The sequence below is a fragment of the Miscanthus floridulus genome, chromosome 18 (genome assembly GCF_019320115.1).
Source record: "Miscanthus floridulus cultivar M001 chromosome 18, ASM1932011v1, whole genome shotgun sequence".
Taxonomy (NCBI): domain Eukaryota; kingdom Viridiplantae; phylum Streptophyta; class Magnoliopsida; order Poales; family Poaceae; genus Miscanthus; species Miscanthus floridulus.
The window spans coordinates 25,327,090-25,397,676 of NC_089597.1; the positions used below are offsets into that span (position 1 = coordinate 25,327,090).

Genomic DNA, 70,587 nt, shown 5'->3' on the forward strand with positions numbered 1-70,587 from the left:
ACCCCTGCAAATTGCGAGGGGTCAGACCTCACTCAGGGGCTGACATGAATGATACGAGTACGCTTACAAAAACTTCCTGTGTTATATTTGTAAACGTTCTCTAAGTTTTCCGATTCTTCTCGTAAAAAGTCCTAAGGACTAAGATTTTGGGAACAAATTCTGAGTACAACTGGTAGGACTGTGGGAGACCCATGCCCCAGCGGCTGCAACCTCTTTGCTCACCAGTGCGACCAGAATTATTTCACCCGCACTCCTATGTTTCTTATGGCTTAAACCATGGGAAGGGTTGGAGGGCACAAAAACATTTTTTACAGAAATAGGAACCTAAAGGGCCGTTTGCCATAACAAAAGACGAAAATTTGTTCATTTTTTGCACAAATTCACCACTTACAAAGTGATTTCATCACAAAAATGACTAATATACTTGTAAATTCAGAGGTCTGTTTACTCGGGGGCTTCCACACAAAATTATTCAATTACAGTCTCTGCCTAGCTTTACTACAAGTACTGCTGCAGTCGCCGCGCCACACTCTCCATCGGCAACACCCGAGGCATGTGCACAGGCCAGTTTGTCTACTGCGGCCATTGCGCCACGCTCTCCATCGGCGACGTCCCGCTGCTCCGTAGGATCCTCGAAGGCACCGTCATCTGCAACGCCGAGCACCACACCGCTGATGGTGGCGCCCCTCCACTAGGGGCTACGCCATTGTCGTCGGCTGCAACCCCGACAGTGACGCCTCCGCCGGGGCGTCCAGGGACTACGCCATCGTCATCAGCCGCAACCCTGACAACGGCATCAGGGTAGGAAATGCCTCCCGCCAAAGGAGGAACACAGTGAATGATGGCAAGGTCGACGACGTACGGCGCCCTCCGACGCTCCTTCCCCTTCGGCAGCAGCGACTCCTTAGCAAGGGCGGCTCGCACCATCTCATCTACGTTGAATGACCTCCGGCTCGACATCACACTCCGAATTCACGAGCAGATCAGTGAGTTTCTCTCTCTCTCTGGCATTACCCTTCCTCACTCAGGAACCGCCGCAATGCACGGACGCATTCGGCGGAAAGGAAGAAGAAGGAGAGGTAGCGGCTCAGAGGCAGAATTAGAGGTGGGATGAGAACTCCCCTCCCCCTCCCTATTTAAAGAGGAGGTGCTGCAGCTAAGGAAAGGCAAAAGGTTGGGACGAAAAACTCTCTCCCTTCCCCTACTTAAATGCGAAATCAATGCTGATAGACACCTGAGGGGACACGCCGGAACTGACGGGATGCACTCCGGTCGATGAGGCACCTCCCGGTCAAACGGGATACTGCCTGAGTATGGCCCACCACTGACCCACTCTGGACGTGGCAATTAAGGCGCCCACATGGGCAGACGACCCTTCGCCTCCCCATATAGGACCACGGAACGATCCGACGACAGGACCTCTATGAAGGGGAGCCCGGATCTCCTAGGTCAACCGTGCGGCCCAGGAGAGACGACAAATGAATGTCCAAAGAAAGATAAGCATCTCTGCCTTCTTACTTTATGTGTTAAAATTCATTACCGAGCTTCCGACCCCGTCAAACAGCAGGGACACGAACATCACTCGGGGGCTGCCGAGAATGTCTACTAGTCTAGACATCCTCCCCACCCAACCCCTCCGTACGCTTGAAACCAGGGACGCAGAATACGGGCATAGAACTTTGAGTAAAACTGGATGAACTAGCAGACCCTACGCCCCGATAGCTACGGTGTTTCTGTTCACCAGAATAATCATACTCAACGCCCCCCGTGCCTCTAGCTTCGACATCTGCCTTCTCAAGAACGGTTCGGAGGGGTCCGCCTACAGAATCTCCCCCAAGGGAGAAGCTGTCAGGTCGCCCAAGTCAATCTAACGGCTCAGACCGCCACCAAGATACAAAAAACAAAGAACAGTGATTCTTATGCAGGTTACTCCAACCTTGTCGCAAACATCAGGGCCCGAACCCCGCACGAACACATCTGGCAGGAGCTGGTAGGAGCTTTCCGTCACTCATGCCACCAAGGTAACGTTACCGACCCCGCCTTCATTTCAATTAAATTATACATTCAAACATTACATATGTAAAACGTTGCATCCCAACGCTTCGTGTCACATCACAAAACGGCCATCACCTCATTTGATATAGGTGGCAGCAGGTCAAGGTTCGAAGGCCAGCCCACGAAGGGCTCGAGGCCACCTCATGCCGAATAGAGCCATAACTGAGACGAGCCCCCAGCGGTCCTGCCCGACCCCACTCAGAAGCAGACAGGGACGTCTCAACCTTTTCTCATTCGATTCTAACCCTGAGCCAACCCCATAGAATCTCCATCGAGAAGAGGCCATCGGGCCGCCTGAGCCTATCGAATGGCTCGGGCATCTACCGGGAGGCGGGTTAAGAAGTTGTGGAGTGCCACCAGAGGGCTCTACCGACCCCATCAGTAAATGATGGACCTGGATTCCACACGAACGTACCCATTAGCGAGCTCATCGAGCGCGATACTCGAGCCATCGAGGCAAGTGTTGTTTACTCAGCCCCTCTGATTATGAAAATTGAGGACGGGGTAACACGCAAATTACGACCGACCCCTATCAGACCCTGTAAAGGCCCGGGGGCTCGAGCCGCTCAATATAGAGATATAGGTTCGAAGGCCCTCCCTTGTCGAGCCCATAGAGTCCCCATTTGGGGATTTCTATTGGAAGACAGGGCGGGGAATATTGCAATGCCATCCAAGGACTTTGTCGACCCTGTCACAAAAACCACGGAATGGGATTCCATCTGAACATTCCGGTCTCCAGAAACGCCCGACCCCAGCAAATGCAGAGGGTCGAACCTTACTCGGGGGCTAGTTAAGGTATGGCTACCTCCCTTCCTTTTTTCAAAACAATCTCCTCGCATCAAGACCAGCGACAAGATTCGGGGGAACAGATTGGTAAGATTGCAAAAAACCAAACAAAACGAAATTACGAAGCAAAAATCATGAAACTGCTTCCAGACTCGACAGTACTGAGACTTGTTCACATATTACATATAAGTTTGGTTCAAAATTATTCGACTGACTACTCCCACGGAGGGAGAACCATTTCTTTCAGATTATCCACTAGGTTCTTCGCAAGAGGAGCCACCACCTTCTTAATCGCCTTTAGCTCATCATCCTCATAGGTAGGTGGGAAACCTTCGCTCATCACCTTCAGGTTGATCTCCTTCTCGTAATGAGCATGGGCGACGGTGAAGGCCTAGGTGATCCCGGTGTGAAAAGCACTCTCCTCAAGCTGGCCCACCCGAGCCGTGATACTAGCAGCATGGGTCGCAAGCGAGCTTGTCCCCTCCTCTTGTGCCACCTGCAGGTTGTCGTAGACCACTAGAAGGCGAGGGACAGGCGATCATATTCATCACCTTTAGCTTGAAGAAGCCGCCGCGCCTCCGCAAGATCGGTGCGCAAACCAGTAGAAACTTCCTCGGCATCCAACCGTCGGGTCACCTCAACTCCAAGATCCGTCTGGCGTGCCTTGGCCTCCCGACGTGCTTCGTCGCGCTCTTGGGTCGTCCGCTCGATCACTGCGACATCCTGGTTCGCCTTCTCCTACAACATCGTGGACCTCTCCTCAGCCTTCAGCTTGAGGTCCCGCTCTGTCTATAGCTCCGCTAGGAGCTCGCTGGCTTTCTCACCAGCCACGGCATTCTTCTGCAGCAGCTCATCTCGCTCCTTTCGGAGCCTAGTGATCTCCTCCTCATCTAGCTTTATCCTCACCGACAAGTCCTCAAACATCCTGTGGGCATCCTCCGCGTCTTGACACGCCTAGACCTCCCGCTGCTGGGCGGCAGCAAGTTGCGCACCCACATCTCCTCATAGCCAGGCCTCCTCAATGAGGCGATCCCACTCCACCTTCTGCTCATGGAGGAATCAGGATTTATTCCGACTACGAGCAATGAGAATCTGAAGAAGAAGACCGATATCAGAAATATGAAAACACAAAAACATGCGAAGAAAGAAGAAAACCAAGCGAATACCTAGGTAGTAGGGATAACGATCTCACGTAGGGCTCCTCTGGCCTGGTCCAGGGCGTCTAGCATGGTCGAGATCCCGACATCAAGACCCTCCTGCTCCATGCTCTCGGCATGATCATCGAGCGAGAAAAGAGCTGATGTCGGATCCTGGGCGGCCATCCACTAGAGCGGTGGCTCCCCCCGCACGGGGGAGCGGCTGCCTCCCAACAAAGGGGCCGAGGGCGGCTCCCTCCTGATCCTATGCAGCACCACTACCATGCCCAATGACCCTCCGGCCATGTCCGCCTCCATCCGGCCCGCCTCGTCCGCCACGGCCTGGGCCACCGATGGCATCAACTGTGCCACCCCCTCGGACGCCATCACGGCAACATCCAGCCCCGCCAGGCTTGGTACGGCCATGGCCACTTCCACCTGGGTCTCCGGCGGCATGGATTGCACTGCGCTCTCAGGCACCACCTCCATCGGTGATACTAGACCCTCGGCCGGCTGTACCACGCCCGCCACGGAAGATGCCGCCTGCTCAGCAACCATCGAGGGCACGGGCACCACCACAGGCACCGTCGAATCGGCCAACATGGCTCCAACATCGGCACCACTCCTGCCCAAAACAGGGGCGACGCCGGGCAGTGCCATCCGTCCCACCTGAATGGCGAGGCTCTTCTTGGGCGCCAGCCCTAGGGAGTGGCACGTCCGCAAGAACCTACACAAAGGTAAAAGCCATTAGGTCAAAATAGAAAGGGAAAAAAGGATGAAAACAACGAAATCAGTGGCTTACACTGACGCCTTTGGCCGGCGGAAGCGTTTTGGGGACGGATCCCTAGATCCCTGCCCTGACTTGTCTGGGCGGGACTGTTTTGAGCCTGCCCCTAGCTCTGAGGCAGGGGGGCTCATCTCCACCGTCTCATGGGGCATGGCACCAGAGCCACTCCCCTCCACCATCACCTCAGGGTCGGCAGCGGCAGGCCCGCCTTCCCCCATCCACCGATCCTCGGCTGGCACACCGTGCGAAGCGGTGGACTCTTCGGCCTCCACCGACCTCACTGACTCACTTCCCTCTGCGTGGAACAGGAAGGGTCCCTGCATGGATAGGTGGGTACTTGTCAGCGTGTCCTCGTCCTCCAGGACACCCCAATCCACGTCGACGGCTACCTCATCGTCATCGTCATCATCGTCGTCGTCATCATCACTGCTCACATCCTCTCCCTGATCCTGTGCCTCCTGCTTCAGTCATTTCTTCTTCTTCATCTGCTCCCTTGCATTCTTGTCCTGCTCGGCCATGAGTCGATTCACCACCACCACGGCCTTGTCCTTTGGCAGCAGAACCGGACTGTCTTTGAAGACTAGCCCCCCCGGCTGGTCCCAACATCGCAAAAGCGAGTATAAAAAAATGGAGATTCAGGAAAAAGAAAGAGCACGGGAGAAGAAGGCTTATGAATTCGAAGAACCCAGGTTTCGGCCGCATTGGGGGATGTCCGGGCACCGGATACACAATGTCGAGGACGCCGCCTGTGGAATCCTTCGTCGGCTCTGTCGCCTCCTTAATGCGCTGCACCACTTCCGACAAAGGGAGCGCCTCGTCAACAAGCACCGTCCCCTCAAACGACATCCCGGGCATCATCCGATGCAGGGGAAGCGCGCGCACCATCAATGGCACCACCCTACTCGCATGATAGGCGCCGATAATCCCTGTCCCCTTTACGCCCCGTTCCTTCAGGACTTGGAGGGCAGAAAGAAGGTCGGAAAGGTGTTTCTTGTCTTTGAACTAGACGCCCCAAGCCCACGACTCTGGAGCCTCTTCAATAAGGCGCTCGGTGTACCTCGGCAGGGTGGCACTCACATCATCCCTGACATAAAACCACTGTGAATGCCATCCCTTGTTAGAGGTCGCCAGACGCATGAACGGGTAACCCCTTGACCGGGTATGGCGTAGATGAACGCTGGCACAACCCATTGGCACATTCACCTCCTTCCCCCCGATCCGCCTCTTCGACAAACTGATGGTAAAGAAACACCGCCACAGATTAAAATGGGGATCGATCCCCAAGAAACCCTTGCACAGGGCAACAAACGCTGCCATATGTTGAACCCCGTTGGGAGTTAGATGCTGCAGCTCCACCTCATAATAATCCAGCAGCCCCCAAAGGAATCTATGCGTGGGTACCGCAAATCCCCGCTCATGGAAGATGGCAAAAGATACAACATACCCTTCGGGCGGTGCCGGCTCACCCTCGTCACCAGGTAGCAACCACTCCTAGACGGTGGACAGTGGACAAAGAAGGCCACGGTGGATGAGGCCCTCCAAACGCCGAGAGGTGATGCTAGATCTGCCCCACAACTCCATTAAAGCGATTGGGGAGAAAGGTGGGCGCGAGCTCGACGGTTGCTACAAGGCAGGCACAAGCTTGACGGTGGCTGCAACACGGATGCAAGTCGGTCGACGGTGGCGGTGCAGGCACAGGAAGCTGGGGCGATTGGCGGTGGATGTTTCAGACGCAAAGGCAAGGGAACGAAATACGGAACCCTGGGGGCGAACCCATGGTTTTATAGGGGCGACGGACACAAGAAGAGCAACCGTCCGCCTCGATCTCCGGGCCTGCCAAACGCACCACCGCATCACGTCGCGGGACACGCGCCCGCAGTCCCTATCCTCTCCCACCAAAAATCACGGTGGATGGTTCACCTTCCCCAGGCGAATCCGGACTCTCTACCCACTTGGGAAACGTAGGTCACAAAGACTTTTTCTCTTTGGCCCACCTAGGGCCCAGAAGCTCAGCGGCCGGCCCAACTGAGGATGGGTCCGCGAATGATCCGAAATCAAGGGCGCAAGTATTACTGGGATCTCAGTCCACGGTCAAGCCCCCATTAGGCCAGCCCTGAATGAGATCCCCACGAACGGGGTACCACGACCCCCTCGAAAAAATATCCAGTTGACGAAAAACTAAGTCCTTCAGCCTTACCCGCGAAGGGTCCGATACAACCCCCCGGGAGACCCTACTCGAATCACCCGGGGGTTCGGGGCCACACCCATCGGGTGCGCTCGCGCTCACCCTCTGGCAAAGTAACTCCGATGAAATCAAAAACACCCTCCAAGCGGTTCTATCCGAATCACCTAGAGGCTCGGGGGCTACTATCGGGGACCTAATACTAGGGTACCCCAGGAGGTGGAACCAATAACCATCGAACGTTAAAAACTTCTGGACGGACAAGGGCGCCGCTACGTTCCTTGCCCAAATGATGGAAGTTTTGTTCCGTCTCGCCCGACGCCTTTGGGCCAGCCCCGCCTCGCCCGAGGGCTAAGGGCTAGTCTCCGCCTCACCCGACGCCTTTGGGCCAGCCTCGCCTCGCCCAAGAGCTAAGGGTTGGCCTCCGTTCCGCCTGACGCCTTCAGGACAGCTCCGCCTTGTCCGAGGGCTGAGGGCTAGTCTCCGCCTCACCCGACGTCTTCGGGACAGCTCCGCCTAGCCCGAGGGTTGAGGGATAGACTCTGCCTCGTCTGACCCCTGAGGGGCGGGCTCGGTCACACCCAAGGGATAAGGACTGGACTCTACCTCGCCCGACGGCCGAGGACGAACCTCGCCCCGTTCGATGTTCAAAGACTAGTTTCATCTTACCTGATAACTTCTCTCCCATTCCCTCATGATGATGGGTATAGAGTAAGACAAGACGTTCGGGTCAACCACGGCTTCAAGGACCATACCCTACGCCCCGGCAGGAAAGGTACTGCCAGGGAACGACTGGACAGGTGCTTTAGACCCTTCCGGGCGCCGCAGAGCCCAAAAGGTATTACAGGCGCGTGCTCCTCGCCCTGTAGAGTTGTAGGCGCCGCCTTCAGCCTTGGGACACGGAACCTAACGAAGATATACGACAACCGCTACGCTCCAGAAAAAAGATTTGCTATCTCCGTGAATGACGAATATTCCGTCACCGCGCTATGGACCCAAGGGAGCGGCGCCCGCTTCCCGACCTCTTGGGTCCACCAAATCAGAAGACCTTGCCCACAGTGCTATTTCGGACCCCGACCCCGCGTCCCTCCGATGGAGACTCATAGGAACCAGAAGGCGTGCGGAGCAAGGCTGGGCGAGGTTCATAAGTCAAAACCACTGTACTGCGGCTCATACCCTGCGCAGGGCAGTGTTCTGTAACCATCCTGACATTCTACAGGGGCATCAACAGTATTGTAGGCGCTTATCATCCTTCGCACTCATCAGAATGAGAAACCAAGGTAGGTGGACGTGAGCCACAAGACTAGGTAGAGTACGCATCCTAAGCCCTCACCCTTGTAAAGCCAGCCCCTTCATCTATAAAAGGGGATGCGCTTCCTCCAACAAAGGGTCGAACGACACAACACACACACAGTCAAGCTGCTACCAAGCTCTTGGCCTCCTTTCGACCTTTCCATCAGAGACTTGGGACATGTCCCTCTCTCGATCGTTTGTATCCCCTACCACGAACCATTCATGGTGCTAATAACACGAGCAGCAACAAACTGGACGTAGGGATATTTAGCCCGAACCAGTATAAATCTTGTGTCCTTTAGCGCACCATCCGAGCCTAACGCGCATTACTATAAATTTACTTGCCGGTGCTTGTACGAAACACCGACACTTAGGGATTACCTTACAAGCGCAGAAAGATCTCGGTGACTTCCTTTATTCTAATTTATAGATAGTGGTAGAGTAATACAATGGTAGTGGAATATTACTATTCGTGGTGGATGATTCTTAGAGTTCTTCTGAGGTCATGCTATTCATGGTGTATGTGGGAAAGTGGAGTAGTGGAGTGGAGTGGAGTCTTCAGCGGATGAGTTCCTGGTGATGGTGATGGTGGTCTTCAGTCCGATGCCGCATGAATGCGCCCGACGTCTCTCTTTATAGCACAAATTTGTGTCACTATTCAAAATACTTGCTACTAGTCAAATTCGGAATATGAACAGTGCACGAGCACTCACTTGGGAGTGGCTCAGGCACCCAAACTTTTCACTATTTAAGGCACTATTCAAGGCACTAGCTTTTGAATTTATAGTGGGTGGATAGTGGATGCAGGATGCGTGCGTGATTAGTTATGCGTGCGATTAGTGAATATGCGTATGCATATTTTGCTTCTCAGGATCTTTTGCAGGCTGGTGAGATCAATGTTTCAGCTAATCGTGCGACTATGCTTGTGTCAGCCTACTCGGTACTCACGGTATGCATCACTAGATCGCTTCAGAACCAGGCTAACCCGGTCTTCTCCCTCGCTATCCCCAGCCACACACACACAGGACTCAGGCCCTATCGTCTCCAAGCAGTTCCACCTGAAGGGAACACTTATCTGCGCACACAGGTTCTCTACAAACACCGCTACCAGGGCTAATACGAGAACAACACATACAGATGTTTCTCCTCTGGGTCTATAGCATATATATATAGAGAGAGAGAGAACTACTACCATATAGCTGACTATAAAATAACTTATTCTGTAGCCATTTTGAGTTACAATAATTACTATGTTAATTTACGAGATTATAGTAACTCCTTACTAAGTGGTTTACTATAACGTTATGATAAATATCTCCATATGTTATAGTAACCCAACTATCGTAAATATGTATTGACATTGCGTGCATTTTGTGGAGGAGTCTCTGGAATCTCGCATAGTAGGGGTTGCGCAAGACGTCCTCGTCGTCGAATCTGGTAGCGTAGCCTCTGGCCTCCGAGCCTCCGGCGGCGATGGTGGCGAGGGTCAAGGCGTGGTGTACGTGAACCATGAGGCGCAGGCACTCGTCGTTCCAGTCCTTCGGGGTGGGAACGAAGTCCTGCAGGTAGCCGTCCGCCTCCACCCTTCCGCCCCATCTTCAGCAGGTGCTTCAGGTAGTGCGCGTCGAAGAAGACGCCAGTTGCTCTCTCCAGACTAATAAAAAAGATTTATTAAGCGATTGGCAAGTAGCTGAATATGCATGCATGCTGGTACTGGCCTGATCCTACTAATTGATACCCTAGATTAGAACCGGTTTATGCACGCTGGTAAAGGAAACGTACGGCAAAACGTACTCGTGGGCAACGGCGACGAGGCCGTGGCTCCTGAGGAAGCAAAGCATTCGGCGGAGTCGAAGCCGCAAGGCCTTCAGGCCGGTTGGATAGTCGACGCACGGACGCAGCCACATCGCCGTCACGTTGTGCCGATCCCCACCGGGGTCTACTAGATGGGGTGGGTTGCCTTCTCGTTTGGCGCACACGCGTGGATTAGAGGCGGTTGGAAGGGACAGGACGTCGGAGTGCTGCGCGGTGCGCGGTGGATACGGGAAACAGGCGCATCGAGCCAGTTCGCTGGGGGTTTCTAGGCTGATAAGCTCGATTGATAATGGTTTATTATGAGAGAAAAACACTCTGATATCTACAAGCGAACATGCTCGATCAACGAAACGGAAAACTGGAAAAGGATCCGGCTCGATCAACGAAACGGAAAACTGGAAAAGGATCCGGTGCGGCGAGTCCGCACGGGATTCCCGTGGGCACCTGCCTGCTCCTCCTGACACGTGTCCACCAACATTTGGAGAGCACGTCCGCTCGGCTCCGTTCCCAGTGCTTTGGCTGATTGGCTCGTACATACGTTCTCGGATCCCAACTTTTCCAGTCCTCAGCCAGTGGCGGACCCAAGATCTGAGACCAGGGTAGTCCTAGTAAAAAAATTTCATGTGTAATACTATAAAATCCAAATAAAAAATTCGGCAAACATAGCTATAAATTAACCAAATTACGATAATACATTTAAAATGTTCGAAACTTACATAAATAGGTCCGAAACTTACTCAAATAGACCATACATAAGATAAGGTCTTACAAAAAAAACTACAATTGCAGATGTGTCATTCATAATTGAAGGATCGACACAATACAGATATAAGCACCACGCATCATATGTAATCATGCAGGCAGAAGCTTTTGCCCAAACAACAATTTTTAGGTGTAAAAAAATACAGTAGTATCCTTGTGCACAACAAATTATATGTGAAAATGGTTTACACCCGAAAAATACTACCAAATAGGACCTAAGTTGATATAGGAATTGGGAACATAACTACAGAAGCACCTACCAGTGACTAGTTACTCAGTCAGCCACCGAGGGTAGGGCAGGGCCCGTTGGCTGGGGCCAGGCGACCAGCCGACTAGGGCGGTGCAGTGGATGGCAGCGGCCACTGTGGGGCGCTAGGGGGCGGCGGCTAGACGCGTCCGGCGTCGGACGCCGGTGGACTGGTGGAGCCGGTGGGGCTGCGGGTGTGGGGCGAGCAGGGGTGGGCCTGCTGGCAAGGTAGGGCAGGCGTTCGCGCCGGTGGCGGGTAGCCGGGAGGGGCGGCACGCGGCTGGGGCGGTCGATTGTACCCACGTCGCGTCGGGGTCAGGGGGCGAGGAACGTGGACTCACGGTGTCTTCCGCCTGGGCTGAGACGAGAGTGACCAGGGGAAGCTAGAAGGAGAGCGTTTGGGCTAACTTTTCTTAGTTTCTGAAGAGTAGTAATAGAATTTTGGGCCAAATTTGTGGGTAGTCCTGGGCCTACCTGGACTACCCACTAGGCCCGCCACTGTCCTCAGCTCTGCGTAGGGCTCGGCTCCCACATTGCGTTGCGCTTGGCTCCCACAACGTTGATGAGTTTAGGTATCGCAAGCGGCAAGTCTGAATCTTCACTTCGTCACTGAAAATTCCGTCTGCCGACAAGCAATTTAGTTTATTTTCTACGAAGAAAGAGAATTATATTAAAACTCAGCATAATATATCTGCTATCCCTAAATTATACATGAAAAATATAAAAAAAATTATAATATTATATCTTTATTTCTCCATTGTCTTCTTTCTTAATGGCTTTCCTTGACGCAACTAAATTGCAGCTGCAGCTCTAGCCAGGGGTGAGGTTGGCTTCTACTCCAACGAGGTGGAGGGGTGAGGTCGGCTGCTACTCTGTCGCGGTAGAGGGAACATTGCAAAGGCGCAGTCGGCTTCATATAGAAAGAAAGCTGACTAATCCTAATTGCAATTTTTTCGATTATATACGGTACAACTCAAACACTTACGATGCACGCACACTCATCTTACTATCGACTGGAACATCGTCTACTACTAAAAGACAATGCCATTAAATCCTAGAATATTGGCTCTCATGAGGAGTTAAATCCAAAACATGAGGTGTTACCGAGGCTCTTGTAACCACCAGACTACAGATGTGAACAAGAACCGAGAACATTGCAAGGTAGCATTGCAAAGTATCTCGAGACCTTGTTGGAGCCAGATTGTTCGATTTCCTTTTCTTTCTCATTGTAGCTTCGCCTTAACATTTCTACTAGTCCATTACACGCGCCCTTGCGCGCGCCGACAAATCACCTGATTAAGGCGCAGGTAAAAAACATGTTTAATCTTTGCATGGAAACAATATTAGGAGTTTAATGTAGATATGTCATGCACAAAAACCAAAAGCTTCGAGCTTTTTTTATATGGTGCATGACACATCTACTATGCATACTTTTGAAATCATGGCACTTTCGATGTTGTGGTAATAACGAATTTACAACGCAAATTTTAGAACAATGTCTTAAAACCTCAAGGCCACACAAAGCACTGTAAGCTAACACAGGTGATTAAGAACTTCCACACTACTAAAAACCTTACCGGAAATCATTTCAATGTTACGAAGCTGAGTTAAAACCCTCGTGGCATACTAAAACATGTAGAAAATGTGCACACAAATTGGAGCATCAGTTTACAAACTAAGAAAATAACTCTGTCAAAGATTTTTAGAATAGGAAGGTAGGAGGAAGCAAGGACAACATAAACATAGCTACGGCAAGAGGTATGTTTATTGTGTTCGAATCAATGAAATTGATGCTATATTTATACATCACAGTCACTGGGCTCAGCAACAGTAACATGAATAAGGACATGAACCATTTTATTTTATTTTATTTTATTTTGCGATAGAAGCATGAAACAAAGTGGCATGATTAATAAATGTTCGTCAACAAACCTATAAACTGAGTAGAAATCTAGATTGAGCATTACAGATAAAGTCTCAGACTTGGACAAATAAAAGATAGTGTGCAATATTCTCTGTATTCTCTGTTGGATGAATTTGAGCTAGACCACTGGACCATTGTTTATAAAAATTTAGCAATCCTATGCCAAGCTCAAGATGGCATAGTAATCAGCTGATATTTCAAATTCAGAGGAATCACCTTGGCAAAAAATTCTTTGTTTTAGCTCCTAGCTCACAAAATCCAAACAAAAGTAAATATGTGACATTAGCACTTACCTAATCTCTCTAGAATGAAAGGAAGGGTAACTCTTAATTCAAGCTGTTTGTAATCCTCGTCGCCATTTTTTTTGTTGCGTTGCTCGCCATCCACGTGTACATATTATTTGTTCTCAAACACAAAGCACCTACATTGGCAAACCAACAAGGCAATTTCGGAAATAGTGAGCACTGAAAATAAAATTGTAGTCCAGGATTGCAAGCTGCCATGCTAGCAGTCTAAGTAGGAAACAAATTCAAGCTGCATAAGTTTTTTTTGTGACCTACATCGGCAAACCAGGAGTCATGTAAAAACTAATCGTGTAACCTATTATTCAAGCAATAACAAGAGCATCAATCCTCTTATTATCAAATATTATATACTTTAGTTGCTGTAAATGTCTGAAAAAAATTCTCCCATTGCATTGACTACTTACTGAAAGTAGAACGCTGCCACAATAACATAAACCACCTAACAAGCTCACGATTTAGAATATTTTCAATAAATATACTCTAGATATAAAACATGAACTAATTAACTAAATCAGAATGGACATAAAACGGGGAAACCCAAAATTGAGGGGGATCCCCAACAAATCATTGGGGAGAGCTAGCCCACGTCAGTCCAGCATGAGCAGTACGCCAAAATCAGAACGACAAATGTCGATATGGGAAAAAAAGAAAAAAAAGATGGAGAGAGAACGAATAGAACCGGAGGATAGGGGAATATAAGGGGAGGAGATTTGATCCAGTTCCCCTTCTGAATTCTGGCTTGTAAATAGGTGGACAAAATGTATCAAGTGAACATATCTATGAGGTGGCAATTAAGTGTTTTTTTGTCTTGCTAGTCACATCTAATTTTGAACCCACGATGTAAAGAAATTGCATGGTGTGAGAGAACTTGAGAAAAGCATCGATGTCTGAAGCTAAGGAATTAACAGAACCAAATAAATTGAACCAAACAGAAATGTGATACCCAAGAAAATATCAAAAAAGAAGCAATGTGAACATATTTTTCCCTGCTTCGTCTACTACACAGACTGCAGGTACCGAAACCAGTGAAGCACATATATTTGAGCTGATTCTCGAGATGGGAGTCAACTGCTTGATGATCTAGTTTTTCGTTCACAACAGCATCATGTAAGTAGATGATTTTATTACATAATTAATTTATTTCGTGAACAAATAAAAAGCAAAAAAAAGCTAAACATTACAAAAAATTTCCAACCAGGGATCATACCATTACCTGCAGTAAACAGAAGGAGCACATCTCGTTTGCACAGTTAGCACATTGTGTTTACACTAAAATTTGGAAAGAGAGTCACATAGACCTAGAAGCTCCTAGATCGTATCCTCAAGGGATCAGTTGCGGGTGGATTAGAAACAGCTGATTCAAATGCAAAATCTAGGAATCAACTTTCTTCGGACAGCGCCAGCAGATAACGACAAGGCTACGATCAACGCTAGGACGAAAACATGTTGGACTCTACAAAAAGGAAAAGATTAGAGTCCAAGTTATCTTAAATTAGGAATATTTTCATTTTTTATGCCAAAGTCTGTAACAAATCGTGCTAAAATAAGATTCATGCTTAGGCTCCGGGTATAAATACCAAACCCCGGCTATTGTAAGAGGAACCAATCAATCAAATACAAGTCAATTACTTTTTTTGGCTCCGACCACCCCTTAGGAGTAGGAGTAGAGTAGATCTCGGTGAGTTCTTCAGCGAGTACGGCTGCATCGATCCGGTCGACCTACACTGCTTGTTGTAAGTACTGTCATGGTTTATACCTCTGTTCGTATGGCTGCATCGATCCGGTCGACCCCCACTGCGGCTCTAGTATAAACTAGTTATCGACTCTTGCGTAATTCAAGTATGGCCTGTGTGATTCTGCCTCACACCCCACTGCTTGAATTAGATTGAGGTCAAGTTATCGGCTCTACCTTGGAATGACACTCTTTGGTAGATTCATTAAGTTACCAATATTGCTTATGTTTTCATTGTTTATCTAATTACAGCAATATCACTCTGCCCGATTGAGATTGATCCAGATCGGCCTTATATCTTATTTAACCAATCATTTGCTAATCTTAAACTGATCTAATCTATATCTTAAACGATAAGTTATGTTTTTATTGGTTGTTTTATATCAATCTTAATCGTGCATAGCGTGCGGTTAAGGCATGTTCGATCTTGAGTAGATCTATTAGTTAGCGAGAACCGTTCCATGGCCCGTCATTACGGCCTATGGAATTCTGCCTCTCACCCCACTGTTGGCACCGTGGAGTGAGAATCGTTAGTTGGTAGATCCGTTCCTGAGAAGGCATGACCTTAACTGTGCGCTATGCCTGAATCGGCTGTTTAGCCGATATTGAATGCTTTCACGAACAGTTCACATCACGAGATCGTTGAAATAGAGATAAGTTGAAAGATGTGTTAGCCCCATGATCTTATTATTATATTATGGCATGCATGATTCTGCCTCATGCCCCACTGATATTAGTAATGTGTTAGGGTCGTCGAGTCTATTGTTGTTTCTACGACCTGCATGATTCTGCTTCATGCCCCCACTGATCATGGCGATAGATGAGATCTAACATGTTCATTAGATTTATCTTTATTAGATGGTTGAGCGGTGTTGAATTGTTTCTTTACATAAACAGGAGTTCGGTTACTTGTAATTATTGGCTCAGTATAAACCAATCATCATCGATATCTTATTGCCATTGATTAATGTTTGCTTAAATGATATTTATTCTAAATGATAACCGATTCTTCTTCACACGACCCTATGAACTCTAACTGACTTATTCTCATGAATATACTGGGATAGGCTATTTAGCCGATTTCCTTCTATATCGGCTCTCATAGCCGTACTTTCAAAACTGTCTGGCAACACCGACAAGTTCTGCCCTTAATTACTGATGAACTTTCACTCCTTGTCAATTGTAGGGTTAAATTGACTGGCATACCTCGGGAGGATTGCGCATGATCGACCACCCCTGCGCTAAAGCTAGGTGGATCTACTCCATCAAGCGGACCTTTTCGGCTTGCTGCGTGTGTCCTCGGCACGGGACAAAATTATGTGTCGACACACATTTCTGGCACACCCAGTGGGACCCCACAATCATCATGGCGGTTTACAACAACGACAACATCCTTATGGTACATTATGAAGACCTACCTAATGAAGATAAGGATATAATCAACAAAGCTACAGAAGAATTTCAGAAGAAGTGTTTGTTGTCCTACACCAAAACACATGACAGCACAGTTATTCAAAAATTTCTACTACCAAGAGTTCTACTACACGGACAGACAGATACAGTTGAAGCTGAAGATAGGTGTTTCTTTGTAGAAGCCATAGACAAATCTGTTCGTGATGCCCTATCAAGCCGCAATGAAGCTTTTGTTGATGCATTTCACAACGCCATGAAAGAGGTGATTCATGGAATTCCAGATAGTCAGGTTTAATCAACTTGTTACAACATTCCAGATTCGTTGACCCAAGGGACTAATCAAGTCGGCACCAGCCATCAAGAAGCAGCACCAGCTGGTAATGGTGAAGTCCAGGCACTTCAAGGTTCATCTGAACAAACTTTAGGTACTGCTACAAATCAGATACAGTACAATCCTGTACTGTTAGTACAGTGTGTGCAGCAGCCGGTGGGGCAAAGTCAAAACCTGATGATCAATTTTGGCACATCAGGCCGTATACCGTCATCGGCTCAGAAGATAGCACCATCCATTTAGAGGATCCGTAGAGATATATATCCTTATGTCTATAATCAGAGACTTCAAGCAGTAAGCCAGCAAAGGACCCAACAGATTGAGATTCCACAAGGCTATCATTATGGCACAGATTATAACACCCTCCACATGATACTAAATCTAGGGTATCAATGCACACGGAATTTCAATCCATAGATGGGTCAGCAAGTACCGAGAAATCCGAATCCGCAAGCTGACGAGTTGCTGCTCCAAGTGACCGAGATGATGAAGAGTTAGTTTGGTCTGAAGCCAAAAGGAATGACTTTTTTGTACAAACGCTCATATCTAGAATGGTATGATTTGGTCGCCCTCCCTACAAATTACGGGCTCTCGAAATTCGCCAAGTTCACTAGTCAAGACGGCACAAGTACAATAGAACATGTCAGTCGGTATCTTATACAATTGGGCTGACCTAGAGAAGAAGTTTTATACATATTTTTACACTAGGACTAGAGAGAAGAAAATAACCGATTTGACAACCATGAGACAGAGGACTAATGAATCGGGCACTGAGTTCCTTCAGAGATTCCGAGAGACTAAGAATCTGTGTTTCTCGTTGAACTTGGCAGATGATCAGTTAGCTGCTTTAGCCGTCCAAGGAATGCTGCCGATGTGGAAAGAGAAGCTGCTGAGACAGGAATGTGATAACTTGGGTCAATTGGCCCAACGAGTGGTAGCACTTAATAGCCAATTTTAGAGCATACATAGAGATACCCGATTCTAGAAGAGTACTTCAGTAGCCTAAGCTTACGATCCATATTCAGTCAATGACGGCTATGAAGATGAAAAAGAAGAGGTCGCTGCAGCTGAATGGAATTAGGGCAAGAAGACAGTGATGGTGCCAAATCCTTGGGGAAGGGAAGTTGAGGAGAGTTATGACTTTGATATTACCAAATCGAACAAGCTCTTCGATTTCTTGCTTGAGAAGGGGTAGATCAAGTTGTCCGATGGTCATGTCATGTTGCCCCCTGATCAGTTGAAGAACAAGAAGTTATGTAAATTCCATAACGCTACTTCTCATTCCACTAATGAATGCAGAATCTTCAGGCAGCATATACAGAGAGCTATTCAGCAAGGAAGGCTCAAATTTGATACGCCTCGGAAGATGAAAGTCGATGATAATCCTTTCTCAGGAGATCAGAACATGGTTAATGCTGGGCTGTTCAAAGAAAAAACCAAGGTCCTAACATCGACCAAATCGAGAGAAGCTGGAACAGTCGATCCAGAAATACAAATATCGGCTGATGAGTACAGAGAGATTAGAAGATATCGTGCCGAACAAAAGAGCCGATACGAGCAGGGGAAGACGTCGAAAGCAGAGACGTCAAAACCTTGGGTCACATCTCGGATTCTATTGAATAAATGGTAGCGGCAGAAGAAAAAGGATTATCAGCGTTGGTTAAAAGATCAAGCATCAATTAGAAGAAGAGAAGTATGAAAGGGAACAAGCTGAATTACATTGGAATTTTCCTTTCTTTAGACATTGCTAGAATGAAGGTTTAAAGTTGCCTACCAGACATGACTGTCCAGAATGCAGCAATCAATATCGAGAGTATAGGCAATCTCGAACCAACCGCCGGTCTATCCATGCTCAAGATGCATATCATTATAACAACATGGATCAGCACTTAAAAAACAAAAGTGTTCATGATTGGTTGGGGAAAAGAGTCATTGGCTAGAACTGGGCTGATCATGAAGAGGAAGGAGCTGAAAGAATATACACATGGCAGGAAGGCCAGTGGTGCCCAGGAGATTTGACGAGAAGCCAAAAGAGGAGGGTGCAGCGCCTAAGGAACAGATAGATGGAACAGGCTCAGGCACCCGGTAAAACTCAAGCATGGCGTACCAAGCAGATAGCTGATAAGAGGCAACCATTGGCTAATATCCAAATGGCTTTTCGGTTACCGTCAAAATTCAGAGCTCCGGCAGATCAGGAAGTTTATTCAGACTTTGACGAGTCAGAGTATAAAGAGATGGTTGCCAAGTTAATAGTCGTGCAGCAAGCGATATTTGACAGACCAGGCAAACATCGACACTTGAAGGCGTTATATATGAAAGGTTTTATTGATGGAAAGCCGATGAGCAAGATGTTGGTGGATGGAGGTGCATCTGTCAATCTTATGCCTTATACTACTTTTTGTAAGCTTGGCAAATGACTAGAAGATCTGTTGGAAACTGACATGATGCTTAGAGACTTCAGAGAGAATACGTCTAAGACCCAGGGGGCAATAAACGTCGAACTGACAATCAAGAGTAAAACTTTGCTCACCACATTCTTCGTTATTGATGGGAAAGGATCATACAGTTTACTCCTCGGTCATGATTGGATTCATGCGAATTGCTACATATCGTCGACCATGCATCAATGTTTGATTCAATGGCATGGAGATGATATCGAACTGGTTCGTGCTGATGAGTCCGTAAGCATCGCGACAGCCGATCCAGTCTTTTGGGAACTAGGAGATTTTGAGTGTTTTTCTGACAAGACATGAGAAGGAGGCTTCATTAAAATCAGCAATGAAAGCCAACAACTGATGCAAGCGATCGGCTCTAAGAGTTTGTTTTAGTAGAAAAGTCACAGCTTCACGTTGGCTGTTGGATCAAAAGAAAATGAGTATTAAGTCTTGGAGATGGGTTTAGGCCGACGTACGTGAAGGCTGAGTTAAAGTGTAAATGTGATTCAGAGTTAATGGATTTCTTAAGAGAAGCTCTATTTCGCTTAATAGGACGCTTGACCTGGGTTGATTACTCGTCTGCCCTTTTATATTAAAAATTCTACTAGATGTTATCCTGGCGTCTGGGCAACATTTGATAGTCGATTCATTCTCGGCTCTAATTGCCGATACCGTAAGGGTATCGCCTGTAGTTCAAAAATGAAAATCTACAAAGGCAATAAAAGCCGATATAATATGTATCACCTATAGAGCAAAAACAAAAGATATAAACATTCACAGTCATACACGAAGGCATTGCATTGAAACACAATCATAAAGGAACATGAGTCTTCATTCATTGGTTTGTCCTAAATGCAAACTAATCGAAGACCTTGTTCACCACATCTTGAGTGGGTGTAATATCCATAATGGCCTCTGCCGCTGTGGTGAAATCTTCTATTAGATCTTCATGTCCCTCAGGGCCATCGTCGACCGGGAAGCCAACCTCCATGGTATGAAGATCATGCCCGGTTTGGACCTACGCCGTAGTTAGCGCCACTACCACACCATGACGAACACCATGGAGAGCAATCTCTTGGACGTGGACTGAAATGTCTTGGAGATGAAAGTCAATAGGGGACCCCCTTGCATTGATGATGTCTGCGGCCACATTCGCCGCCGATTGAAGAGATTCCAGTTGCACCATTTGAGCTGGCAATTGCAGAAGAATATCAAGGCAAAGGCAATGGAAACTAGGATGGAAACATTCATGAAGCTCATCATACCTGCTACTGCGGCGTCAGACTCAGCCAGCCGCGCTCGAACAGCATTGGTCTCCTCCTTTGTCGCATTAAGAGCAGCTTGGAGGACTCCCAAACGAATCTCTAGCTGACCATTATTCAAAATCGCCTTGGAATAGCGGTCATCGGCCACCCTCTATTCTCGGAAGAAGCACCGAGCATCATCACCGTCATATAAGTTGGAAGAACCCAATGACGAAACTAGCACAAAAGAAGCAGCGTCAGTGGGATTGTTAGTCCTAGAAAAGGAGTGAAGGCTATCATTCATAAAGAGCTTATAGGCAAGTCGGAGCATACCATCATCGTGAAACAAGGGTTGCCAATCTTACCTTATGCGCCGAGAATGCTGGTTCATCGGCATGTCTTCCGCTGGGATTTCCTCTACCGCGTGCTTGCCTTGATTACCTTCATCGGCCATGAGGAACGAGTGAATCTGTAGAAAAGAGGAGTGGAACCGCTGCAAAGTTTTGGCAGACGGGAGAAAGCGAAGGAACGGTTGCAAATAGAGAGGTGTTTGAAGCCGGAGCCCTCGGTTGGTATTTGAGGACATGAAGCAAAGAGACGGACGCCTCGGGACGTGTAAAAGGCAACAGCAATTAATGGAAGGCGAAGCACCACTTCACTAGTGCCGATAGAAATACAGCACTGAGCAACTGAAAGGCAGGAAATCAAAGGGTTCTCTTAATAAAAGTCGTATTTTTAGACTTGGTTAAACCAAAGGGCCTGGATCGACTATATCAAATCGGCTCTTTAGCCAAAAAAGCAAGCATAAACAAAAGTAATGTGCATAATGCCAAGACAGGAAAATTATCTGCTAAATGTCGCCTATTACAAATTACGGGCTGAGGAAAACCCTGCCTACTATGTCATCGGTCAAGGTATTAAAAGCTACAGAATTGGCGGCACTCATGAAATCCTCGACCAAGCGCTCTTGAACCCTAGGGTATGTTGCGACTGGAAACTATGGGGAAGAAGCTGAAGATTTTGGCTCAAATGGGCTTGGGCGGCAGCCAACGCCATGGTAGCGCCATGACGGACTCCATGAAGAGCAACCTCCCTAACACGATTCAGAATGTCATGCAAACGAACCACCAGAATGGCACCCCTGGCATTGACAAATCCCGCCGCATGATCCGCAGCTGATCGAAGGCTCTCCAATTGAGCAGATAGATCTAAAAGATTCAAAGGGGAGGTGATCAGAGTCTCGGAGACAAAATTGAAAAGAAACAGTGGTTACGACAGGTATCTCACCCGTAATTCTAGCCTCGGCCTTGGCCAACCTATCCTCCACTAAATCGACCGCATGAGGTGATCGACATCGAACCATGGCCAGGGCCGATTCTATGAGGGATAGACACTCAGTGAGACTTTGGCCATGTCGATCAATGGAGGCAAGCAGATCGTCATTATCAATCTGCCTCATCTGATGGCAAGGGGGCTGGCGGCAAGTCATCGATGAGGAAGGCATTGAAGGCCGAACAGAGTCAGCCTTGTTCCCCAAGGCAGCGGAGGCATCGTGGGATATACCCTCTTGACAACGAAGGCACTGACACAATGATGCAGATCCAATGAAGACCTTCTCAGGAAACCTCTTGCTATTCTCCATGATCTCTGACCTACGGGAAAGCAGGAACTATGCTAAGGGTGCAGAAGGTTTGGGGCAAAGTGAGTTATCCTTATATCAACTGCCGAGACCTGTTTATATAGCCCAGGAAGGCGAGAAGATAGATTTCGCCAGGGGTGTGAGTTTGGAATCAGAAATAGAAGCGGAACGGCACTCTAGAAGTTCAGGAGACAGATAACGGAAGGGTAACAAATTCGAACTTATCATTTCCCCAAACTACGAAGCATCGTGGGACGGATACAAAGAATCTACATTGACTAGAGATCTACCCACCAAGGCCTCTTTGGATTGAAGGGAGTCTGGATCCCCATAAGGCCGAGGGTCATCGTGAACCAAGTCATATCGGCCCATTGATAAGATTGTGCATGAGAAAGGGAAGAGCCGCTTACCTAGCAGGTACCCAGCTAATTCCTCGGTGACTGGGAAACCGCTGAAAAGAAGCTTTGGCTTTCCCAATAGGCATTTGATGGAACAAACAAGGGGAAGATGTCCACGTATTCTAGCCTTCACAAAACACTAAAACATCTTTGTGAGCATGGAGAGAAGACTTAGGTGATATCATAAGAATTCTTCTAACTACGATGGCAGGTCTTCTTGCTCAATGAAATGCTAGAATAAGTGGCATAATTACCCCATGCACAAGAATTCTTCTAACCGCTCAAGATCTGCATAGCAAAGGGATAAACTATGGAGGATCCAGTGGGATAGGAAACACCCGAGGAGGCAGATAAAAGCGAAATATGGCTGAATTGTTGAATTTGCTCTCACTAGGGTCGAATAGCCATTTTATAGCTGGCTTGGGAGGATGAGTCCAAACGCCCGTGGAGCAATAATGCTCTGAAAAAGTTTTGAGGCATGGGCTCATGGTTTGATACGGACGGCGATGAATAGTAGACCCCAAGATTCCTTACCCGTGACTACAGGCCTATCGGGAGCATGTACATAGTAATTTTGGAACAAAAGTTCTTTTGTCCCAAAATTGGGGGGTATGTGTTTACACCAAAATTTGGAAGAAGAGTCACAGAGACCTAGAAGCTCCCAGGATCGTATCATCAAGGGATCAGTTGCGAGCGGATTAGAAACAGCTGATTCAGACGCGAAATCTAGGAATCGGCTTTCTTCGGACAGCGCCAACAGATAACGACAAGGCTACGATAAATGCCAGGACAAAAACATGTTGGACTCTACAAAAATGGAAAGATTAGAGTCCAAGTTATCTTAAATTAGGAATATTTTCATTTTTTATGCCAAAGTCTGTAACAAATTGTGCTCAAATATGATTCATGTTTAGGCTCCGGGTATAAATACCAAACCCCGACTATTGTAAGAGGAACTAATCAATCAAATACAAGTCAATTACTTTTTTGGCTCCGGCCACCCCTTAGGAGTAGGAGTAGAGTAGATCTCGGTGAGTTCTTCAGCGAGTACGGCTGCATCGATCCAGTCGACCTCCACTGCTTGTTGTAAGTACCGTCATGGTTTATACCTCTGTTCGTATGGCTACATCGATCCAGTCGACTCCCACTATGGCTCTAGTATAAACTAGTTATCGACTCTTACCTAATTCAAGTATGGCATGTGTGATTCTGTCTCACACCCCACTGCTTGAATTAGATCGAGATCAAGTTATCGGCTCTACCTTTGAATGACAGTCTTTGGTAGATTCATTAAGTTACCGATATTGCTTATTGCTTTCATTGTTTATCTAATTATAGCAATATCACTCTGCTCGATTGAGATTGATCTGGATCGGCCTTATATCTTATTTAACCCATCGTTTGCTAATCTTAAACTGATCTAATCTACATCTTAAACGATGAGTTATGTTTTTATTGGTTGTTTTATATCAATCTTAATCGTGCATAGCGTGCGGTTAATGCATATTCGATCTTGAGTAGATCTATTGGTTAGCGAGAACCGGTCCATGGCCCGTCACCACAGCCTGTGGGATTCTGCCTCTCACCCCACTGTTGGCATCGTGGAGTGGGGATCGTTAGTTGGTAGATCCGTTCCTAAGAAGGCATGACCTTAACTGTGCGCTATGCCTGAATCGGCTGTTTAACCGATATCGAATGCTTTCACAAATAGTTCACATCACGAGATCGTTGAAGTAGAGATAAGTTGAAAGATGTGTTAGCCCCATGATCTTATTATTATATTACGACCTGCATGGTTCTGCCTCATGCCCCACTGATATTAGTAATGAGTTAGGGTCGTCGAGTCTATTGTTGTTTCTACGGCCTGCATGATTCTGCCTCATGCCCCACTGGTCATGGCAATAGATGAGATCTAACATGTTCATTAGATTTATCTTTATTAGATGGTTGAGCGGTGTTGAATTGTTTTTTTACATAAATAGGAGTTTGGTTACTTGTAATCATTAGCTCAGTATAAACCAATCATCATCGATATCTTATTGCCATTAATTAATGTTTGCTTAAATGATATTTATTCTGAATGATAACCGATTCTTCTTCACATGACCCCATGAACTCTAACTGACTTATTCTCATGAATATACTGGGATCAGCTATTTAGCCAATTTCCTTCCATATCGGCTCTCATAGCCGTACTTTCGGAACTGTCTGGCAACACCGGCAAGTTGCGACCTTAATTACTGATGAACTTTCTCTCCTTGTCAATTGCAGGGGTCAAATTGACGGGCACGCCTCGGGAGGATTGCGCAGGATCGACCACCCCTACGCTGAAGCTAGGCGGATCTGCTCCATCGAGCGGACCCTTCCGGCTTGCTGCGTGTGTCCTCGGCACGGGACGAAATTCTGTGTCGACACATTGTGAGCACCGGCTGATTCTGCCCAAAACTACGACAAGGGGCAACAACGTGTGGTGTGGTCTAATACTAATATTAATTTTGGGTTTAGCCCATGCAAAAGGAAACTTATTCAACAAGAACAAACCCGTGAAACCAATTTAACTTATGCAACACGAAGTAAACATTGTCAGAGTGATGATAATGTAGAAATGGTAGAGGTAGTCTTGTAGAACAATAGAACCATAAAGAGCAGTGTGAGTTGTACCAGGTTAATATTATGAGTGCTAATATGTCATGAAACCAACCACACAAACCTGATTTAGAGTAAATCTACACCCAAAAAACAAGGGTAGAAAATTACACTTCTTTGAGCAGCATAGTCAAGTTTCGAAGGAAATCTCTGCGTATGCAATAGATGAATTCATCTAAACTGTGTGTGGCCTCAAAATTCTTGGAAACATTAGTAGAAGATGGGAAACAACATATTGAACCGAAACATCTTGCGCTAGGTGCTATAACAATTAGAGGATATTTTGGACATGAACATAAAACAAAGAGGTCAGATATTTTGGACATGCAACTACGAACATAAAACAAAGAGAGTAGAATATATGGCACCTAAATAGAAATTTATCTAGCCTCAGATATTTTGAACCTCTAGGTACCAGTATGAAGATGGAAACACTACATATAAGGGTGTACATGAATTAAGAGGCGCGTAGAACTAAGATGCAGCTGGTAGAGTGTTTTGCTGGTGCTAACCTGTTTTGCTGGTCCATAACCGCACTATCGTCAGAGCATTAAACCTAGCACCCACCATCAGCGCATAACTGTGCATTTATCACCACAATATCCCTGCGAGGAAGAAAACAAATATTGAATGTATCAACCATTGTAAATAGGTGGTAAAGAGGAAAAATGTTATAGAACTTTAGCTAAATTATGTCATACTACTTTATTATACACAGAACACGTAGCAGAACCACCGCACAATATTGTTCGAAATCTAAATATGGAAGTGCGGATTTTACAGCAAAATTCTAAAAAACGTGAATGGAATACTCCATACTAAAAGTAATCAGACAAAAAGTGAAAAATGGCAGCAACAAATTTCAGCAGCTCTTCCATACTCATGGCATATATCAAAACAAGAATGGATGGAGTACAGCATGGACCCTCTCCCTGGAGGTGGCATGGCAAAAAATCAGTAAAGATTAGAAAACAAATAAATCATGTATGGAGGAAGCTACTTATTAGTGCGCGCCTGGGGGCCTGTGCGAGTTTGCCATCACCGGGAGGGAACGCAGGCTGTAGCGGCGACCAATGACCTGTGCAAAGGGGAAGATGGAGGAGGAAGGATTCGGGGAGGAGCCATGAGACCGAGCGGGAGGGCCTCGCCCGGCGAGCTGACCAGTCGGCGCGGCCGGCAAGGAAGGGCCGAAACCCTAGGTCAGGTCGCCGGTGCACCAGGGGCGGAGAGGCCGGCGCGGCGCTCAGCGGCAACGACCTCGTCGGGGGTGCAGCGAGGACGGCGCTCCGGAGCCCGGCCTCGTGAGGGTTGAGACGGGTGTGCCGGTGAGGAAGGGTCGGCGGCCTCGCGAGGGCGGAGACGGGTGCGGCGTTGGGCACGGTGCGGGGAGGAGAAGAGTCGGGAAGGAGAGGAGAACTGTCGGGAAGGACATGTGTGGGGAAGAAGCAGCTGGAAGCTGAGTATATATTTGTTTATCCGGATTCTTATGTGAAGCCAGAGAAGGCAAGTAAAATCAGAGGAGAAGGAGTTGAAAGAGAGGGGAAACACAAGAAGCAGCTTCGAATAGAAGAGGACCCAACCAATCTCAGCCACACGATGGCAGATCGAACGGCTAGGAACAATTCGGGTGACGTGGACGCGGTTCTTGGCGCCCAAAGCAAACTGGCTTAATGATAGTAGATACACTACTAAAGTAAATTTAGTGGGTACTCTCAAAAAACTATAAACCGATCACAGTGACAGATATGATGAGAAAAAGATGGCCTATTACCATTTAAGCGGTAATAGTTCACTCTACATTTTTTTTGTTGAGAAACGTTTTCTCAAAAAAATAACTAATCAACCATTCTATAAGGGGCGCCACATGCAAGTATGTGACAGTGGTGGTAATCATCATCGTTAGATAGATCACTGAATCTATTTTTATAATAAACTTACTTGAAGATATAAATATTGCTAATATTTTCTACAAACATAGTCAAACTTAAAAAAGTTTGACCAGCACGAATCCCATAGCGACACTTATTTTTGACATAGGGAGTATATGTGAGACGAATACATGGTGGTTGTGCATGTTTTGTTTTGCTTCTAGCTTGTTAATGACCGTGGCCACACGGTTTGCCACCACACAAAGAAGTAGCGCATGGGCAAGGGCCGCCGGGGCATGACTGCCAAGGCTCGTGGGCGCAGTTGCGTCGGTAAGAAAGAGAGGACGTGGAGAAGGAGATGAGGAAGAAAGAGAGACTGAGGGAAAGGGCATTATGATCGTTTTATTATTTTTGTCTATCATACAAAGTTATTTTGCCAAACAGTTCATCAAAACAGAGCTTGGGTTGTATCAGGGCTAAGCAAAATGTTAGTGTAATGGAGAGAGCCTTTTGTAATTGTAATCTCCTTTTTCTCTTTTGGGCTTTGAAAGCCTTGTAAACTGTACATTTCCTATATAATAAAAAAAATTAAGTAGGGGCTCCCCCTGTTGACCCCTTAAAAAACAATTTTAGCTCGATGGGTAGAGCCGTTTGTTGAGGTGAAGCTAAAAAAACCTACTTTACTTGTGAGACTGAGCTGTATAAAAGAGGGCCGGGTTTCCCGATAACGATGCATGCATACCGTTTGCATGCGGTTTGAAAACTCCCATGATTTTAGGAAGCCTACCTTGCGCCATATGACCGGGACGAGCCCGGTTAATAGAGTTTCCTTTAGTTCTCAATGGCTAAGATTTGCTTCATGTCTTAGAGGTAGAAGGTGTACCGTAGCAACACTTAATTTTGGGCATGTTTAAATGAGCTAGGCTAGTTACTATTTGGGCTAAAAATTAGCTCAAATTAGCCAAGGTTGTCTAGCTAGTTGGCTAAGAGCATCTCCAAAAGTTTCCTAAATCCCTTCCTAATCCTTAGTTTTTAGCAATATGAGAAAAAAAACCTCTCCAACAACTCCTAATCCATCATCTTAATCTTTTAGAACTTAGGAAAAATCACGCTCTTCCGTGTAAAGTTAGAGCATCTCCAAGAGTATCATATTTTTTTCTCCTAAAAACATGTAGTTTTGTAACTCCTAAAAAGATATTGGCAGGAAAAACAATGACCATCTCCAAGAGTTTCTAATAATCCACACCTAAAACATAGAAGACAATTTTACATCAGAAATCCTATACTATTTCTAAATTATCGTAACCACTTTTATATATTCTTTGTCTCTCGGACGTGTACATCAGGAATCCCTTCCTACTTCTTATTCTTTCACACACCGATACACGTGGACCGATACGCACGGGATCCGCGCGACCGCTGCTATGCGCAAAGTTACGCGTGACGGGGGAGGATTTACCAAGTGCGTAAATTTTAGGAGCATAGATTAGTAGTTGTTGGAGAGGTGTTTTTTTCTCATCTTGCTAAAAACCAAGGATTGGGAAGAGAGATAGGGTATTCTTGGAGATGCTCTTACGCGCTTTTGAGTTGCGCGTATCTTCTCTCCCCGCGCTTGTTTGTCAGCCAATGTAAAGGTGGAAGGGCGTGAAAAGAATAAAGAGTATGAAAGGGTTCCTGATGCAAATGTATAAGAGAGAAAGAATATATAAAAGTGGTTAGGATAATTTAGAAATAGTATAGGATTCCTGATGTACATGTCCGAGAGACAAAGAATATATAAAAGTGGTTACGATAATTTAGAAATAGTATAGGATTCCTGATGTAAAATTGTCTTCTATGTTTTAGGAGCGGATTATTAGAAACTCTTGAAGATGGCATTCTTTATTCCTTCCAATATTATTTTAGGAGTTGTAAAACTTCATATTTTTGGGAAGAAAATATTGGGTACTCTTGGAGTAACTAGTTGAAAACTTGTCTACCACCCTCCTGTTTTGATACGCTAGAGCTAATTTAGACTATTTTTTAATAGCTAGTGATTAGCCCTGAATCCAAATAGGCTCTAAGTATAATGCCACCAGGCATAGCCGTGGAGAAGGCGTTTTGGAAAAGTTGGGTTGCCCTTCGTTCTCATCGGCCAAATGCTGCCGTGGCGGTAAGTTAACGAAGTTTCTTGCAGAGCGTCATTATTACATCATGATATAACATGGCCTTTCAGTTCATAACTCAAAGCTAAGTTCAGAAAACTTAACTGTAACATGGTTCTGAATCAAATAAAAAACCACATATACATGGTTCTGAAGGAATAACTTGTTCAGATTTGGTTCAGTTGCGAGGATGCTGAAAACCTGAAACTAGGGGACCTCCAATTCATTTCAGAACAAATACTTGTTAAATTGCTGAATTTCAGAACAAAGGGCTGTGACCCTGAAACGCTTCATGATTTCCTTTTCTTTCTCATTGTAGCCTGGCGTTAACATTGCTATGTATATACTACTGAAGTAAAAAGGTTTGGTATAATGCTGCCGGGCATAGGCATAGCTATGGAGAACAGGACAAGGGCACAGTTTTGGACGAGTTCGGTTGACCTTCGTTCTCCTTGGCCAAATGCTGCCATTGTGGTAGGTTAACGAAGTTCCTCGCAAGGCGTCATCACACATATAACACTGCCTTTCAGTTCAAGACTAAAAGCTAAGTTCAGAAAACTTTGACCGTAACATTTGATGTATCAGGAACCTGGTTTATCATCCAATAGAGATGAAGATGGTAATTACAACCAATGACATATTGTGCATTATTTCCACATAATGCTCTTACCAACTTATAAGTTCTGAAATTAAAAGGCCAATTAAAACTGCTTCAAGTCAGCAGAACCTACCAAACCTACTACTGAAAACATAAGGAGTTCCTGAGTTTTCTGAAGCTATCAGAAAAAAAGAAGACAGGCAGTTCCCATCCCATTGTATCTGAAGCAGCGGTACACTTGATTTTCTGAAGAGATGAATTGTGATGTTCGTTGTCTGAAATTTCCCTCTCGTAGTCCTCTACAGTGCATCAACATTTGGGCACTGCAACCCCAAGGCGCTGAATTTGCAAGGGAACAAGTGAAATCAGGGATACCGTTAGGCATTATAGGCAGCATATATTAGTGGTGCAACTGTTGCAACAGTTCAAGACATCAACCTATTGGTCGACAAGTGGAAATAACTGAAATTCCTGGACAATCAAACTGCAAACAGAACAAAACCTTGAAATTTTTCTATCAATATGATTGCATTTATCTATAACTTGCTTCAGATTAGTATTACCATTTTCTCAAACACATGTCGGCAAACCACCCATATGATTAAACTCTAAAGAACCCAAAAGCCCCGGTAATACATGCAGCAACTATATATCAAAACAGCAGAAAGTCTCTTTGAACATCTGAGCTACAATGGACACTATTCAAGTTAGATTCTATTGTCATCAGTATAACACAGATCTACTGAACAAGAAGTTCACTGATCTCTCAGAACTCCTGAGAGCATATGAGCTACATTCCCAGCTTTCAGCTGACTTAGTTAGAGACTTATAGTTTGTTAGCACAATACACTATGATGCTTAATAAGACTAAAGTACACAGCATTGAAGTTAGTATGTCAAGGTCCTCAGTATAATCAACAGTACTGAAGAGACTGGCTTGTTTTGTCTCTCACGAAATCACTGTTCACGTCCTGCCAGAACAATATTTTTCTCTCACAACAATCAGCCGGAACAGTATTTTCCAGTCCTGCCGAACAGGCCCTGGAAAGGTCTCACCTGGCGACACGGTTGTGCAAGAACATGGGAAGTTCGCTGTGAGGCAGGTCGGTAACCAGAGGGATCAGCTGCTACTGGGAGGCAGCTCGGCATGCACAGCGTGATGGCCAAGTAGTCTTCATGCAGGTTGTTCGCCAAGGCGAGGCTCAGTTGGAACACTAACCAGCCGCCGAACATGAGCATTCTCCTAGCGAGCTGGTTCAAGCACTCGAGAGTTTCCGCCTGCACGTACTCGATCATTGGCAGCAACGTCCTGTTGCAATGGAACACAGATTGACAGGTGTTTAAAGAAACGAAAACAAGATGATGAAACTGAATACACGTCGTGATGAGAACAAGATGTTCACACCTACTAAATATCCATTCTGTTCAGATAAAAGGAAGGCTGACTAATCCTAATTGTGATCTGTACAAGAACCGAGAGAACTAAGATGAATAGCTCAAATTGTCCAAATATGAATTCAGCAGAAAGAATGCCAATGGTGATATTGCAGACAGCAGGCAAGATAATAACAACGACTCAACAGCTCATTCAACTAAGAATTCTCATGCTTTAAACACAGGCATGAACAAACGTAGATTGACGAGTGGTAGGCCTAACATTCATACAGTAACCATAATTGTTTTGAGCTACATTATTACTTATTAGAGACTTTTTTCTAAGAGAAGAGCATAACTGATTTCTACAATAGGCAGTGGATAAAAAGGTAGGAAACGGGCGCAGAACCGACAGGTTACAAGAACCTTGCTCTACTCCGCCCAACTCAAGAACCCTGCTCCGCCCAACTTTGAATGCGAGGAGTTGAAGGATCGAGAGGAAACGGCGTGCTCACAGGAGTTGGGCGTGGAAGGTCTTGCGGGTGTACTTGCCGTTGGCTCGGACCTCGGAGGAGGAGGACGAGATTCCAATTCCCCATTCCCCAGCCATATCGGCCTCCCAGGAGACGTCGTCCTGCAGCGGCACCCCGTAGGGGTGCTGGAAGGCGCTGCGGCCAGGCAGCGCCGGGTCAGGCGAGACCGCCAGGCACCGTCTGTAGGCAGCGCAGTGGAGGAGGACGCCATCCGCCGTGGCCATCTTCGTCGGCGTAGAGGAACGTGCCGCGCATTCGTCTCCGCAGCCGCACGTGCGCCCTGTCGGGGAAGAGCTCCATCCCCGCGCTCGTGCTTTTGCGGGGGCGGGGGCGGCGGACGGTCGACGTCGACGGCGGCGAGGGTGGGTGGGTTTGTTGGCGCTGTAGCGAGTCGAGGGGAAGGGGGTGGAGAGTTTTACGTGTACGGCATTATAAAAGATGGTAATTTTCTGCAGAGTTCGACTTCGAGTGATCGTAAATGTCATGGTCTATAAAACTTTTTTATCCTTTACGTCGTTCCGTTCGCATTACGTCGGTATTTTACCGCCAGCCATGACATGTGGATCCGTTCAGCGAAGATGTCCAAAATACACCATCTCTCTCCCTCTCTCAATCCCTTTGCACGTCCGCACCCGTCTCGGTGCTGGCTGTGTTCCTTGCGTCGTGGCTCCGCGCTGCCGCCCTCCCACACGCTGAGCTCGCTCGCGCCGTCCACGGTGGCCGGGCCAGAGCTCGCGCTCGTGCAGTTGGCGGTGGCCGGAGCTCACCTCCTCGCGTCACCTCCACGCGCGCTGCTGCAGATCCATGGTGAGGACCGGCTGCGGTAGCTCCACGCGCGCCGCCTCCTGGCTCTCGCCGCCGCCGTTGGGGACGAGGCCGCCTCCCTGCACGCTGGGGCCCTCGCCTTCGCCGTCGGGGCTCGTGTCGGTGTGCGGCGCCGGTCACCAGCGAGTGGAACACGGCATGCGGCGAGCCGGGTCCGCGCGGCTGGCAACCGAGGCGGGTCCGCTCCTCGCATCTTCGTCTTCGGCCTCGCCGTGCCCAACGGCCCCGTCAGCGTCGCCATCGTCGAGAAGGTGGAGGACTTCGTGGTGGGCACGCTGCTGCCGCTCTTCTTCGCCATGAGCGGGCTCCGCACGGACACCGCCAAGATCACCAGCACGCGTGCGGCGGTGCTGCTGATGGTGGCCGCTCTGGCCGCGGCCATCCTCAAGGTGGCCGCCGCCGCCGGCGTCGCCGCCGTGTTAGGCATGCCGCTGCTCAACGGCACGTCCATCGGCCTGCTGCTCAACACCAAGGGGATCATCGAGCTCATCATCCTCAACATCGGCAGGAATAAGCGGATCATGAGCGACCAGTCGTTCACGGTGCTGGTGTTCATGTCGGTGCTGATCACGGCGCTGGTGACGCCGCTGCTGGCGCTGGTGGTGAAGCCCGCGCGTCGGCTGGTGTTCTACAAGCGGCGCACCATCGCGTGGGCGCAGCCGGACGCGGAGTTCCACGTGTTGGCGTGCGTCCACATGCCGCGCGACGTGCCGGCGCTCCTGACGCTCCTGGACGTGGCGTCGCCGTCCGACCGGTCGCCCGTGGCGGTGCAGGCGCTGCACCTGATCGAGTTCGCGGGGCAGTCGTCGGCGCAGCCAGGTGGAACTGCAGTTCAAGCACATCGCGCACGCCTTCATGGCGTACGAGGAGAACGTGGCGGGCGTGTCGGAGCGCACCATGGCGCCCGTGTCGCCGTACGCGACGATGCACGACGACGTGACGTCCGCGGCCGAGGAGCGTCACTCGGCGCTCATCCTGCTGCCGCTCCACAAGCACCGGTCGGTGGACGGCGGCATGGAGGTGTTCCACCCGGCGATCCAGCCGCTGAACCAGAGCATCCAGCTCTTCTCGCCCTGCACCGTGGGCATCCTGGTCGACCGCGGCCTGGGCGGCGTGCCGGGCGCCGGGCGCCGGGTGCCGCGTGGCGGCGCTCTTCTTCGGCGTGCGCGACGACCGCGAGGTGGCGGCGCTGGCGATCCTCATGGTGTACAATCCGGCCGTGGACCTCAGGCCGGCGAACCCGACCAGCGCGACCTCGTGGACCTCGTCGACGTCAAGCTCGGGCACGAGTATGAGTACGAGATCGTGTTCAACTTCAGGCGCCGCAAGAACGTGGTCCTGAGCATCGACTCCGACAAAGACCGACGGCACGTTCGACAAGCTCATGTACTACCCTCGCCCGTGGCGCCTCCATCAACCAGTACAAGGCGCCTGATGATCGAGCTATACTAGGGGACCTCTTTAATTAGCTCCGGCGGTCTGCTGCTGTCTAGCAACGCTTATTAATTTCCAACCATATGATTAACCTGCAGCGTAAGGAGCCCAACTCTCTTCCAAATTCTATTCCAAGGAGAAAACTTGACAGATACCACAAAAAAGGAGCCATAGGCAGATTTGCTTCTATACATGCCCGACCGAGACAATTTCAAATGGTCTTGATCTTGGTATGGTCTAGTGAGAACGCCATAAGGCAGTGAAAGTGGCCGTGCATTAATAATGCTAATGGTGCTCATAACATGGTAATTAGCATGCTAAGCTAAATACAATTACAGCTGTAACACAATCACAGTTAAAAGTCAACTTGGTGCTGGTAGTTCCTGATGAGACAACACATATTATTCATCAAAAGGTGCTTTACATTGCACAGAGTATATTTATTAAGGGATAGGATACATCAATGCAAACGTTGAAACATATATATAGGTATTACTCCAATGCATGCGGCCTTTATTAGGTGCTCCGGTGCTGTTATATATACAAATTACATTTGTAAAATTACATGGAAAATTCTAACCAAAATATGGAAGGGGATAGAGCATGTACTAATTTAGTTTCATATGAAATTTAAGTTTAAACAAAATTTTGTGCAAAGAGGAAAAAAGATAGACCATAATATGAATAATATTGAATTGTAGACTTATATGAACAATTGCAGCCCGCGACCAATCATAGCTTGATTTATCTTCTTTTTGCTGTTTGCACAAGTTGTTGTGTCTAAGCTACGATTTTGCATGAAGCTAGATTAGTGCATGCTCTATGTCATCCATCCATATTTTAGATGCACTTTTGTGTTTTGTATTTTGTATACGGGAGCATGGGAACACCTGATATATATTCCAGCATTTTCAGGAGAGCTCTATTTCCTCGGTGTATCAGCATGCTTCCATGTAGTATTGTGCCCTTTCACCAGCGATATCTTCTTCACGTATGTGGCTGGCAATTTCTTTCAGGTCCTTATCTGTGAACCTCACCTTCAGTGAGTCAATTTCCGCATCCAGATTTTTTATCTTCGTTGTCCCTGCTTAATTTTGTAGAATACTTTTCAGTAACTAATTGTTTCTCTGCGATCGGGTGTATAATTAAGCAATGAGCTTGTCTACACATAATGACGACACGTATGAGCTAGACATGCATCGACGAACCATATATCAAAGTGAATAGAAAAACCTGGCGTAACAAAAAATATTGAAGTTTGAAACAAGCACATGAATTTCTACGTCAGCAACGCAGAATATATGCAAGCCAAATTGTCATGTGGTTATATTAATTACCAGGTTATGTTTTTCGACACTGTTGTTCCTCTGCCAAAGCAAATTAGACCATTATAAGAGAAATGTTATTAACAGAGAAGTGCTCCTAATAAGGTCATCTGTTGATCCGTGCAATGTATCAAGAGATGAGTATTTGATGAATTATTGATAAATGGTAACTTTGGGTTAATTAAACACTGAATGCTATATCAACAATTTTGGGATGGGGCTTTTGAAGGTGACCTGGTATATATAGGAACCACATCATCCCCTTGATGCAGAACCCAAGCTAAAGCCAGCTGAGCGCAGCTGCACTGGTGCTTGTTGGCAAGGTTTTCCATCGCGAGATATATTTTCTTGTTCTTCTCCAAATTTTCTGCTACAAACCTTGGATACCCAAGCTAAAGCCAAAGCTAAAGAGCCTAATAAGTAGACTAATAAAAAAATACCGAGGGAAACAAAAAGAAGGAACTTGTTTCAAATAAGATAAAAACAACGTTATCGATCCATGCATTCCATACCAGATTAGACACAGCAGGCACTTGTTCTGTGGCACCTCTTCCGCCGAAAAACCCACGGCCAACGGGGCTGTAGGAAACAATTCCAATGCCCAGTTCCCTGGACGGAGCCCACACACAGTATTATATTAAAACATGTCATTGTTGCATGATTGATAGAGTTAATGAGTTGTCGATGAAAACAGTGTTTAATTTGTGATGAGACTATCTCAGGCTCGATATCACGAGACCAGAGAGACCATTCCATCTGCACCGCGGAGATTGGGTGCACGGCGTGCGCGCGCCGTATCGTGTCGGGGCTCGCCTCCGACAGCCCGATGTACCTGACCTTCCCCTCCTCCACCAGCTTCTTGAGCTCACCAATCTACATGACAGGAATGTGCATGATCAGGCCGGCATGCATGCATTCAGGCAACAACCAACATGCATGAGACGATGCAAAGGTACTAGCTGGAATGTGCAAGAAGGCTGGTGTACCGTGCCCTCGATGGGCATGGTGGTATCGACGCGATGCTGGTAGTAGAGGTCGATGTAATCCAGACCGAGGCCGTGCAGGCTGGCCTCGCAGCAGGCACGCACGTACTCCGGCCGGCCGCAGACGCCCCACGAGCCACTGGCATCATGCTCCCGCCGCATGCCAAACTTTGTGGCCACCTGCACCTGCTCTCGCGGCAGCAGCTTCAGCGCCTACATGCAAACACACAGCAGGCATCAGGCGATTTATGGCTTCCCCACGTCAAGATGTCCGTCCCCCATGGCATGGCTCTCAAGCCAGCCATGAAACCAAGAAAAAAAAGGAGAAACAAAACAAGAGACCTTGCCGAGGAGTATCTCGTTAGTAAGGGACCCGTAGTAGTCGGAGGTGTCGAAGAAGGTGACGCCTCGGCGGAAGGCATGCACGACTACAGCGGCGCCAGCCTCGTCGTCGAGCGGCAAGTTGTAGGCGCCCGTGAGCCCCAAGCATCCGAGGCCTAGCTTCGACACCTGCCTGCATAACAAGTCACGCACTGCGCCTGCTAGGATGGATGGAACCAAGTATAGTAGGTGCATGCAGAGTATAAGATGGATGAGTTACATACCTCTAATCCTTTGTGTGCCCAGCTTGACGCGAGGAACCTGAGGAGCTTGTTGGTCCATGGCCTATCTAGATGCTGCGCCGGCCGGTGGTGGAGAAGAAACGTTGCTAGAGCAACAATGGACACCCGATTCGCGGTTTGTCAGTTGCCTTGAGTGGCTGCGATATCATCATCTATCATCTCGCTAGTTACTTATTAGGTACACAAAGATATATACTGCTACTGAACGTAACGACGTCCATAAGATACATCAGTCTAGTGGGCTTTCAGCGTCGTTTGAGATTTCAACTATCCATTTCTATTTTTTTTAAACAAAGTCAGGAGCTCTGCCGCTCAATTAAGACGAATGAATTTTACGCACAAGCAACTATCCATTTCTATGCAAGATATGTGGCTCGTATTAGCACTGGAGACATATGCCCGCCGATCCGAAGGACGGGGACAACAAAGGGAAGAGACGCGACGGCGACCCCGGACTAGGGCCTGGCGGTGCAGGCACCGCCGCTGCCATCATCGGTGCGGCCTGATTGATCGACGCTAAAAGGATCACTGGTACGTACTTACTAATATCAGTACTTGTTGCTGCATGCCAAGATGTTTACAAGCTCATAGAGTCGTAGTATTATACTGATGCTGGTAAAAAACTGTAACTTGCCCACCGTGTACTCAGATGTTCAGCGACTTTTCTGTAGTTTTGAATATATAGTTGGATAGTTACTGCGTTGATATCCTCTTCTTTTGTTTCTGCATTGGGTTCGTATTTAGTTATTCAATTCAACTAGTCATATAGTTTCTAGCATATATAAAGTCTTTTTGGGTTCCTGCATTGGATTTCTGCATTATGTTCTGCATTGGGTTCGTATTTGGTTTCTACATGGGTTTCAAAAAATGCTATACTCTTTTTAGCTATTTATATTTAAGACTAATCTGAAACAAGCTACAGATAACCGATTTCATGTTTTTGTAGTGTCTACAGTTTCTATTGAATATCAATCGTTTCATAGATACTAAAAACAGTTAGGAAATATAAATAATTTGATTCATTATTATTACCTTGTCTGTTCAGCAGATTGTGCCACCACTTTGACTGAACTGTCCAGAATTTTCAGTTTTCTGTTGAATGCCTTCTTTTAAACTGCTGCAACAGTTGCATCACAAATACAACCTGTCTAGTGCCTAACTGTTTCACTCTTTTACTTTATTCCTTGCGCATTCAGCTGCTTACTGTATGGGATTGGAAACGTCAGTATAGCATAACCAGCATTCTCATAATAGTTCTGTTTTTTTTTTAAAGTAGCTCATAATAGCTCTGTAGTTTTAAATTGTCTGTGATGCACTAATATTTGCTGTATGACAGATGTTTAGTAGATAATAATGTCATACTGATGACATACAGATACTGAATCCTACATTGTCTGTAATAGCTCACATGTTCAGTTCAGAGTATACTGAAACTGCACTGTCTGAAATAACTCACATGTTCAGTTCAGAGTATACTGAATCCTGCATTTGTCTTAAATAGCTCACATGTTCAGTTCAGAGTATACTGAATCCTGCATTTGTCTTAAATAGCTCACATGTTCAGTTCAGAGTATTCTGAATCCTGTATTTGTTTGAAATAGCTCACAGATAGTTTCGAAGTTACTGTTCTAAGAGATCTGTGAAACAGTTGCTGCATGTACAATCCACTTCTTCTGAAATTGTGCTTTAGGAAATGGTAGCTTTTTTTGTCAATGAGGACTAAGTTGAAACATGCTGTAGATAAGCAGGATTGGTTCAGAAAAAATCGAGTTGTTTCTCTTGTCAGAAAAACTAGTATTGACCTTGCTACTGATTTCTCCTATCCTTTTTTTTATTTACATAAGTTTGTGAGATTATTGAACTGCTGCAAATAGTTGCATCACCCATAACATGCTTCCTAACTGAATCGTGTTTTCACTTGCCAGTTGTGAATTCAGCTGCTGCACAATTGTGGCACCCGAATGTTGACGAGCCCTAGAGGTGTATGAGAGCAGGACTACTGACAAAGTGACAACAACTTGTGACTCATCTCCAAAAATCAAAATGCTGCTTCGGATACAACTGCATGAGAAGTATCCGTCATTTTTTCATTCGCGTAGTTTCAGAAACTCTTCTCTGGTAGTTTATTAGTTGGAGGCATTCTCCCAGAAGGGAAGTAGTATAGCTTGACATCGGTTTCAGACTCTGAAAAGTATTGTTTCCACATGATGCTTGAAAGATTTCGCTTTGTGTAGTTACAATCTTCATATCTGTCTGCTGATAACAAGAATGTTGCCGGTTTACTCTGTACTTGCTCCAGAATCCTGAGACACCGCATATTGCAGTCAAAGTTTTCTGAAGTTGCCTTTCAGTTATCAACTGACAGTCAAGGCTACCTATATCATTCCCTGATATACCTTTCAGTTATTATTTGCTGAAATAAGAAATGCTGCTTTGGATACAACGGCATGAGAAGCAGCCGTCATTTTTTCGTTCGTGTAGTTTCAGAAACTTTTTTTGAAGGTCTAGTTTCAGAAACTTTCTTTCTGGTAGTTTGGTAGGAGGCATTCTGAAGGGAAGCAGTTTAGGTTGGCATCAGTTTCATACACAGAGACTGCTCAACCCCACTCATCGGAGTCGCCGGCTACCCGTGTGCCGTGTATTGGAGTGGACCCTTCACGGGACCCACCTGTCTTCACGCCGAGGAGGACAGGGTGGGGATCACCCTGCGCCGGCACCGTGCGTCGCTGAACTAGGCGTGGCGGTGCACGTGCACCACCTGGAGCGCGACGGCGCCAATTACGTCGCTGAACTAGCCAGGGCCCAGGGGGGCGCCCGCCCGGGGAACAAGATTAAATGTTAGAACATAAAGCACCCAACTGTATTTGCCACCAAAATTTCATTATTTACGCGTCCACTAAGTTTCGTTTTGGATAAGGGAAAATTATAGCTTCATAACTTGAAACATCACAAAAGTTTCACTCAAAGCTCAATTCTAACTAGATTGAAAACGGATCGGATCGGAGCGGATAATGGCTTTCTCATATCCTAATCCATTTTATTTTATCGGATTCGGAGCGGATCGGATATTGTACGGATTCGGTTGCGAATACGGATTTTTTAGGATGTCGGAAATCAAAGCGGAAGCGGTCTTCTTTAAATCGGATAATATGTGCTTACATGTTGTTTTTTTATGATGAGAAACAATTCATTAACCAAAGTCATTCGGCGTGTTCGCTGGTTGGTTTCTGGGCTGATTTGGACTGGCTGGTGCTGGTTTGTTGTGAGAGAAAAACACCGTTGACTGATTGAATAAGCCTGACTGAAACCAACAAGCGAACATGATGATTAATCGTGTCACTCGAGTATAAGCATCAATCGCTTTTGACAGTATAAAAAGTGGATGACTCCATCCATTCAAGGCTGTCAAAATCAATGACACGTGGGGCCATGGCTCCTTGATCTTGCTCACCTCAACTGACATCTTGGCCCCACATGGCAGCCGGCCCAAACACCCACTTTCCCCAGACGGAGGCACCAGAGCGTTTTCGTCCTCCCTCCACCTCGCCTCGCCGCCACCACCCGCCCTCCTCTCCCTTCCCCTCCTCACCTCACCTCCCATGGCGATAGCCCCTCCACCCGCACACCCTCATCATCCCTAACCCTAGATCCCCTTCCTCACTCCCACACCACAATCACAGGCACAAACCGCACTCCGCGCACTCCTCCCGTGCCCCTCCCATCTCCTCCTCCTCCTCCATGGAGCCGGGCACCAGCACCGGCTGCGGCGCCCGGACGCTGGCGGCGTGCGTCATCGGCGGCATCGTGTTGGGCGCCTCCGTGCTCGCGCTCCACCTCGCGGGGCCCGCTGCCATTCCGTCCCTGCCGCCGCTCGATGCCCTCAGGCGCCGGCTCCAGCGCCGCCGCCGCCGCCCCGTGCGCGTCTACATGGACGGATGCTTCGACATGATGCACTACGGACACTGCAACGCGCTGCGACAGGCGCGCGCCCTCGGGGACGAGCTCATCGTCGGCGTCATCAGCGACGACGAGATCAAGGCCAACAAGGGGCCGCCCGTCACGCCGCTCCACGAGAGGTAGTACCCTCTAGACCTTCAATTTCACATCACCCTATCATTTTTTTCAATCTCTGGTGTCATGTCATGCCTCGTGTAATTCTAGCATATGGTTGCATAACACAGGTTTCCAAAGTAACGTTTTTTCTTTAGTTATTACATGCTCACGACCTCCAGCAGTTCAGTTCTATTTGGGAATTTCAGCAGTTAGGACTCACCTCTGTGCAACCAGCTGTTTCAAAAAAAAAAAAAAACTTTGATCTCTTTGAGATTCACAAAATTGTCTTGGATCAATCCACTCCTGCAATCTCCACAAAATGGGAACAATCCAGAGAGTTTTATGTTCTTGTGGGAGATGTTTTGTTTCATCCACAAATTGAGTTAAGGCCAAGAGCACCAGTGTTCGTAGCACATCTTTAATGAAGTAGATAGGTTACTTTGGTTTGGCACTGTCCAACAAATACTCCTTACATGATCGTTTTTTATTTTGTCTCATTTTTTATAGTGTTATTCCTTTATGTATGACCTGGCTGTATGGAAATTTATGCGTTTATGTGGTGTTATGTTTCTGATTCTTTGGATTTGTCAGGGAGTATCAAATATGTTGCTCTCTTATTCCTCTATGATTTATAGTAAGTTTCTTATCTTTCTTCGTTTTTGTGGTAATGCAGAATGATAATGGTCCGTGCTGTCAAATGGGTGGATGATATCATTCCAGATGCACCTTATGCCATAACCGAAGAATTCATGAACAAGCTATTCACTGAGTACAACATAGATTATATTATCCATGGCGACGATCCTTGTTTGCTACCAGATGGTACTGATGCATATGCTCTTGCCAAAAAGGCTGGCCGATATAAGCAGATTAAAAGAACTGAGGGAGTTTCAACAACAGATATTGTTGGTACTGATTCTGCTTTAGTTTTTACTTGCAGTTTTTTATGTTAAAACTTTGTTTTACTGATTAATGATCTTGAAGTCTGAAATAGGGAATATTTAGGTTCTAAGTCTCAGTTGCTAGTTATTGTTGACCGAGCGTCACAGCTGTCCTTCAATGTTGCAATTGATTTTAGATCTATCAAAAACTTTTTTTGTCAACAGTTGTACTGTCCAAAAGATTTTGTCAGCTGATTTGTCCTTCAGGAAACCATGTGAACCTAGTGTCATATTAAGAAATATTTAAAGGGACGAGCAGTCCACAATTGTTCTTGTTCCCATGACTGCATGGACCATAAATCTTCTGTTATACCCATTTTCTGGTTTAGAACTCCAATTTATTTAACTTTTTGGGGACCAATAAATTGGTTATTTCTAGTGAGTACACTATTTGTGGCGATGAAAAGGCTTTATTCTCATGTTGATCAAGTATTGCTTCATGATAGGACGGATGCTTCTTTGTGTTAGAGAGAGATCATCTTCTGATGCCCACAATCACTCTTCGCTACAAAGGCAATTCAGTAGCGGACATGGTCAGAAAGTTGATGATAGTGGATCTGGAAGTGGAACTAGAGTATCTCATTTCCTTCCAACATCTAGGCGAATAGTTCAGTTCTCAAATAGCAGGGTATGACTTCTACAGTTTCACATGCATTAATTTATCATTTACTTCTGGTTTGTGAATAGTCTGCTGATAAATTAATATATATTTTTTTGTACTTTTTACTACCAAATTATTTTACAAGAACTGATGATCAAAATTGCTTGCTTGAGACTTTATCTTGTCCATAGTGTCGGTGTGTTCTAGAAGTAAAACATTGGGAGTAGAAGCTGATAAGTCCTTGAATTATCAGAAAAGTCCATATGGTTGGGCGACCAACTGTTTCTTAAAAGCATTTGAAAGCTGTTCGTTAAATGAATGTAAAATTTAGTTGGCCATAGTATAGTTTCATTTCTTGGAAGCTGGAAATAATTGATTTAGTTTACTTGGTACAACTATTGCTATACTTGAATTTTGAATATGGCCACTTGTTCTTTCTGTTGACTGTAGACTTTCTCAATGCAGGGCCCAGGTCCAGATTCTCAGATAGTTTACATAGATGGTGCATTTGATCTGTTCCATGCTGGACATGTTGAGGTAAATGTGAATTCCCTTCCACATGCCAACCCAACCAAAAGGAGGAAAAGAAAGAAAAAGGAGAAAACCACGACATCAGCTAATAAGTGAGCTTATAGAGAGACAAATGCCTGTTTATGCTTGTGTTGGGCTGTTAGCTGTACTTCTGTTTTCCGTTTTCTGTTTTTGCATGGGAGCAAACTGATTTAACCCTCCAAAAGATAGTGATTCCGACTATCTTGTATTTGTAATTTCTTCCATGTAGATTTTGCGACTTGCTCGAGAACTTGGGGACTTTTTGCTTGTGGGCATTCACACGGATCAGACCATAAGGTAATATGATGGTTGCATTTTTACTCTCCTTTATTAATTCTTTACAAGCTACGATGCTCAAGTTAATTCAGTTCTGCAGTAGTCCTTGTTTATTAGTGGATGCATTTCTTTTGATGCAATACGTCTAAACAATACCCTTAGAGCATCTCCAGCAGTCTCCCAATAAATATTTCCCAATAACTAGTTAACGTGGGTATCCCAATATCCATTTCATTGTTATTGGGAGTTACTTTTGCACCCTCCTTTATTTAGGGGGAGTTGGGGGTGAATTATTGGGTTGTCCCAATAATTATTGAGAAAAGGGAAAAGTAAAGGGAGTCTGCTGAGCACTATTTTTTTTACCAACTCTCCCAATACAGTAGTTGGATTGGGAATTGGGGAACTGCTGGAGATGCTCTTAACACTAACATTCAGCCTATTTTTCTGTTGGTGTTTACTATACCTGCCAGTTCAACACGAGGACGACATCGCCCAATCATGAATCTCCATGAAAGAAGTTTGAGTGTTTTGGCTTGTCGTTATGTTGATGAGGTGATCATTGGTGCTCCATGGGATGTTTCAAAAGACATGGTGAGTTTTCAGCCATGACATTACCTGACTTTTGTATAGAATCCATGATGCAACTGTCTGTAGTTGTTCCTTGTACATGGTATTCTTAAGAGACAGTGCATTTGCTGTAAGATCTGTAAGGTTGCGTTTATTTTATCCCATTGAAAAGCCATACCATAGCCTAAGAAAATGTAAAAGATAAATCTCTGAGATTCAAATAGCTGGGAAACACAATGATAGAACCTGTACAAAACAATATACCTTTGTAGAGTGATTATAGGCAATGTTATTGCTACTTCACTACAAAAGAAGAGACAAAAATGAAGTTGACAAAGTGCAGTCCTCCAATTTTTTTTACTATTTTGTTCCTCGTATCAAACTGAGGAACTTGGTCTTCATCTGAGCAGCTTGCAAATGAAACACCATGGTTGCTAGGCCTCTGCTAAGCTACCAATGACTGAGTTTCTGCCCCAACCAAAGGCATCATTATAGCTTAGTATAATGAGAAACTGTGGGCATTGTACGCCAGAACAGGTTTGGTGTCCTCAGTTTGTCCACACTGGTTGCATAAAACAACAACTAGAAGGCATATACTATTTAGATATTTTTGAAGGTTAACAATTGAGCCCTCTTATGTATTGATCGAGGTCAGGTATACCTGATGCAATTTCTGTTATGACTAGTATGTGTGTGGCCTGAGTTCTCCAGCTTCCTTTTTCTATGTGCAGATTACCACATTCAATATTTCGTTAGTTGTTCATGGAACAATTGCTGAGAACATGGACTTTATGGAGGTAATTAAGTTTTACTTTTTTTTTATGTGAACCATTTCTCTTTTGAACACAAAAATGACACAACATTGATAACTAATCGTTGTTCATTCATTTATCAGGATGATTCAAATCCATATGCTGTTCCAATAGCTATGGGCATTTACTGTAGGCTGGAGAGTCCTTTGGATATCACTACAAGTACTATTATCAGGAGGATTGTTGCTAACCATGAAGCTTACCAGGTAGCTAACATGATCTGTTGGTTATGGGTCTTTTATATGCAGTATGCAGCATGTAGTATAGTATATATATTCACAGTTACACATGTGGTTTGATTTTGTCTTCTTCATATCAGTGATGCGCATATGGGAGCTATTGTGTACTGATATTGTGCTGATGCATTTTTGCTTGAGTACCGATATTTCCCCCTTATATTATGCTTGGCAACATGTTCTTTGATGTGGGGTTGGTGTGGTTTTTATTTATTCTGGTCTATCGATCTGGTGTCGTTTGTATTCATTTTTGCTGTTCCCTTTTGCTTGTTACAGAAGCGGAACGAGAAGAAGGAAGCCAGTGAAAAGAAGTACTATGAGAGTAAAAGCTTTGTCAATGGGGAGTGAATTATGAGTAGCAGAACTTGCATGAAAATTGTTGCCCGGTTCATTTTAGACCACAACCTTGTTTGGCAAAGGCAACAGTTGGGTGATCCACAGTTTTACCCTTTTCTTCAGCACCTTTGATGTTCTGCTGACATAGCTTAGGAAGCATCAGGTGCAGCACTGGTGAGTGAGTAGCAGATGTGATAACCTGGGTGAGGTTAGAGGCATTTCCGTTGTTTTCCTCATTGTCTCCAGCCTATTTCCCCCCTGTACATGCTCCTTTTTTTGGTGGTTGTTACCAGCTGAGTTGCATTCGAGATCTCTACTCTTTGCCCTCGGAATTGTGCGGCACAGTATGGAACTCTGAATGTTAGCGTGATTAACTTATTCGATGCTGATGTTTCCCATCTGTTTCACTGTATGAGCATCAAATCCTGCTGAGTTGAAGAATGCGGGAATCGAGTTCCGTTGTGGTTGGACTGAATGAACATGGACTGTCTGTTGTGGGCCGTGACTGATAGTACACCTGGATAGCTGGATGAATCGAACGTGGGTTGGTGACACGTTGCGATCTAATGATACTCTGATATGATGGATCCGTGAGTAGCTCAAGTTGACAAATGGTTGGTTGGCCGGGGCTGCAACGTCAGACGCGGGCGGAACGGTCTGATATGATCATGCATGATTCGAGCTGGTTTGAAAACTCAGAGCAAAAATGTTCTGGGTGTCATTTTCGCTCTCATTCTGTACTCTTGATCTTGTGAGTGCATGCTCTAGTCTAAATGTACTGAAAATTCATACCAGGGCTTTTTTTTTAACTTTAGCAACTAAGAAAGCTCAACACATGACCCTGGATGCTAATAATCGCCTGCCCCTGGCAATAAAATAAAATAAAATAATATTCATCAGCGTGACGATTCGACCTAATAACATCTCAGAATAATGATCTCATCAGTCACCGTGCATAATGATAGCTGGTTTGAGAATCCAGAGCAAAAATAGCTCAGCAAATGTCATTTTTCAGTCACTGTCAGCCTGTTCGGTTGGCTGGTTCGTATCGTTGCTGGTTCGTGAAGAAGTACTGCTGGCTGGTTTCTGTTCTGGCTGAAAATTTACGATCGTTTACGATAAGCCACAGCCAAACGAACAGGCTGTATATGTATATACTATCATAATCACATAATAATTCTTAGTGCCCTCGAGCCATGGTCACCGTCCCAATCACCACTCGCGTTACGTGGTGTCGCCTAGGCAAATAAAGTGTTTCTGCTTTATTTCCCGGGCTGATAATGAAAGGGAGCATATCGTCTAATCCATGGAAAGCACAAAACAGATGGAACGGAGCAACCAAACAAGTGTCACCATTTGGGTCATTCATAAGGATGGCCGCTATTTTTTTTCGTGAATACGTAGGAGAGCTGCGTATCTTTGTATTAAAAAAAACAACGTTTAGAAATGTTACAACGCGGGTCTACCGGGCACACGCACACGGAATGTGATGTGCAACGCAACCTTAGAGCGAGTATAATAGCAGGCTGTAAGCTGACTAAATGCTGAGGTGGAGGAGAGAGGGGAGGAGAGAGAGAGGAGAAGCGGGTTGTAAGCTTACAGCCGGCTTGGGCATAAGAACCAAGAAAGTCTGTAAGAGAGACAAGTGGGCCATGTATTAACTGTAAAGAGCCAACTACTATATGAGTGGGTTGAGAGAAGGCTGCAAAGAACCTTACAGCTAGCAAACCGGCTGTATTATTAGCCTTGCTCTTATCCTGTCATATCCAAATGATGCTTCTGATTGGTGGGCGATCATTCGAAAGGGAAATGTAAAGGACATAACGGACGGATTAATGACACCTAAATACCCAAATCATCACCATGCATGCATCTTGGCAACTTTTCATCTGTCCGGTCCATTGCTCGATGGCCGTCCACACAACTTTCTTCAGCACCGAAACTTTTCTCTTTTCTTTTCTTTTCTTTTCTTCCAGTGATTAAACTCTTTCGACCGGTTGTGCTTTAGTTACAGAGTTCTTGGATTATCTTGGAGTTCGAGAAGTTTCATGGAGCACTCTAGCCCTTGTTTAGTTCCACCCTAACTTCTAAAAAGTTGCTACAGTACCTATCACATTGAATATTTGCGGCCCGTGTATGGAGCATTAAATGTAGACGAAAAGAAAAACTAATTGCACAGTTTGGTGGGAAATTGCGAGACGAACGTTTTGAGCATAATTAGTCCATGTTTGAACACTATTTGCCAAATAAAAACGAACGTGCTACAGTAGTCCCAAAATCCAAATTCCTCCGACTAAACAAGGCCTTAGTTTTTTTGTTGCTGAAAGCAGCCACCGTACAGTTCTAGTATACTGACTCCCATCAGGATGGTTCGGCCATAGTGATCTGTCCCTCTTTCTTCCATTCTCACCAACCCGGAAAAAAAAAAAACCCCACAAACCATGTCTCGTCATCATCTCCGTGTTGTCTCGATGATCTCCCTCACCGGCTTCACCATCGTGTCCCTCGCCCTCCTCTTCGCCTCCCTGCAAGCTCAAGGTATGTAGTACGTAGTATCAATTAGCTATCGCTGGCTGTCGATCCATCGGATCATGCTCTTGATGCAGTCCTAATCCCCTGGCGATGGTGGCCTGGTGGGTAAACAAGCAGCAGCAGGAGCCAGCAGCAACTTGGGCAGCGGCAAGGAGAAACGGCAGTCGTCGTCGTCGCCGTCGTCGGAGTACCTGCCGGTGCGGAGCGTGGTGGTGTACCGGTCGCGGTCGTCGGTGGCGCTGCCGGCGGCGGCGGCGGCGATGACAGAGTCGGAGGCGGAGGTGCTGCTCGACGTCGAACTCGAGCAGCTGCGTGGACACGAGCTGCTGCTACTCCATCGACTGCAACCTCCCGGGGAAGAAGCCCTTCGGCACCTGCGCCTTCACGCCCCAAACCTGCGGCTGCGCCGGCACCAACAACTGCACCCAACCCTCCCGATCCATCCATCCTTACCTTTGCTTTCCTCATTCCTTGTCTGACAAGAGGGCCTTCCAATTGAATGCAATGTTCTGATGATGCAATTGCAAGAGACCAAGAGTGGTATGATGCAATTTTAGCTCTTGGATCTCATCGGTGTTCCTTTCTTCCAATACTCCTAGCGGCTTCATCAGAGCTAGCAACATCCTCCTTCCACCGCCACTGCCTCCCCTCGACTGGCCACCCCACCCACGTAGCAGGCCAACGTCTCTTCGATTTCTATATAGAGCTGCTCTTGGGTCCCTAAAACTCCCCGACCCGTAATAAGTTGAGCCCTCTTTCGGTGGTTCGTTGCGCCGTCGTTGGCTTAGGCATTCCATTCGGATGAAATTAACCAAAATTTTAAATTTCAGTTAAAATTTGCAAATAAGTGAGAGAAAATCTGAGTCAAGTCTGGGTGTTCAAATTTATTTCTTCAAAGAAGGTGAGCCAAACCCTGGCCGGGACCCGTCGCGTTTTAGGGGGCGTTCGCTGGTCTGAAGCCATCAGACCAGCCGGCTGGTTTGTCTCTCGTTGTACTGTTTATCAAACCAGCCTACAGTGTTTCTCTTTCACACAATCAGTCAGTTTCAATCAAGTTTCTACCAGCTGAACGGGGCCTAGAGTTTCTCCTATATCCACGTGACAGATTCCCAATGCACAAGTACACCAACAAATATGGATCGACACACAGTTCCGATTATGCTCTATGGCCCCGTTCGGCTGGAATGAAAAATGCACGGTTCACGTTGAAAAATACTGTTACGGCTAAAATATTGTGAGAGAAAAATAATATCCCGGCTGAAAAAAAAAAGCCGAACAAGCCGGCTTCTTGGTCAGCTGAACGGCACCGTCTACTACTGGTAGTAGTTTAGAATGATAATGGCTCCGTTCGGCTTACCTTATTTTCGGCTTGTTCGGTTTCTTTTTTTAGCCAGAATATTATTTTTCTCTCACAACATTTTCCAAAACAGTGTTTTTCAACCACTTTCAGCCAAGTTTCAACAAACTAAACGGGGCCAATGCAAACTTCCAGATTTCTGACGTGATCCAGCGGCATCAAGTTCTGACTAGACACCAAGATGAGTTTGGTTTTTGATTCAAGTGTGCTTACTGAAGGTCTAAATTAAACCTGCTACAGTTATTAAAAATATAAACACAAAGTGTACTATTGGTAGTATCTATAACGCACGTGGGTTTACTCATTCAAATTAAGGGGGTGTTTGGCAGCACCCCCCTCCAGAAAAAATAGCTTCGCTCCACCGATTCCACAAAACTCCCTGCAAAACACGTCCAGCTCCAGAAAAAAATATAGAGTTGGGATCATATCCACGTTTTTTTTTTGAAGTACCTCGAGGATGCTCCAAAAACACACGTTTTAAACCTCCTCGTTACGCAACTTACCGGTTCGCTCACCTCCTCCCGTCGCCCCTCCCACCGTGGCCGCGCCGCCCCTGCCCACGCCGTCGACGGACGGGCCGCGCCGCCCCTGCCCACTCCGCTGCCACGCCTTGCTGCCCGCGGGAAGCCGAGCTGCTGGGAAGCCAGAACCATGAGCAGTCGTGGACGAGGACCGCCGCCTGGATTGGGCGCCGCCGGCCCAATCTCCGGCGAAAATGGATGGATGGCGGGCGAGGGTGAGGCTCCGCGCGGCGAGCTCCACCCGGCGGTGGCGAGCTCGAGCCTCGGCGAGTGCAGTGGAGTCAAGGACTAGGGGGTCAAGGTGCTCGACCGGCAGCAGGGAGCAGAGCGGCGCACCATTAGCAACATCCTCGGCGCCGGCGACGACTCGCTCGGATTCTAGCGCACGCCGGCGGAGGTCCTACGCATCCTCTATGGCTCGCGCAACGAGCAGATCCCCGGCGGGTTCCTACCCAGGGGAGCCAACGGCACCATCGCCAGGGGATTCTTCCAGCTCAGGTAGATTCAATTCAGTACAACATAAAGTTTGGGTTCTGATTACTTCGAACGCGAGCAGAGAAATATAAGGGGGAGGAAAAAGAAGAGACAGACACGTGGATCCGTTCACAAAGGGTAGAATAGACTATTCACGACAAGTGCTCATGTTTTTGGGGCTGGAGCACCGCCACCAGCCAAACACTCCATGTTTTTCTGAAGTTGGAGTGGAGCTGGTTTTTGTGAGGTGGAGTGCTGGCAAACACCACATGAAGTTGAACACACGCAAATCAAGTCACCTAACAACTACAAGATACTCTACTCTGTCCGTCAGGCATGCAGCTCACCCTAGGAAAGCATCTCTGTACTTTGTGGACTTCTTTCTGCAGAGGAATAATAAAATAAACAATGCATTTCCTCTATAGCCCGATGAAGCAGCTAGTTTAGTCAATTTCAGACTATATTTTGTCCTCTGCTGGGAGGGATGTTGATTCTGCGACAGCCCAGTTTCGGAGCCCAAATATGTTGAAGCCCAGCCTAGATCGTTCGTCTGTTTGTTGGTGCCTTGGTGGTGGTAAAAAAGTCGACCTCAGCTGAGCTCAACTCTATGAATACGGCCCAACTCATCCGAGAAGGAATGATCCAAATCTTATCAAATATAAACTTGTATCCACCATTCTAGTTTTTTCCTGAATCAAATATTTTTATCTTTGATCATTAATTTTTAGAAATTCATATATTTTAATATCATAAATTTATGTCTTAAGATTCACCATGAAAAATATCTTTATAATTTATAAATAGTATGTTGTTAAACTAAAAAAAATCTAGAAATTGATGGTTAAAGATAGAAACATTTGACTTTGGACAAAACTAAAACTGTAACTAATTTGAAATGGAGGAAGTATTCAGTAAAAAAAAAACTTGGTAGTATGATCTTTGTTCAATAAAACTTCAAGGGGGGTTAATTAATATCTATGCTATATTTATATTTGATATAGTGATTCATAGATAGTCCTCTTACATGTGCCAGTAGCGATGCAAGTTTATTTTTTTTTCTAGAGTCTTTTGGTTGACCCAAAACTCATATAACTTTAATTATTCAATTTTCAAAGAAAATGGAAACGGCCGGTAGAACAACAACAAAAAACCCGGCTTAGAACTACCCATTGGTGTACCCACTTGCATTGAATCCTAGTTACCACCGATGACTACTCCCTCGTTCACAAATTGTATAGCAGGCCGGTGCATATAGTTTTTCTACACACTTAGATATAGTATATGTGTAGATGCACAAATAAATTTGTGAATATAGAAAAGCTAAAACAACCTACCATTTGAAACGGATGGAGTAATAAACTCGGATCAAATTGCGATCTTGCTATATTTATACCTTAGACCTACCTAGTCATCACGCGTTACTAGCTGATGATATATGCAAAACTGCCGCTCAAAGAAGCTGCATATGGAAAGTTTATGCGATATGCTATCAAGCTAGTGCGTCACAGCGGATGGCGAACGTAAGCCTTGACGATCACGCCGGAAAAGCAACCATCAGCATGCACACACATACAGACAAACATGCAGTAGCTGAAACACGTACATTTTGCGCTTCCCTTTTTGTGCTTTGTTTTCTGTTCATGGCTTTCGTAATAATCACACAACTGGATTCAGGTTCTTTGCCGAGTGCCTAAGGGACTCGGCAAAGACCAAATTGCACTCGACAAAGCCTTTGCCGAGTACGGCACTCGACAAAGAACACACGGTAAAAAATTGATCGGCAAAGCCTTCTTTGCCGAGTATCTTTTATCGGGCACTCGGCAAGTGCCCCGGGGACACTCGACAAAGAAAAGCGACCGTCACGGCGCCGGCCCCGTTGACGGTGGCTTTGCCGAGTGCCAACCCTACAGGCACTCGGCAAAGATTTTTTTATTTTTATTTTAAAAATTTCTTTGCCGAGTGCCAACCCTACAGGTACTCGGCAAAGATTTTTTATTTTTTTAAAAAAAAATTCTTTGCCGAGTGTCAACCCTACAGGCACTCGGCAAAGATTTTTTATTTTTTTTAAAAAAATCTTTGCCGAGTGCCAACCCTTCAGGCACTCGGCAAAGAATTTTTATTTTTTTTAAAAAAAATCTTTGCCGGGTGCCAACACTGCAGGCACTCGGCAAAGATTTTTTATTTTTTTTACAAAATTTCTTTGCCGAGTGCCAACTCTTCAGACACTCGGCAGAGTTTTTTTATTTTTTAAAAAAAAATTATTTGCCGAGTGCTCCCTGTCCGGCGCTCGGCAAAGTTTGGATTTTTTTTAAAAAAAAAATTCTTTGCCGAGTGCCCTCTGGCCGGCACTCGGCAAAGTTTGAATTTTTTTTAAAAAAAATTCTTTGCCGAGTGCTATGGTCACAGCACTCGGCAAAGCTGGAAAAATGCAATTTTTTTTTACATTCCATCATGACAAATACATGAGCAGCAACATAGAAGATTTTTAACACTACATAAGCTGTGACTACATTGAGTATGAGGGTTGTTCTTGAGATCCTGCAAAACCATTATAAACCAAAGTACAAATTTAAAAGTGCCAACAATAGAGAATACTGTAATAAGCAATAAGGTTTGCAGCTGGCAATGTTTAGAAAGAAGGGCAGTATGCAGCAGCTCTCTTGCACCATCAATCAACCAAACTTACTTAGACATAGAGAGTGAAGCAGCAGCGCATCCTAAGATATTTAAGGCACCAGGTCTCAGCCAACATGCTCAATCATACCTGAAATGCAAGGAATAAGACCTACCTTACTCGATATAGAAAATAACAATTTGGTATGCAATCCAAAATGTGGTCTTTCTACAATAGAAGGCCACTCTATACAGAAAAGTATTACAAAATGAAATACAATTGATATATAAACTGGTTCCATTTGGATTGTATCCTACACAAATTCGCATGTACAGAACAATAGTTCTTGCTCTGTGTCAACTCACACATGAGATTTATCCTGAATAAAAATTCAATTACAATCTAAATGCAATTGAAAGTGTCAAAGTGATACACTGTGTCAGTAAATAGTACGTGATCTTTTGTTTTTTGCCAAAAGAGGGGCATAAATCATGATTGAGAAAGTTCTAGGGTGCTCATTTATCAAAAAGTATGCTTAAATTTCAACCTGCAACTTGTGGTCAGAACCACTGCTGCACACAAAGCTGGCAGTAGAATATGCAAGATTTCAAGGTTCTTCAATATGTGAAACCCACGGCCTGCATTGGCACTAGAAGGACAAACACTGTGTGATTTTTTTGCGAGGAAAAAGAAAGTTTACCTGCCAACTAGGATATTTTCTTTAGCAATCTTTGATAGCCCAGTTGCGTATTCAGAGTGGTCAAGAAAGCACCTGATATATACACATATAAAGTTAGTGAAATACGAAGAAACTAACTGAACTGATGATTTTTTTATATAATAGAAACAGTGAGTAAAGTACACAAATATTTATATAGATCTTTCTAAGGATGCATGTTTACTGGATTAATAATAATAATTGGACCAAGAGATCTCAATTCCAGAGAAGAGATGTTTTCTGGAATAGAACATATATTGGCTCGCCGGTTAGTAATCAGGTATATGTTACCATATTTATGTCCCTCTCTGTCAAATTTGGCACCAAAAAAACCAAGCTGGCTCAGGCCAATAATTAGAACCCGATGATAATCTGAATCAGAATGTCCCTAGCACTATTGGTAGCAAGCAAGTAACATAGAGTTCCTTCTTTTGTACAGAAGTTTGCATGGAAGGTGTATTCTTAATTTTTCTGTGTTGTAGTCTCCAGATTACAGCTACTATCTTAAATATCATTGCTTTTGCAAGATAATTTTAAGAGTTAGAGTGGTCTGAATTTACTATCAGTTCACTAATATTTAATTTTTTATGATCAGACAATATTTTTTAGAACAATTATCATACTATAGGTACTTGCAGCTGAAGATAAGTGCAACTGTTATCATACTATAGGTGACTACATTGAGTAAGGCATGTTCTTGACATTCTGCAAAACCATTATAAATGGCCACTGAAGATAAGTGCAGCTGGTCAGACATTTGGGTATAAAAATTCAGTCAAGTTCAGAATATTATGTACATCATATTGAAGAACTTACTCAATAGTAGCTTGGTTTTTGGCACTTGCAGGAGCTTGCCACCGCTACGGACACAGCTCTATGGTTGTCAGGTGCCTGCTGCTTTAGAATAGAACCTATCATCCTTTTACTGCAAAAATTAAGTGGTCATAAGGAAATCATGTATACAAATAGAAAGAGCAAAAGATATAATCTGAATTCTCATAAGCAATTTAAAATTCTCCACGGTGAATAAGACAGGAACATAAAAATATGAATTGTACACCTAGGTCATCCAACACTACCTTATACATGCCAGAACAAGATCGACTTAAAACTTGCAGTGCAGCAGCAGATCAAAAATTTAAAGCAAGACAAATCTTAGGCTTGACTAGAGAACTGCATTTATTGTTGTACATTGTACTCACAGCAGAATGTATGTGTGCACCATACTGCAAAAGCTCTAACTCTGCCCCGATGAAAACTGCAATACAACTTCCTCCTATACTACTTGAGGAGTTCAGAAAGGACCCATAGAATCAGTATGAACGATGATATCTCAAGCACAAGTATAATAGCACATTAACACTACCTGATCCACACTAGTCAGTTAACAAGAGCTTTTAGAATAGTGGTCAGTATAGCACAAGTATAATGAACATTAGCACTATAATAGTGGCTAGTATAGCAGGTTGCTGGGTTCAGACAAGAAAGAAAATGCTTATAGATATGCACTAGCTTTCAGAAATACTAAACTAGTTCCATTTCCTAAAATAGAGATAATTCACAGTGTAGCCGGAAAGATGCCTAAACCAACATAACACAATGCAGCACATCTGAAAATGACAGAATGGGAATGTATTATACTTGCCTTCTTCTCAGGAGGTTTTATGCCAAAAAAATTCACCCATCGCTAACTTCTCACTTGATTCCTATACAAGGATGACATGACTACTGTGTTAGTTACATTCATGAAATTGTAGAAAAAAGGTAAAGCAACAACGATGCAGAGTAACAGCTAACACACCAGGCATGTACATGCTAGCTAATATGCAGTGCCAAATTTTTATCTCTTCTCTTGGCTGACTATATATGCTAGCTAATTAGCTATATGTGCTTGATCGATCTACCAACAAATCAAGATTGCCGATGAATACTGGCCTTCAATAACCTGCATGATGCACGCTGACTTGACCAGCTCTCCCTATTGTGGCATCAATTGCGCCATTATTGCGATAATTATTGTCTTGAAAACTATGTAGTTATGCATTTGCACAATTTATTTGATGGGGGCCTTTCTGACTATGACAACATAGGATACTAATTCTACCACGAACTGTACAGGAACATCCCCCTAAAGCTATCATAGTCACGGATAAAAGCATACTTCAGAGGAGAGATTATCAATTATCAAAGGATACTTTCTCAGAAAGTCTAACACTTCAGAGGAGAGATTAAAGAGCTTGTACGTACCAAGAGTACAAGAGGAAGCCGGGGAAGCCACGGTTGTGCCTGGCTGGCCGGTGCCTATGTTCGCCTCCACCTGGTGTTGGACTGTTGGTCGGTACCACATACATACACACAAGTTCATCGATCAGTACGTGATCATCGAGGCTGCTGGCTGCAGGCAGGCATCGTGTGTTCTAAAATCAGGTTCAGAGAACAATAGCTACAGTTCTGAAATCAAGTTCATTTGAGAGAAAATAGTTCACATTTTATCTAGGTAGCCATAACTGCAAGAAATAGGACCATGTAAAATTCACCATGCTAAGTAACATAACTTTATTGTCTGGAAAGGTAAAATAGCAAGTAACACTTCATGGCAGCAACAGACATGGTAAAATTCTTAGCTAACTAACAGGAATATTACTGAAAAGAAAACAGCAAGTAAAATTCACCATGCTAGAGTTTTACAAACACTGGTAAGCACTCCTGCACACTCAATTGTCAGCAGCATTTTCAGAACTGCAATGGCATGCATTTTTTCTGAAATAATAGGCAACAGTTGTCCGTCATGCAGTTTTCTGAGAAATAGATAAACTTGTCTAGAACAACATGGTCACAGACATGCCGTACTAACTCCACAAACATAGTTTCGTAATGGCCCGATGCAAATTTTAGAAAATCATCTACATCAAGATATCAGGTGAACTGTGAATCGTACAGAAATGTAAATCTACGAGCTTCTATTTGATGTGCACTGCTTTTTACATAATGAATGGAGAACCTTACGACGCGAGCAGCTGGAGGCGCCATCCGCGCCGGGCTGCCCCTCCGTGTCGCTGGAAAGGTCGGCCGCGCCGGGCTCCTCCTCCGCGCCGCTGGAAAGGCCACGATGGCCGCTGCAAAGGCCGGGATGGGCGCGGGAGGGGCCGCCTGTTGCCGCGCCAGACCAACCCCGGTCGCTCGCGCTGGACCAGGCGGGCGGCGGCGCCTCCCCCTCGCGAAGGACGCCGGCCGAGGATGGCAGGGGGGCCGTCCAGTCGTGGATTCGTGGATCCGGCGGCAGACACGCCGGCTGCGGCCCCTAGCCGGCGGCGGCGGCGCCCTCCTCCATAGGGCCTTTTTCCCCCGCTCGGTCAAAGCAGCGCTCGGTCGGGCAGCGCGGGCGGTGGCGGCGTGGGCGCGGCGCGCGGCGCGGGGGCGTGGGCGGCGCGGGCAGGGGCGTGGGCGCTTGGGCTGGCTGGCTGTCTGTTTGACTGCCCGGCCGGCCGAAGTAAGTCCCAGAACCGGCTCTTTGCCGAGTGCCGGATGAGGAGGCACTCGGCAAAGATTTATTTTTTTTTTAAAAAAATTCTTTATCGAGTGTCCTAATCTGGCATTTAGCAACGATTTAATTTTTTTTAAATTTCTTTGTCGAGTGTCTTAGATCTGGCATTCGGTAATTTTTTTTTGAAAAATACTTTGCCGAGTGCCCCTGACACGACACTTGGCAAATATGTTTTTTAAAAAAATGTCTTTTTTTTGGAAAAATACTTTGTCGAGTGCTCCTGGTACGGCACTCGGCAAAGATTTAATTTTTTTAAAAAATATCTTTGCCGAGTGTCATGTGGAGGCACTCGGCAAAGAGAAAATTTTTTAAAAAAATTAAAACTCTCTTTGCCGAGTGCCTTATCCATGGCACTCGGCAAAGACCCCTTTGCCGAGTGCCATGCCCTGGCACTCGGCAAAGTTTTTTTTTTTTTTTTTTTGTTTTTTGTCTCCAAATTTTTTGTGCAGCCCTTTTAAAGCACCAGAAACTCCTAGTTAGAATTTGGTGATTTTTTATGGCTTTTTGATATATTTAGTTACTTTACTTTATTTATTTGAATTTTTTCAAAAAATATAATTTTGAACTGCACGTGATACGAATAATGGAATTTAATGATTCAAAAAATGATAGTCATGTTACTGAGTGTAGTGTGAGGCCGTATCCAGGAACGGACCCAAAATTTTAGACATCTTGTTCACGAAACATGATCGCGAACTTGCGTGCGAAGTGTTTTTAAATTCTATAAAAAGCAAACGAAGTCCGAAAATCATGAAACTTGTTGAGATATCGTGATATCATATATGGAGGCTATGATAAAAAATTTCAGAAGATTTCGTGCACGTTATCATGTACGATGCTTACGAAGCAGGACATCTCTACATGTGAGATCTGATATCACATGTAGAGATGTCCTGATTTGTAAGCATCGTACATGACAACGTGTATGAAATCTTCTGAAATTTTTATCATAGCCTCCACATATGATATCACGACATCTCAACAAGTTTCATGATTTTCGGACTTCGTTTGCTTTTTATAGAATTTAAAAACACTTTACACGCAATTTCGCGGACATGTTTCGTGAACAAGATGTCTGAAATTTCGGATCCGTTCCTGGATACGGCCTCTCACAACACTCACTAACATGACTATCAATTTTTCAATCATTAAACTCCATTATTCGTACCACGTGCGGTTCAAATTTCTATTTTTCGAAAAAATTCAAAAAAATTCAAGTAAACGAAATAAAGTAACTAAATATATCAAAAAGCCAAAAAAAAATCCCCAAATTGTGACTAGGAGTTCCTGATGCTTTAAAAGGGCTACACAAAAAAATTAGAGGCCAAAAACAAAAAAACAAAAAAACTTTGCCGAGTGCCTGGGCATGGCACTCGGCAAAGGGTGTCTTTGCCGAGTGCCAGGCATAAGGCACTCGGCAAAGAGTGTTTTAAATTTTTTTAAAAAAAATTCCTCTTTGTCGAGTGCATCTACAGGAGCACTCGGCAAAGAAATTATAAAAAAAATTAAATCTTTGTCGAGTGGCGTGCTAGGGGCACTCGGCAAAGTATTTTTTTTAAAAAAAAATTCTTTGCCGAGTGCCAGATCTGAGACACTCGGCAAAGAATTTTTTTTAAAAAAAATTAAATCTTTGCCGAGTGCCAGATCTGGGGCACTCGGCAAAGAAATTTTTTAAAAAAAAGAATCAAATCTTTGCCGAGTGCCTAACAGCAGGCACTCGGCAAAGAAGGCCGTGATCGAACGCCGTTTCGCGGGCAACCTATGCCGAGTGTAGAGATTTTGCCGAGAGTCTGGCACTTGGCAAAGAAGTCCTTTGTCGAGTGCTCTTGTTTGCCGAGTGCCCGGCACTCGGCAAAGAACTCTTTGTCGAGTGCAATTCTTTGCCGAGTGCAGCACTCGGCAAAGAATGTCTTTGCCGAGTGCCCGATTTTTGACACCCGGCAAAGAATTTTGCACTCGACAAAGTCTCTGTTTCCAGCAGTGTCAACTTAGTTTGGAGTTGAGACAATACATGCATATCGTCATGGAGTTCGGTACGTATAGAGTAGTGGCATCATACATTCATACGTACGTGCTGGTAACTTCATTTGTCTTGCTAGCTTACAGTTTGTTTAAGTTTTTTTCCCTGCTCCCTGCTGGACCATTTTAGTGCGTGGCGGCGGGACGACTTGGATGCTGCACGGTCGTCCGCCCGCACGCCGCCTGGCCCCGCATCTCACCGGCCGCCTGGCCCGCGACATCCTCGGCCGGATAGGGAGAGGGAGGGGACAAGCATACCTGTGCCCCGCGCGCCGCCACGTCCGGCGCGCCGCTGTGTCCCGCCTGCACCCTGCCGCCTCCGGCTGGCCGCCGCTCCCCCGCGTGCCACTGCTCTACACCTCGCCCCGCTGCCGCTCCTCACTACCAGTGAGAGGCGAGCAGAGGGGGAAGGGGAGGGGCAGCAGCGGCGGGAGGGGGGGTACGAGAGGGAGGGGGACGGGCCAGGAGAGGGAGGGGAGGGGGCGACAGCGGCGGCGGCGGGAGGCAGGGGGAGGGGACGGCGGCGGCGGAAGGGAAGGGAGGGGGCGGGCCACGAGAGAGGATAAGGGAGAAAGAGGGGGCACGTGGGAAGATAAGGTGGAGAGAGGGGACCGGGAGGGGGTGCGTGGGAAGGGGCGTTTTATCCCGATTGGTGTTTCCAACCAGGATAAAAACGCCCCCTCGTCCCACTAGCAGTTACAACCGGGACTAAAGCTCCTCTGTCAGTCCCGGATCTAAAGTCAACCGGGACAAAAAAAAAAGGGTTGGATGGAAGGTGAGTTCTCTAGTATGCGGGACGACTTGCATTGGATGCGCTAGCTGATCTCATTAATTGCCACCAATCGAATAATATGAATCTATAGGTTAGCTACAGTTCATGTCATTGCATAACGCCCAAAAGTTTGATGCTGATCGAGTGATAGATGATGAACCAGCTAATCAAATTTGCAACTTGCAGAAAAAAATAATTAACTTGCAGATCCTCACATGAACACCGAACCCACCATTAGGCTAGGCTTGCCATACTAATTAACAATTTTTGGTTAGTAGCGAGCATGATCTACTCCCTAATGTTGTCAGCAACGTGACAAACATTGTAGGTTTCTCATTGGGCATTGGCTAGAGATCGATCACTGAAAACTCACGAGTCCATGTCTCTTCATGCATGCCAGCAGGCGTCTTCACTCGTTTCGTGCTTTCATTCGTCCATCTAATGGATCAGCTGGAATTCTTAATTTGCTGTACTGTAATACCTTACTAGCTAGCTACATTAGGTGGAAGAAACCTAACTAAAGATGACATGGATGTACAACAGTGTAGTCTCATGGCTTCCACCTAAGCTACGTGGTATTACTTTTCTTTCGGTTTTTTTTTTGAACGGACGGCAAGAGCTTTGTCGAATTTTTATTAGAAATGAGAGAGATAAAAAGTTTTAAAAGAAATTACAACTGGTGGCTGCGTCAAAAGGTGCCCAACTGTTCAGGAGACAAATGAAACAGCAAAAACACACAAGAAATATTCAACTTTGAGTTTGGAGTAAGTAATTCCATAAATAATGATCTTCTCATTCTTAGAACAAAGCTTCTCCTGCCTACAACTTGTACTAGGTATGGCATGGGAATCTTCATCTCTGGCTCATCATGCACACACAACACACAATCATAAAGGTCACAAGTCACAACCTACTACCACAAAAACCAAATTCCAACTGCGGCAAACTGGCATACAGTACACAGAAACTGCTATTTTTATATAACATAGACCGCCGCGGCGAAGATGCCGGCCGCACGTCGCCGTCGCCGGCGGCCCGGCAGTACACGGTGTGGAAGAGGTCAAGCATGGGCTTCCACGGCACCGACGGCTTCTCCGTCTACGACGCCGCTGGCGCCCTCGCCTTCCGCGTCGACAACTACTCGCGCCGCAGCAAGGTCTTCGCCGGCGAGCTGCTCCTCATGGATGGCCAAGGCTCGCCTCTCCTCGCCCTCAGGCCACAGGTACCGGTGATCCATCCATCCGTTGCCCGATCCCTGATGTGCACGATCCAGTCGCATCGATCGATCCATCATGATATTCAGATGTTCATCCATCGAGTACTGTTACAATGAATAAGGTCCGAGGCATTCCACAATATAATGCTATTTATATAATAATAATAATATGGTCATCATCTATGAATTAATTTCTCTAGTTGCAGTTAGTCCTTTTTTATGTATATGTATATCAGGGTATTCTTTTTCAGATAGGGAAATGGCTATCCAGAACTTCATTCTTTTGTACTAGCATCTGGAGAAATAATTCTGGTCTCTTTCAGCGTGAGTTTGTTATCTCTCTAACCGTTTTTCTTAATTCCTAGAATAATTCTCACCAATCGGATGCAATTTTTTACATAGTCTATTTCACACAGCACCACTACTGCAAACATTTGGTAGCTCACCACAAGATTCAGACAAAATGAAAAACGACAATTTTTTACAGCAAATTCAGCCAGTTAGCTCCATAGGAAAAATGCACCTAACAAAATACCAAATGTTCTCAGAACTGACAAAATGCTAGCTTTGTAGTCTTCGTCGTGTCCAGCCACTGCCAGACTCGGTTGCTTTCTTGAAAGTTCACTATAGTCTCTAGTGTGACTAAATCCAATGTAGAAGTACATTAAAAAAATAAGCGTTGATCTCATTTCTTTCTTCGGACGGAGTTAATTTTCTCCGGTACAACAGATGAAAACAAATATTGGTCTCCGATTGGCCAGCAAATTCACTAGAACTAGTAGCAGCAAAAGCTAACAAAGCTAAGATTTTTTTTTTTTTGCGACAGATCTTCAGCATGCGCGACCAGTGGAATTGCTATAAAGCATCAGAAGAAGGTCAAGGCAAGAGGACATCACACCCACTCTTCTCAATGAGAAAGTGCTCGATTTTGCAAAATGGTCATGAAGCAGAAGTGTTCATGTCAGGATGCAGCACTGCATCTGACAATCCTGGCCAAGGTCCCAACTTCTTGGTTGAGGGCTGCTTCAGGAGAAGAAACTGCAAGATCCGCAACAGTGACGGCGAGGAGGTGGCCAGGATAGTGAGGAAGAAGGCTGAAGCCGCATCAAATTCTTGGACGCTTGGCGATGACGTGTTCAGCCTTGTGGTCGAGCCGAACGTGGATTGCACGGTGATCATGGCTTTCGTTGTTGTTCTGGACAGGATCTGTTGGAGGCCGTACACACCCATGATCTGCTCCTCATAGCCCTTGGTGATGAAGCCCTTTCTGACTACTATGCATGATCACTGAAGCAAAGAGAGCACAGTGATTTACAAAAGAAAGACAGATAGAAAATATAGTTCGTGAAATGCAGCCGTAAATTGACTGCAACTGACTAAGACCTAATAACTTGTCAAGTTTCTGCAGATATAACTTGTAGGCAGTAAGGCACTCATGATTTTAGTTTTCCGAGAAGGGAACTTTGGACAATATGTAACAAGTAACATCACTGTGAGCAATGCAACTCGCGAGTAATCTGAGTTGCAACTTTGCTCATTTTGCTGTTGGTTAAAGGTAGCACCTTTATCAGACTTGTAATACACCAGGCCAGAAAAGATATGTGCTAGCGGCTAAAAGGTACACCTTGGGGAGAGGGAGCCCTGTGTGTTGTGATCCTGGAGCGACTGCGTAGCTTTTACTTGCTTTTTAGACTTGCGGCGGACTTCAAAACTTTGTAATTTCGTTGCTTTTTTGGAGTAATGAAATTCGGGCGCGGCCCTTAGTGGAAAAAAGAGTTGCAACTTTGTTAGTTGTAATCAATTATTCTCATATCACAGCAGTATTATGCTAGTGGTTTCCACCTAGAAGCAGCATTGGAGATGCAAAAGAAAAAAAAGTGACCGATGCTTGTCGAATCCTGAAAGGAGAAGTTTGCTGATGAAGGAACCACAACTGGTACCTCTTACTCCATCCTTGCCTATTTTCATCTGTTCAGATCTGCTGCATCCTCATAAAAAAGAAAAAATTCACAAGACATTTGGCATCTATTGCCGAAAGAGAATATCAAATTCAGGGCATGAGAGAACTTTATACTAAAAACGTCAGAAGAATCAAGGAACAGGACAAAGTTTAGGGAATATTATTACTACAACTAATCATTTGTCTTGTATTGACTGGCAGTATTTTCATTTTTTTTAAGATAGTTTTTCCATGTCGCGGCTATAAGTATAACTGCACAGATTAAGCAACATGATGCTAAAGAAATTGTGCCTGACAAATCCTGTCGAATTGCAAACGAGAGATTGGCACAAAACTAGTCGGCAAAAAGGAACAAAAACACTTTAATTAGCTTATATCTAGAGAAAGGAACGAGATAACAATAACGCAGGATCAAAATTTTTGAGTCGAATGATATTAGAGTAGAAATCTCAAGTTCAAATTATTCCACTATGTTTCTTCGTACCGATACAACCTAATTAGTGCATGATTTGACAATGTGATGCTACAGTAAATATGTGTTAATCATGAATTAATTAGGTTTAATAGATTCATCTCGTGAATTAGCCTTCATCTGTGCAATTTGTTTTGTAATTAGTCTACATTTAATACTCCTAATTAGTATCTAAACATTCGATGTGACAGGGACTAAACTTTAGTCCGTGGAACCAAACACCCCCTACAAGCTTGGCCCATTGAGCCCAAGGAAATCATATAGACTCGCCACTGCTGCCCGCGCTTCGCTGCGGGTGATGTGCTTGGTATAGGAAAAATCTTGAGAAATATGGCTCATATGTCTAATATGTTTTCTTATCGTGTTGGTACGTAAGATTGGTTAGAGGTTGGTTGTCATTACATGGTGTCTATTCTAGGCCAACAAATCAATGACATGTTAGTAGAAAGAAGTATTTGATGGAGTTGGGCTCAAGCAACTAACACACTTAGATTTAAATCACAACATTGGCTAGGATTACATTATAGGTGAAAATAGCAAAAACTACAACACAAGTACTTCTTCTAACACGAGGATTTACAAAAGAGTGAATTAGGATCCACTCCCCTTAGGCGAAACTACAACACACTTCGTAAATCTGGAATTACACGAAAGATTACATGGTGTCGAACACTAAATTACACTGGGACTTAAAGCTACATGGTTAAGAGCAACCTAGCACAACCAAGGCTTACTCTAGAAGTCGGGATAGACGAGGGCAATGGAGAAACAACAAGATAATGACTATCCAAAACATGGCGTATGACCAACAGATCCAGAAACATAAGACTGAGAAGTCAAACATCATGAACCCTAAGACCAAACTAACCAACGGTAGACTTGAACTTCTTCGAAAACCAGATCCCTTATTCTTATATTACACCATCACCTCAGTCAGACGAAATGAGGACTAGATCTCGTAGCTCTGCTTCGGATTCGAGAAGGACGGGGATGAAGAAGAAGAGCAAGGACCAATGTCATCTTATAGTGGCGAATGAAGATGGGGCGCAGCGCACCGGAAGTGGAGACGGCATGGATGGGATACGCTGCCGATTCACGCTGTGGAGATACAACTGTCCATGGCGCGTTCCCTGCTCAAGCGAGCGGAGGGGGGTAATAAAGGAGAGGAGAGAGGGTTCGCTCGACGAGGGAGGCGTGCGGGTGGTCGTGTCCCTAAAAGAAGAAAGAAGGGAGGGGGGTATGGTACGGGGACGAGGGCGAGGATCAAGAGCAGACCGGAGGCCGGGAAAAGGAGAAGCGTACAGTGCACGAGGACGGCGAGTGCGGCACGATGTTGAGGCCATGCGAGGATAGGGTGCTAATGGGCTCGACACCGACGGTGTCCACGGGGCACGCAGTGACAGCGACCCGGCGTGCGTAGCGTGGTTGAGCTGGGCACAGTGCCTAGGACTTGACATCCACTCAGGCTTTTCTAAGCATTCCCTACTACCCAAGGCTAACTTTTCCCAGGTGTTCTTCTTTCCTTCCCTTCCTTGTCCACAATATGCGCCAAACTTTGTATGAAGTGAGATCGCAACATACATGCTTCCTCCGAAACCACCTCCTCTTATTTACTTTGAGAGAATACTATTTCATCAACCCATTGTGGATTTCTCGTTCAAACACCCAAATATTTGTATCAAAAGTGGTATGGCGGTGTAACTTGGTAAAGGTACTTGGTCAACAACCTCGATACCAGCGCGTGGCGAGTAGCGTCACCATGTGGCAGCTGTTCCACAGGGAGCCCTCAGTTTTGTCACGACACTATAAGCTATTAACCAGGCAACTACTACCAATTTCATGGCCTAAAGGCGGTGGGGTCATAGACCATAGAATGAAGGGAGTATTGCAAGGAAAGATTCAAACAACAAGGGTTCCCTTCACAACAAGGGACAATGAATTCAAATCTAGCGGTAGATTTGATTTAAAGAGATTCAAGTGTTCTACTGGGACATCCACAATTAATTGATACAATGTCCTATATTATCCAATCATGACTGGTTTGCTGATATCTGGATGGCAACTTCTCTTGTAACCCACCTACCATCGCCCTTGAAAACTCTAAGCATGTTTAACGGGAATTAAGTAGATGGATGCAATAAACACAGGGAAATAAACCAAATGCATATTCAAACGGTCTTATATGGGTACATCATACAGGCATCCAGTCTCCCATTCACGACACAACATTCACCTTCCCTACGACGGACGATCTCAACAGTACGGACGAAAACAACGGCAAGAGTACAATACCGGAAGACAGCGAAGAACAGCACTACTACTACGGGTACAGCATCTCAAGGCAACTAATCTACTTAGAACTACGCATCTTCATTCCCGTGCTTGGCGGATTCTTCAACCGCCTTGGCTATGGATCTGCATCTTCTCTTGGCGATGGCTGAGTGAGAGGAATCAAGGGCTCTACTTCTAACACTTCCGAAGGTGGAGGTGCTGGTGGCACTGCAACACCGGTCCTCCTTCTTTCAGGCGGGTGGATAGGGATCCCTTCCAAGATCGAGGAATCCTGCCTTTCAGCAGCCAATGTCCTCTACTTAGCCCTGGTGATAAGATAGGCCTCCCACAGCTGATGGACATGCCAATCTTCAGCCTCCTTCAGAGCTTTGGACATGGCAATCTCTTAGCTCTCAGCAGCTGTAGCACTGGCATGCACCTCGGTGAGCTGCACCTAGAGGATTCAGGTGAAGATCTCAACTCCCTCCGCCCGCCGGAGGCAGATCCTCAGTTCCAAGGCTTGCCGATCATATTGCTCATCCAGGGCAAGAAGGTACACGGTCAAATGCACCACGGTAGGACTATCCTCTTGTGCATCTCACCCTTACAAAGCCTCCATGCGAGCCCTCCATGCCCTCTGATTTCTGTCCAAAGGTGGAAAGAACCGCATGGGGTACCAGCAATGGGCTCCTCATACATCTGGCAGAGGTACTGCAAGACTTTGCGGGCCACAACCTGGTAGGTGTCAATAAAGCTAAACCCAGTTGCGGTCGCACTCTAGGCTCCAGTGGGGTCGGGGAACTCCTCACTCTTCCCAATGTAGACGGTAACCTCACACCGCTCGGTGCCTTGCTCCTCATACTCACGGCCCTCATACTCGGGACAATCTTTGACTCCAAGCTTTTGCAGGGTGGCATGCAGGATTCTAGGAAAACCCTCAATGTTCAGGCAGTAACTACTAACCCAGGCTCCTGCCATTTCTGGCGGTGGTTGTGAGGAAGGCTGAGCAAAAAGCTGGCTCAAAGGAAAAGCTAAGCGAGCTAAAGTGCGCCGAGTGATGGTACCAATAGCTAAGCCAGGCTCTGTTTATAAAGGTGGAGCGGTCTGTGGTCCTAACGTGGTTCACTAGGGTTCCTGCATGGGATCATTACGAATGAATCGACCAAATTTCGCGCATTCAAGGCGTGCGATGTGTGGTGCCATTACTAAGTAGTGAAAGCATCTAGGCCCCTAGTTGGATTTCGGTGATTAATGTCAATACAAGATTACTATGACTAACGTGTGTTTTGCAGAGGCAATTAAGTTAGGTCATGGTAATGGAAATCGATTGGGCAATCGAGGTTGTCATGCCCCTACGATGGAAATCGTTTCGGTTTTTTAAAGGATGGACGACAAGGTTAAGGATAACTAGTTCTAAGTGTCGATTGGAGTTGGAGAGACACTTAGAGTAGTTTAGGACTTTGTTTTTCCTTTGGCCGTACTATTAAGGGGGGTATGAACGGGTAGCTTGACCTAGTTGAGTCTAGTGAGTTAGGTGTGGTGCACACTTGTTAAAACTAGCTCTGGGTAGCTCCTATGAATGCCTAAGATCCTTTGGAGCAAACTTCATTCACATATGTTTGAAAGTTGGAAGTGAATGGAGGGTCAAACACTGACCGGACGCTGGCTCTGGTGCGACCGGACGCTGGCCGCAGGGTTCGGTCAGTTCATTTGACCGTGAAGAACAAGTCTGGTGTGACCGGACGCTGGAAGGTCATGTGATCGAACACTGAGGGCTAGCGTCCGGTCGACTCCAGTAAGGGTCCAGACTTGGGAAAGAGTGTCCGGACACGCCCGGTCAGTGGTGACCGGACCCTAAGTATCCAGCGTCCGGTCGTTTACAGTAAGCATCCAAGAGTGACCGGACGCGTCTGGTCGGTACTGATCGGACCCTGACAGCGTCCGGTCATCTCTTGAAAACTGTTCGCGGGTTGAACTGACCGGAGCGTCCGGTCAAAACGATCGGAGCGTCCGGTCATCCCGCAGAGGTTCATTTTTAGGCTGCCTTATAAATAGAAGCTCCACTCGTGAGTGGAGTTACTTTTGCTCATTCCAACAGCTGAGAAACACGTTTGTGAGTGCCAAGAAGAGCAAGGTCCTAGTGAGGTGTTTGTGATTTGAGAATCCAAGAGAGTAGCCTCACTAGCAAATCAAGAGTAGCAAAGTGTGCATCCATCTTCTCATTAGGCTTCGCGTGGTCAAGTGAGAGTTCGTGCTTGTTACTCTTGGTGATCGCCATCACCTAGACGGCTTGGTGGTGATTGGGAGTTTGGTGTTCACCTGACGGAGCTTGTGGGTGACCCAACTCAAGTTGTGAGCGACTTTGGGTGATTCGCCGCGATGGAGTGTCGAAGAATCAACTCGTAGAGAGCACTTGATCCTTGTGCAGATCAAGGGGGAGCTACACCCTTGCGCGGGTGCTCCAACGAGGACTAGTGGGGAGTGGCGACTCTCCGATACCTCGACAAAACATCGCCGCGTTCCTTTCTCTCTCTATTTACTTTGAGCAATTCAATACTTGTTTTACATCCATAGAATTGCTTGCTAGAGTAAGTTTGGAACATAGGTTGCGAGTTTATTGTGCATTAGTTTAATAGAAATACTTTTCTAGGCACAAGGGGTTAATTGGGCTATCTGTAGGATTTGATTATTGCAAGAGAATTTCGAATTAGCCCAATTCACCCCCCCCTCTTGGGCATCTTGATCCTTTCAATTGGTATCAGAGCCTCATGCTCATGTTTTTAAGCTTAATCGCTTAGAGCAAGATGTCTCACGGGGATGGACCTCCTCCTATCTTTGAGGGAGATGATTTTCCATATTGGAAAATCCGCATGGAGGCATACTTAGAAGCTCTAGATGTTGGAATTCTTAGAGCCGCCTCTCAAGGGTTCCCAACACCTAGGAATGCCGCACAACTTCAAGGCGATGAAGTGAATTATGAAAAATGGAATGCAAAGGCTCGCAACACCATCTTTAGAGGCCTTTGCAAAGATGTGTTCAATCGTGTAAAGAACCACAAAGACGCCCATGCACTATGGTCGGACGTTTGTGCGCTCCATGAGAGAAACAAGAGTGAGCGTGAGGAACGCTATCATCTTGTGATTAAAAAGCTAAATTCTTTTGAGATATTTCCCAAAGAAAATGCTAATGAGATGTATTCTCGATTAAATGTTCTTGTAGAGGAAGTCAATGGGCTTGGACTTACTCAAATGTCACCATCCAACATTGTGAGAAAAATCTTGAGTGTCCTCCCCATTGATAAATATGGGCACATTGTGACCGTGCTACATCAAGGTGATCTTTCCACCGCTACACCGACACAAATCTTGGGAAAGATCAATGCTCATGAGATGTACATGCACATCACACCACAAGATGGCTCATCCTCTACAAAGAAGAAAGAGAAGGACTTAGCATTCAAAGCTAGCCAAGACAAGGGCAAAGCAAGACTTGAGTATGAGAGCTCAAGTGATGAAGATGATGAAGAAAGCCTTACCCTCATGGTGAAGAAGACCACCAAGATGCTAAAAAGGCTAAACAAGAGTGGCATCAAGTTTGATGGCAAGAAGAAGAAGTTCTTCACTAGCTCAAGAAGAAAGCCAATCTCCGAGATGGATTGCTACAATTGTGGTGAACTTGGCCACCTAGCTCATCAATGCACAAAGCCCAAGAAAGACAAGTTCAAGAACAAGGGCAAGAAAGATGAGTCAAGCGATGAAGATGAAAAGAAAAAGAACAAGCCATACAAGAAGAGAGATGGCAAAAAGAGGGACTTCTACAAGACGAAAAAGAGTGGCAAGGCCTACATTGTCGGTGATTGGCTCACGGACATTGATTCATCAAATGGATCATCCGATGATGATAGTGACGATGAAAAGGTGGCCACCATTGCTATTGATCTTGCATCTTCACCGCCACCATCGCCATCATCCTCTACACACCTATGCCTTATGGCCAAAGGTGAACGCAAGGTAACTAAGAGTGATGATAGTAGTGATGATGAACATGTTAGTGATGATGATAGTGATAGCGATGATGATGACTCACCTACATATGATGATCTTGTCAAAATACTAAGAAAATATACTAAGATCATTAGAAAGAGTAGAGCTACAAATGAAAAACTTGATGCTAAAAATGATTCACTCTTAGCTAAGTGTGATACATTAGAAAAGGCTAATGATGAGCTCAAAGAAACAAATGATTCTATATCATCCAAACTCAAGGAGCTCAAATCTTCTAAGAAAGAGCTTAAAGATAAAAATGATAAACTTGAGTGGGTGCACAATGAGCTTATCACTAGTCACAATAAGCTAAAAGATGAATATACAACTCTAAAAATTAATTATGATACCCTTATTATTGCACAAGAATTCTTACCAAATGAGCCATATGATGCTACTAACCATGTTGTTAAGATTGATATAGCTACCTCATGTGATGATTTAATTGATGAAAGCATTGAGCATGGATCTAGTAGCAAGGGCAAGCAAGTGGTTGAGTGCAATGACTATGATGAGTATGTCAAACTCAAGAGTGACAATGAGAAGCTCATGAGAGATCTTGAAGAGGTAAAAAGTCACAACACCATTGTGCTAGAAACTCTTGATCATGACAAAGAGGTGATCCTTGAGAATGAGAAGCTAAAAGAAGAAATCAAGAAACTCAAGGAGGAGAAGAACAATGATATTCTCAAGGAAGAGAACAAGAAGCTCAAGATGGAGAAAGAGCATCTCAAGGTGGGATTGAGCAAGTTTGCTAGAGGCAAGCATCTCCAAAGTGAGCTACTCATAAATACCATCATGAAGATGGATAGAAGTGGCATTGGATATATGGCAAGTGTAGAGAAGAAGAAGGCTCAAGCTCA

At 45.6% G+C, this 70,587-nt stretch overlaps 4 protein-coding genes, 2 long non-coding RNA genes and 2 pseudogenes across 12 annotated transcripts; 4 read left to right on the top strand and 4 right to left on the bottom strand.

The window, feature by feature from the left end:
- Positions 1–9,587: 9,587 nt before the first annotated feature.
- LOC136522332 (uncharacterized) lies at positions 9,588–26,569 on the bottom strand. 4 transcript variants are annotated; one of them, XR_010775861.1, is made up of 4 exons: positions 25,643–26,569; positions 13,281–13,408; positions 10,022–10,659; positions 9,588–9,893 (listed from the first exon to the last, which is right to left on the bottom strand). It is a non-coding gene; the product is annotated as an uncharacterized lncRNA (long non-coding RNA). The 4 variants fall into 4 exon arrangements; XR_010775859.1 differs by lacking the exons at positions 9,588–9,893; positions 10,022–10,659; positions 13,281–13,408 and adding exons at positions 19,642–20,394; positions 20,469–20,684; positions 20,813–20,888; XR_010775860.1 differs by lacking the exons at positions 9,588–9,893; positions 10,022–10,659; positions 13,281–13,408 and adding exons at positions 19,642–20,394; positions 20,469–20,684; positions 20,813–20,916.
- A 3,182-nt stretch (positions 26,570–29,751) lies between these two features.
- LOC136519424 (uncharacterized) lies at positions 29,752–32,043 on the bottom strand. The gene is made up of 2 exons (XM_066512827.1): positions 31,630–32,043; positions 29,752–31,049 (listed from the first exon to the last, which is right to left on the bottom strand). Exons 1-2 carry the CDS (start codon positions 31,869–31,871, stop codon positions 30,743–30,745), a joined length of 549 nt encoding a protein of 182 aa, XP_066368924.1. The 5' UTR covers positions 31,872–32,043; the 3' UTR covers positions 29,752–30,742.
- A 182-nt stretch (positions 32,044–32,225) lies between these two features.
- On the top strand, positions 32,226–33,909 carry LOC136523514 (cation/H(+) antiporter 15-like; annotated as a pseudogene).
- A 621-nt stretch (positions 33,910–34,530) lies between these two features.
- Positions 34,531–36,877, bottom strand: LOC136523515 (probable aldo-keto reductase 1; annotated as a pseudogene).
- A 3,505-nt stretch (positions 36,878–40,382) lies between these two features.
- Positions 40,383–45,661, top strand: LOC136520455 (ethanolamine-phosphate cytidylyltransferase-like). Its single transcript, XM_066513991.1, has 9 exons — positions 40,383–40,913; positions 41,564–41,799; positions 42,278–42,459; positions 42,898–42,969; positions 43,214–43,281; positions 43,731–43,851; positions 44,559–44,624; positions 44,723–44,845; positions 45,152–45,661. Exons 1-9 carry the CDS (start codon positions 40,576–40,578, stop codon positions 45,221–45,223), a joined length of 1,278 nt encoding a protein of 425 aa, XP_066370088.1. The 5' UTR covers positions 40,383–40,575; the 3' UTR covers positions 45,224–45,661.
- Positions 45,662–47,568: 1,907 nt separating this feature from the next.
- LOC136523516 (uncharacterized) lies at positions 47,569–48,222 on the top strand. Its single transcript, XM_066517176.1, has 2 exons — positions 47,569–47,749; positions 47,861–48,222. The coding sequence occupies exons 1-2, from the start codon at positions 47,653–47,655 to the stop codon at positions 48,220–48,222; spliced, it is 459 nt and encodes a 152-aa protein (XP_066373273.1). The 5' UTR covers positions 47,569–47,652.
- Positions 48,223–52,519: 4,297 nt separating this feature from the next.
- Positions 52,520–56,924, bottom strand: LOC136522229 (uncharacterized). Of its 4 annotated transcripts, none has more exons than XR_010775818.1 (7): positions 56,434–56,924; positions 55,675–55,822; positions 55,073–55,133; positions 54,244–54,352; positions 53,410–53,481; positions 52,782–52,859; positions 52,520–52,633 (listed from the first exon to the last, which is right to left on the bottom strand). It is a non-coding gene; the product is annotated as an uncharacterized lncRNA (long non-coding RNA). The 4 variants fall into 4 exon arrangements; XR_010775817.1 differs by having other exon boundaries at positions 56,429–56,924; XR_010775816.1 differs by having other exon boundaries at positions 55,675–55,755; positions 56,434–56,923.
- Positions 56,925–60,565: 3,641 nt separating this feature from the next.
- LOC136522861 (protein LURP-one-related 5-like) lies at positions 60,566–62,578 on the top strand. The gene is made up of 2 exons (XM_066516657.1): positions 60,566–60,984; positions 61,805–62,578. Exons 1-2 carry the CDS (start codon positions 60,631–60,633, stop codon positions 62,222–62,224), a joined length of 774 nt encoding a protein of 257 aa, XP_066372754.1. The 5' UTR covers positions 60,566–60,630; the 3' UTR covers positions 62,225–62,578.
- Positions 62,579–70,587: the final 8,009 nt, after the last annotated feature.

What these genes read in the sequence shown, in the direction of transcription:
- LOC136519424 (XM_066512827.1), bottom strand. Translation starts at nt 31,871, where the DNA reads ATGGCCACGGCGGATGGCGTCCTCCTCCACTGCGCTGCCTACAGACGG. An exon ending in ACCTTCCACGCCCAACTCCT is followed by an intron (nt 31,050 to 31,629) that starts GTGAGCACGCCG and finishes CCATTGCAACAG; the next exon opens with GACGTTGCTGCCAATGATCG.
- LOC136520455 (XM_066513991.1), top strand. Translation starts at nt 40,576, where the DNA reads ATGGAGCCGGGCACCAGCACCGGCTGCGGCGCCCGGACGCTGGCGGCG. An exon ending in TCCATGCTGGACATGTTGAG is followed by an intron (nt 42,970 to 43,213) that starts GTAAATGTGAAT and finishes TCTTCCATGTAG; the next exon opens with ATTTTGCGACTTGCTCGAGA. An exon ending in CTAACCATGAAGCTTACCAG is followed by an intron (nt 44,846 to 45,151) that starts GTAGCTAACATG and finishes TGCTTGTTACAG; the next exon opens with AAGCGGAACGAGAAGAAGGA.
- LOC136523516 (XM_066517176.1), top strand. Translation starts at nt 47,653, where the DNA reads ATGTCTCGTCATCATCTCCGTGTTGTCTCGATGATCTCCCTCACCGGC. An exon ending in CGCCTCCCTGCAAGCTCAAG is followed by an intron (nt 47,750 to 47,860) that starts GTATGTAGTACG and finishes GTAAACAAGCAG; the next exon opens with CAGCAGGAGCCAGCAGCAAC.
- LOC136522861 (XM_066516657.1), top strand. Translation starts at nt 60,631, where the DNA reads ATGCACACACAACACACAATCATAAAGGTCACAAGTCACAACCTACTA. An exon ending in TCCTCGCCCTCAGGCCACAG is followed by an intron (nt 60,985 to 61,804) that starts GTACCGGTGATC and finishes TTTTTGCGACAG; the next exon opens with ATCTTCAGCATGCGCGACCA.